The sequence below is a fragment of the Canis lupus genome, chromosome 6 (assembly GCF_011100685.1).
Source record: "Canis lupus familiaris isolate Mischka breed German Shepherd chromosome 6, alternate assembly UU_Cfam_GSD_1.0, whole genome shotgun sequence".
In the NCBI taxonomy this organism is placed as follows: Eukaryota; Metazoa; Chordata; class Mammalia; order Carnivora; family Canidae; genus Canis; species Canis lupus.
Window position 1 is genome coordinate 57,002,561 of NC_049227.1, and position 50,516 is coordinate 57,053,076.

The window sequence follows — 50,516 nt, forward strand, 5'->3', positions numbered from 1 at the left end:
CAGGGAGAGGGAGAAGCAGGCTCCATGCACCGGGAGCCCGACGTGGGATTCGATCCCGAGTCTCCAGTATCACACCCTGGGCCAAAGGCAGGCGCCAAACCGCTGCGCCACCCAGGGATCCCCAGTTTTAGTTCTATATACAGTTGACTCTTGAACAACACAGGGGTTAGGGTTATCAACCCCTCACACAGTAAAAAAATTGCGTATAAATTTTGACTCCCCCAAAACTTAACTACTAATAGCCTATTGTTAACCCGTAGCATTACCAATAGTGTAAACAGTTGATAAACACATATTTTTATGTTATATATATTATGTACTGGATTCTTACAATAAAGTAAGTTAAACAGAAGAAAAATGTTATTAAGAAAATCATAAGGGAGAGAAAATACAGTTACATACATGTAAAAAATTCATTTCTAAGTGGACATACATTTCAAACCTGTGTTAAGGATCAATTAAGTAAGCAGTGAAGAATTAGAAATTAAAACTACAAAAACAATACCATTTACAACAGAATAAAAATATGATATAGGAATCCATTTGATAAAAGGTGAACAATAACTATATAACGATGACTGTAAAACATTGATGAAAGAAATTAAAGAAGACCTAAAAAGATGGAGAGATAAATATATCATGTTCATGGAGAAGACCAGAGATTATTAAAATGCCAATCCTCCCCAAATTGACTTATAGGTTTAATACAATCCCATTCAAAATCCCAATAGACTATGTTTTTGGATAAATTGACCAATGGATTCTGAAATTTATATAAAAATGAAAAGGATCTAAAATAACTAAAACAACTTTGAAAATAAGACAAACAAAAACAGAAAACAAAAATAAACTTGTAGTACTTACACCACTGGATGGCAAAACTTATTTAAAAACTATAGCAATTAGTACAGCATGGTATTGGCATAAAGTTAGACAAACAAATGAACATAGCATAATAGAGTCAGGAAAGAGACCCAGGCATATAAATTTAATTGATTTTCAACAAAGGTATCGATGTAATTCAATGGGAGGAATGGAGGAGAACAATCTTTTCAACAAATAGTGTTAGAAAAATTGAGTAGCCATATGAAAAAATATCAACTTTGGCTTGCATCCTACCATATTAAAAAATAATTTAAAAAATAATTTATTATTGATTAAAACATAGAATTAAAACTATAAAATTTCTACATAAAAATATACCAGACAATCTTATTTATCTTGGCTTTGTCAAAGATTTTAAAAATATGACAAAAATCAAGACTATAATAGAAAACATCAATAAATTCAATTCCATCAAAATTAAAAGCTTTGGCTCTTCAAAGAACACAATTTAAAAAATGAAAAGACAAACTACAGACTGGGAAAAATATATTTGCAAAATATGTATCTGACAAAATTCTTATATCTAGAATATGTATCTGACAAAATTCTTATATCTAGAATATGTAGAATTATTATAATTCAATAATAAGGAGACAACCCAATTTAAAAATAGGTAAAACATCCAAACAGACATTTTACTAAAGAAGATGTATAGATAGCAAATAAGCACGAAAAGATGTTCAGCATCATTAAGCACTAGAGAAATGCTAATTAAAACCACAGTGTGATACAACTACATATGTAATAGAATGGCTACAAGTAAAAATCTCATAATACCATATGAAGGCAAGGATGTAGACAATTGGAACTCTCATTCACTGCTGATGGGAATGTAAAATAGTGCAACTACTTTGGAAAACTCTTTGATGTAAAATAGTGCAACTACTTTGGAAAACTCTTTGGCAGTGTCTAAAAATTCAAACATAGACCTACCATATAATCCTGGTATTCATTCTTAAATACTTATGTGAGAAAAATGAAAGCTCATGTTCATAACAAGATGTACATGAATGTTTGTGGCAACTTCCTTTGCAATAGCTACGACTGGAAATGTCTAATGACAAGTGACATGATAAGCAAACTGTGGTATATCCATACAATGGAGTACTACTCAGCAGTAAAAATAAATGAACTATATATAGATCTAATAATGTTCATGGATGAACTTCATAATAATTTTGTTGAGTGAAGGAAATCAGACCCCCTAAAAAGGAGCCAAACTATATTATTTCATATGTGTAAAATTCAAATTAATCTATAATGATAGAAAGTGAACCAGTGGTTGCTTGATAAAGGGTAGTGGCAAGAAGAACTGGAGAAAAGCTGTACAGAAAGAGAAACAGAGAGAGAAAAACAGAGATCTTAAAGCAGCCAAAGAGAAAAGAAAACCATCTATAAAAAGGGCAATTAGAAAAAAAAAAAAGAAAAAAAAAAAAGAAAAAAAGGGCAATTAGACTGACAGTACATTTTATAAGAGCAACTAAGGAAGAGAATACAATGTAAGAATTTCTTCAATGTGTTTCCAGGCAAACAAAACAGAGACAACTAGTAAAAACAACTCCTCAAGTTTCCTTTGATAACTTAAGAGCATGCATCACCCAAAGAGAATCACTATATGAAATCATAAAGGATATACTTTAGTAGAATGAAAAATTGAAAGCTTTAGATGTAAAAAAACATTGGACAAAAACATTTTGGTAAATATGAGAGCATATCTCAGCAAACACTGACTATGGAACAACATAATGTAACAAAATACTCTTAATTTTTGAAGGGAAAATATAATTAAAATACTGGGCTTAGACTAGAATCAAAATCATCCAAGATCCTTGATTATTGAGGAGTAAGGTAAGATATGAGCTTTAGGCTTTTTGTTAAATCAGCATGCTAAACTAGCTAGTTTAATTTCTGAAATAATAAACACAAGCACACATACTTTCCAATCAGTTAAAGAGAAATGGAATTAGAAAAAGAAAAAAAAATCAATTCAAGAGAATTGGGTGGCGCAGCGGTTTGGCGCCTGCCTTTGGCCCAGGGCGCGATTCTGGAGACCCAGGATCGAATCCCACATCAGGCTCCCGGTGCATGGAGCCTGCTTCTCCCTCTGCCTGTGTCTCTGCCTCTCTCTCTCTCTCTGTGATTATCATAAATAAATAAAAAATTAAAAAAAAAAAAAGACAAAGCAAGAAATACCAAAAAAAAAAGTAAGAGTAATAGCATCTAGAAGATTTAGAATAGCATTTGGCATATTATCATTTTATATTTATTATATAATATAGTAATTAGTATAACTGTTATTTCTATTTTGTGTGTTATTTTTGCATAGGGGATATGCTAATCTTCTCTGTATCGTTTCAATTTTAGTATATGTGCTGCCAAAGTGAGCACAACTGTTATTTCTGTCCTGATAAATCTCTCTGTAGCATTCAAGACTAGCACTCTAACATGCAAGTTCTACTAATACTGATAGTTCCTTGATATTAACAAGTTGATAATGCTAATTAAAAGACTAGCAGTAACCTGGAAGAGTTAAAAATTCTGTTACCCACAAGGTGTATAGCCTTAAGCCAGTCACTTGACATTCTGGCCTTAGTTTCCTCACCTGTACAATGAGGGAGTTGGAGAGGATTGGAGGAGAGGTTCATATTGGATGGTTCTATACTTTTAAATCCTCTTTAACCAAAAGAAAGAGGAAATCTCCTGACTCAGCCCAAAACACAAACAGGTTCAGAAATGGTTTATTTGGGTGAGTGGCCATTTTGCCACAAGTACTCACAATAAGTTCAGTCCCTATTAGATAGGAAGCAGTGGCTCTTCTTGCTCATACTAGAGCCTGACCAACTTGGAGGCCACTGAGCAGAGTCAAAGCAAAGCCTCCACTCAAAGGAGACCTATTAAAGATACCCTTCCCAGCCAGGGTGGAAGGAATTCCAGAGGCTCTCAGAAGAGTTGGCAGGCTCACAGCTCTGCACCAATGCACTGGAGTTGGGCTGCTAGATAGTATGTAGTTGTCAAACAAACCCACTCTTCTTTCCCCCAGTTACACAAAGACTTTTCAAATGCACCCCTTTTAGCTGAAAGTCTTGAATATTAAACTTCTTAAATCTCCCTGTCATCATTCTAATTCATAGATGCGAGTGCCTACACTTTATGCATTTTACATGCATTCTGATACAATGGCCACCAGCCCTACTTGCTGCAGAGGGAACTCAGGTATGCAAGATAACTGGCTCAGCTTCCAAAGACAAGCCTGGTAGGCATGAGAGCTGCTGAAGGAGGGCAGAGAGCCTCCTGGGAAGTTCTTTTGAATTTGGGTGTGGTGTGAGTCCTTGTGTTCCCAAATATGGTTTTATCTAATCTACCTTGAAATTGCCCTGCTGATTGACTGTTTTATGTTCAATAAAAAACTACTGAACTAAAGTTCCTCCTCCAAAGCTCTTAAAGATGCCCTGTCAGAAAGTAGTGTCACAGCAAAAGGATATGTGTATAAGGATGTTCACCAGAGCGTGGTTTAAGACTGTGGAAAAACCCATCAGCAAAGTCACAGGCACATTCATATATCATAATGCTAGGAATCTGACTTGTTGCAAAGCAAATCCCCGGGTGGCATATAAACTATGATCCTATTCTAGGAAAATCAATAGTAACGATAATGTTACCATATGCAGGGAAAAAATGGAGGAACACGTGCCATAATGTTAACAATGATTATTTGGGGATGGGGTGAAGTGGATGGAATCTGGGGAGAAACATTTCTCTATTCCCTGGCCCCCTGGTCTTGATGTTGTATGCTCTCATTAGCCAAGGTGAGGTTTTTGGTACTGAGTTGCATCAATGGTCAATTGCTTTTTCCTCCAGAGACATTTTTTTTGCCTAGCTGTAGATTTTCTTTTTTTTCTTTCAAGATTTTATTTATTTATTCATGAGAGACAGAGAATGAGAGAGAGAGGGGCAGAGACAGAAGCAGGCTCCATTCAGGGAGACTGACGTGAGACTCGATCCTGGGTTCCCAGGATCACGCCCTGCGCTGAAGGCAGCGCTAAACTGCTGAGCCACCTGGGCTGCCCTAGTTGTAGATTTTCTTCCACAACATGCAACAGCAGCTTATTGCTTTCATTCATTTCTAATGGCTCTGTTCTCAATAGGACATATACCTGTAGGTATTTACATATTAAAATACTTAAGGTAGCTCACTATAATACTTGACCACCAAGTTTGAAATTTATTTATTTATTTATTATTTTTAGTTAAATTAGCAAAGAGGTCATGTTATTTTTTCTATTTTAGAGTTTAAATTTCTTTAAAAAGATTTATTTATTTATTTATTTATTTATTTATTTATTTATTTATTTATTTATTTATGAGAGAGAGGGGTAGAGACATAGGCAAGGGGAGAAGCAGGCTCCTTGCAAGGGGGCCGATGGGGGGCTCCATCCTGGACCCTAGGATCACGCCCTGAGCGGAAGGTAGATACTCAACCGCTGAGCTACCCAGACATCCCTTAAATGTTTTTTAAAGTACTCAGTGTAGGATGCCTTGGATGGCTCAGTGGTTGCCTTCTGCCTTCGGCTCAGGGCATGATCCTGGAGTCGGGGATCAAGTCCCACATTGGGCTCCCTGTAAGGAGCCTGCTTCTCCCTCTGCCTGCATCTCTGCTTCTCTCTGTGTGTCTCTCACGAATAAATAAGTGAAGTCTTTAAAAAAATAAAAAATAAATTAATTTATTTATGTGTGAGGATATTTATTGCAACAGAAAGAACTGAGGATTTCAAAGAGCTGAGATTAAAATCTGATATTGACTACTTGTTCAAAACTTTAAGGTTCCCGTGGCTCTTTACATTTTAAACATGTCTATTTGCATGCAACTAGAAAAGTTGACTCCAAATATTGCCTCAGTTTCCTGGATGTTACTAAGGAGTGTATGTCCTTTTACTTTACGTCTTGAGACCCAGCCTAACAAAACGTGACATCTTTTCATAGGATTTTTTGGTTTGCAGTTTATTTCATTTATTCCATTCATTCAATGAACATTTATAATTATCAACATTGGTATTAAAAACAATAGCTCACATTTATTTTTTTTTAGATTTTATTTATTTATTCATTAATGAGAGAGAGAAAAGGAGAGAGGGGCAGAGACACAGGCAGAGGGAGAAGCAGGGTCCATGCAGGGAGCCCGATGTCGATCCTGGGTCTCCAGGATCTCGCCCTGGGCTGAAGACAGCGCCAAACTGCTGAGCCACCTGGGTTGCCCTGCAGTTCTTTAATTAAATGCCTTCTTTTTGCCTGGCATTGGGGAGGATACAAAAATAACCTGGCCCTAAAGATATATAAATAATCCATACATGGTTCTGTGCTCAAAAGGAGGGTCAAGACACCAGGTTAGGTAATTCTTGGGCTTAATAAGTGATTTCCCAACAAGGAAATCAAGGAAGCTTCGTGAAGAAGTTGGCATTATATTTGAGCCTTTAAGCAAAGGATTTGGTTATCTGGAGAAGGAGGAGGGACATTCCAGATAAAGGCAGAAAGGCAGAGATAGGACTATGCAGGGCATGTGCTAGGTCCTGGGTATAGTGTGGGCTGAAGCACATGGTACATGAAAGGAAGACTAAGGAAAGAAGGCTTAAGGGGCAGATGCAAAGAATGCTCCATTGTAAGTACCGGTGAATCATTTATCCCAACACACTCATTTTACAGATGAAGGTACTAAGGCCTACAGAAAAGGGAAATCCCTTCAGTTATTCAGTAGTGGGGATAGAGTTACATCTCAAGCTCTCTTGGCTCCACAATTGAGCTTCCAGTTACACTGGGACAGATCAGAAAATGCCTAGAAGTAGGTGGTCATCTCAATGTAGAGAGGAGCTACTGAAAGTATTAAGGAGAATGTGACTAGCAAAGGTGAGGCAAGGACTAAGATATTTTGAAGGATCCTAGGCTAAGTGACTGGGAAGCTGGAAATTATATTTTGAGAAATGGCTTCTGTTAACACACAGAATCAGATCTAGAACAACATGATTAGTTCAATTAAAAACAAGCAGTTCTCAAAGTAACTTTTTGATTAATGTAACCTCTTTTAAAACCTCAAGTTATTAGACACCTTCTAGTTTACAACTAGGTTAAGGAAGTTTGGGCAACTGGGCACAGTCTGTAATGGGTATGAAGTGCTCAATTTGCTTCCTTGGATTCTTTGTTTCTGCCTTTGGATGACAAAGAGTAAATCACTTGAGTCCACATTTTCATATACTTTGTATTCTCTTTACATCTGAAAAAGATAAAATAGACTCCTTTTTAATTTTTAAAAATATTTTATTTATTTATGAGACAGAGAGAGGCAGAGACACAGGCAGAGGGAGAAACAAGCTCCACGCAGGGAGCCCCACGCGGGACTCGACCCCGGGTCTCCAGGATCACGCCCTCGGCTCTAGGCAGGCTCCAAACCGCTGAGCCACCCGGGCCGCACTTAAGTTTTTTACTTGAAGCTTATTTTAGTTACATTTATTTTTAGTTCTACTTTGCTGGGAAGCAGCATATCCCAGTACCTCGTAAAATAGCAAAGGGGATCAACCTAAGAGGTCACCCTTGGGCACAGACACAGAAAACCTCCCTAATCAGCAGTGTGAATCTCATCCCTCTCGTCGGGAGAATTACAGACCAGCGATGCCCCCTCACCATCACTGGCACTCTCAGGGGGAGGCAAAGAGCGGAGTGTCACACTGTCTGGGTTCCAATCCCAGCTCTTTCACTCATGAATCCCTGGGTAAGTCATTCAACGTTTCTGAAGCTGATTCTCCTCTGGAAAATAGAGTTGGCTAATAACTCATCTTGGGGTTGCTCTGTTGCGAGAACTGCTAGACAGCGGGCCGATAATAGTGATTTCGGGGCCGGGGGCATCGTAAGCATCTTGCTCAACCTCAAGCTATAGGACTTGTCTGGCCCACACCTGAGGACAGACGAGCTGCTCAGCAAGCAGCAGGGCAGCCCGGGTGGCTCCGCGGCTTAGCGCCGCCTTCAGCCTGGGACGTGACCCTGGCGACCCAGGATCGAGTCCCACGTCGGGCTCCCTGCATGGAGCCTGCTTCTCCTTCTGGCTGTGTCTCTGCCTCTCTGCACCCCGCACCCCGTCTTTAATAAATAAAATCTAAAAAAAAAAAGAAAGAAAGAAAAAGAAAAGAAAGCAACAGCAATTCTCTAAGGAATTGTCGGCTCTCTAAACAAGTGCCCTTGTTTTAGATGCGCTCTAGAACTAAAGACGTAACCAAACTTCGCAGTTTGCTTCTGGGTAAACTGGAGAACATAACCAATAGCCTTTAAGAAAAGACGTCTATTTCCACATCTCTGATTTATGTAAAACTATCCGCCCAAAGCAAAACAGACCCTTTCTCTCTCCCGCAGGCTGGCCTGCTTCCCAGCTGTTCCCGTGCCCTGCGGGGATTGTTACAGGCTCCACACGCTGCGCGGGAGCCGGAGCAAAGTAAATAGCGCAGGCAGGCAGGCACCCCACCCACCATTTTATTTTCCTAAATCACTCCTTTAGCTAATATTCCAGGGACAGACACGCGACGCATCTGGCTCCAACCAAATATTTTCAGTCAGTCAGATTCCAAAGTAAATATTTGCCACTTTGATTGCAGGAACAGAGGTAGCGTGGGCCGCGGAGCCACCGACCCGCCTCCGACCACGGCCCGCCGCCCTACCCGTGAGCCCCTGCGCGGGTCCCGCCCCCGCGCTTCCGGTCTTGCGCGCTTGGCGTCCGCGCGTCTCTGAGGCCTGTGCAGGCGGTCGTCGTCCGGGCGAAGCCTGGTAGAGGCGGGTTGTGGGGTTTGTGAGCTGCTGCCTTTGCAGAGATCCTTGCATTTTTAGTAAGTGCTGTTTTTCCTTACTCTTCACGACGGACTCGTCGAAAGGGTGCTTGTTGTGGGTGAGAAACACAGGGGGAGGGTAAGGAGGTCTACGAAACGTGATTTGGGGGGGTGGGAGTGGGGAGTGGGAGATGTCCCCCTGAAGCCTGTACCTATGACTTAAATTGCGAGACTTTAAGAGATTTTATTTATTTGAGAGAGAGAGAGAGAAAGCACACACATGAGCTCATGGGGGGTGGGGGGGCACACAGGAAGAGGGAGAAGCGGACCTGGGTTGTGCAAGTAGCCCCCATGGGGAGGGCCTGGCTCCTGGCTGCGTCCCAGGACCCAAGATCGTGACCTGAATGGAAGGCAGACCCTCCACCGGCTGAGCCACCCACGTGCCCCAAGAGACAACGTTGGCCCAAGGTTTTTTGTTTTTGGTTTTGTTTTTTTAAGATTTTATTTATTCATGAGAGACACACACCGAGAGAGAGAGAGAGCAGCAGAGACACAGGCAGAGGGAGAGACAGGCTCGATATAGGGAGCCTGATGTGGGACTCGATCCCGGGTCTCCAGGATCACACCCTAAACTGCTGAGCCACCCCGGGCTGCCAGGCTCAAGGTTTTTGAGCTACAAGAGTGCCCAGGGCTTTGTGTCTTATCATGTCCTTTGCACCCCTGTGAGAATGAATATATTAATTTTTTTCTTATAGATGCACATTTTATGAGGAAGAATAATAAAGAGGGATGAAGACAGGAAAATGGCAGGTGAGGTGGTTTTGCTCCGTTCTGTGGCAGGGTTCTTAACCTTTTAGGAGTCGTTTGGAGACTAAAAATTAAAAACTGTTTTCCCAGGAAAAGATTTGTGAACACAGTATTTTGCCTATAATCTGAGGAGATTCATGAATCTCCAGAACCCATCTGCAGACTACAGTGGAGGAGCCAGGGACCCAAGGTTAGGAAACCTTGAATTTTAGCTACAGCATGCCCTCAGGGCATGCACCTGACATTCCTTGTCAGGCAGGACTAGGGTGAAAAAAGTGAGGCACTCGTTTTGGGCACAAAATTTAAGGGGACATCAAAAAGTTCAGAAATCAAGATAAATAATGTTTTAATGCAATATTTTGAACAATCAAATCTTCAAACTTGTGGCTTGTCAACCTTTTTTTTATAAAAAAAATTATTGGAAATGGGTCCAGGATTAGAACAAGATGGAGAAGTTAAGGCTGTACCAATGCAAGTTCAGATTCTGTCTTTAAAGTTTTTTTTTTTTTAATATTTTATTTATTCATGAGAAACACAGAGAGAGAGAGAGAGAGGCAGAGACACAGGCAGAGGGAGAAGCAGGCTCCATGCAGGGAGCCTGACGTGGGACTCGATCCTGGGTCTCCAGGATCAGGCTCTGGGTTGAAGGCAGCGCTAAACCACTGAGCCACCCGGGCTGCCCTGTCTTTAAAGTTTTTATATTTTGTATATTTTTAAAATTTTTAAATAGTGCATTAAAATACTGTTTTGAAGGATGCCTGGGTGGCTCAGTGGTTAAATGTCAGCCTTTGGCTTGGGGCATGATCCTGGGGTCCTGGGATCAAGTCCTGTGTGGGGCTCCTGGTATCTCTCATGAATAAATAAATACAATCTTGAAAAAAAAATACTGTTTTGAATACTGAGACTTTTTGATCCCTCTTCCTTCATTTTGCGCCTGGCACTAGTGTCTCCTTTGCTTACCCTAGCCCTCAGCCACGCTTATGTCCAGGATGCGTTCAAGTAAAAACCAAATGTAAGTGATCACTTGCTGTGTCCTAGGCCCTGAGCTCCCACATTTCCAGACAGCAGATATAGTGGGAAAAACTCTGATTTATCAAGAGGGTTGATGTTTAGTCTGTTATATCTTGCTGGGTGACCTTGGCCAAGTAACTTAGCTTTTCTGAGGCTCTTAACTGTAGAATGAGAGGATGAGACTGGGTACTTTCCAGGCCTGGCAGTCTGTGGTTTTATGACTTTGAAAAAGGCAACTAAGCCAAATTGTTCCCTACAGAAGAGGGTCCTCAATATGCACCCAATTCTACATCCCAGCTCTCTAGGGTTCTCTTGATTTGCATTCTTGATGGAGGGGTTTTGCATTCTACAGACTCATTTGTCTCAGTGTGAGGGCTTTGACCATCCAATCTCTTCAACTTGAGTACTGATTGCTAGAATCACAGATCTTGAGAGCTGATGAGAGGAAAGTGCAGAGATGATTTTGTTTTAAGGAAAATGAGGCTCAAACAGGTGAAGTCAGTTGGCCAAGGTCGCAGTCTCAGATTTAGGACTAAAACCCCAGTACCTGATTGCCATCCGGTTTTCTTTTCACTTCACCTTGGTGGGATATGATGCATGCCTTTCTACTTCCCTCCAGAGACTCTCCTAAAAGTACTTTGAATTCTCTCATAATATTCTCTTTGATTCCTATGTTTTATTAGTCTCCTTGTTATGATGGTGCTCCTAGTGCTGGAGATTAAAAGCCAAAAATCTTGATCAGTGTCTTATCCTTAGGTCTTCTTCCCTCTCCCAGCATCATTTTTGGATTTAACTTCTGTGGGGAATTTTTTTTTTAACTGCTACAAGGTATATAATCTTAGAAAGCTAACTTCCTCTGTGTTTCTTTTGAAAGATATTTTTAAACATGAAGAGTGATGCATAACGATCTGTAAGGTAGGTACTGTTATTATTCCTATTTTACTAATGAAGAAATTGAGGCACAGAAGGCTAATTAACTCGCCCAAGATCTCCCTGCTAAGAATCAGAACCAGGATTCAAATCCAGGCATCCTGACTCCAGGGACTGTGCTTTTGTAACTAGCACACTGTGTGGCTTCTCTTGTGGACCATTCCACCTGAGCTTGAACAGTTCCAGTGTGGGAAGCTATGTCAGGAGATCCAAGTTCTGTTGCTGGGCAACCCCTTCTATGGGAATGTCTTCCCTTCTTTTTGTTGGCACAAGCCATAGACAGTTATCCGAAATGATTTTCTATTGTCTAAATAAGGAGGTAAAAAGGTGAGTGAAGAACATAAGGTAAAATCTCTCAGTCTGTCCTGCCTCCACCAAACATTCCTGACCCACTCATTTCTAGTTTTGTGGGCTTCCTGAAAAGACACAAAGTTCCTTCTTTTAGTTTTGTATCTATTGAAAGTAAAATACCCCTCCTGTGTGTTTATACCTTGTTCTGAGAAACATTTAGTTTGGCCCACATGGATTAGAAAGTATGATTAAGTAGCATAAATTAAAAGTACATGACACGATCCAGCAATTTCACTTTTAAGCATTTTTTCCATCAGAAATAGTTACAGGAATGTACCAGGATAAATATTCAAGGGATTTTATTTCATTTTTGTAATTGCAAAAAAATTGTAGGCAATTTAGATATGCATCAATAAGGAAATGGCCAAAAAAATAATAAATTAATGAAGTTGTGAGAAGATTTCAATCTAAACTTGAACTGGAGGATATGAAATGGATGCTCATGCATGCTCCCTCAGAAGAATGGAATTTAATGGAGAGACTGATTATTTGTAAATGCCTGATTTACAGACGATTGAGACTTCTCTCCTGACCAGTGAACATCCACCAAGAATCTCCCGGATTGGCCTTCTCCCTCTTTGCAGTCCTTATTCATAAATACAGCCTGCCTCAAACCCTCAAACGACTCACCTATAGCTTGTTTACTGCATGTTTCTCAAATTGAAGTTCCTCTGCTATGCCCAAATAAACTCAAATTTCTGATAATTTGACCTTGCCTCAGTTTACCTCCTTGTTAGGTTGATAGAATACCTTTCTGTATAGTATTAAGATAAACTCCATTATTTGCTCTGAAAAAAATTGTTATAATTTAAAAAATTATCCCAGTGGCAGTACAGCGGTTTAAAGAAATACTTTTTTCTGGGCAGCCCTGGTGGCTCAGTGGTTTAGTGCCGCCTTCAGCCCAGGGCCTGATCCTGGAGTCTCGGGATCAAGTCCCATGTTGGGCTCCCTGCATGGAGCCTGCTTCTCCCTCTGCCTGTGTCTCTGTGCTTCTCTCTCTCTCTCTGTGTGTCTCATAAATAAAATCATTAAAAAAAAAAAAAAACTTTTTTCTCATTTCAAAAGGTTATTGAAGAAAATATGGAAAATAATAAGTGTAAAGAAGAAAACAGAACCTGTAATCTTATACCCTAAAGATAACCACCATGAACATTTAAATTTATTTCTTTCCCATCTTTTTTTTTTGTTTTTAAGATTTTAAAAAATTAATTTATTTGAGAGAGAGGGAGAGCACGAGCAGGGGGAGGCATACAGGGAGAGAGAGGGACAAGCAGACTCCCCACTGAGCAGGTAGCCGAAAGTGGGGGTCCATCCCAGGACTTTGGGACCATGGCCTCAGCTGAAGGCAGATACTTAACTGACTGAGCCACCCACATGCCCCTCCCATCTTTTTTCTATGTGCAGTACTTTTTTAGTAGATTGTGGTAAAACTTATGTAATATAAAATGTTATTTTAAACATTTTTAAGATATACAATTCAGTGGCATTAAGTACATTCACATTATTGTGCACCTATCATGACTAATCCATCTCCAGAAGTTTTTAATCCCAAACCAAATTCAATTTCAGTCAACAATAATTCCCCCAATATTCTCTCCCCCAGCTCCTGGTAACCACTATTCTACTTGCTATCTCTGGATTTCACTACTCTAGTTATTACCTCATGTAAGTGGAATCATACAATATTAATCCTTTTGTTTTTGGCTTATTTTACTTAGTATTATATTTTTAAGGTTCAGCCATGTTGTAGCATGTATGTATAAGAATTTCATTGTTTTAGGGCAGAATAATAGTACATTGTAAATTCGTACCACATTTTATTTATTCATTGATGGACATTTGGGTAATTTCTACCTTTTGGTTATAGTGAATAATGCTGTTATGAATACTGGTGTATAAATATCTGTTCCTGATTTCAATTCTTTTGGATATATGTCCAGAAGTGGCATTGCTGGTTCATATGCTAATTCTATGCTTAATTACTTGAGTCCTACTGTACTGTTTTCCACAGCAGCAACACCATTTTAAATTCCTATTAGGAGTGCACAAAAGTTCCAATTTCTCTGCATCTTTGCCAGCACTTGTTATTTATCATTTAAAAAATATAATCTTTATTCTAATGGGTGTGAAGTGGCATGTCATTGTGGTTTTGATTTGCATTTCCCCAGTGATTAGTGACATTGAGCACCTTTTCAGGGGCCTATTGGCTATTGTTTGTGTTCTTTGGAGAAAGAGCTAATCAAATCCTTTGCCGGCTTTTCAACTGGGTTATTTTTGTTGTTGAGTTGTAAGAGGTTTTATACGTTCTCAGTATCAATCCCTTATCATATATTTGATTTGCAGATATTTTCTTCCATTTTGTAGAGCAATGTGCCTTTCTATTGATAGTGTCCTTTAATGCGCAAAAGGTTTTAATTTTGAAAAAGTCTGGTTTATTTTTTCTTTTGTTGTTTGTGCTTTTGGTGTCATATCCAAGAACTCATTGCCAAATCCAACGTCATGAAGCTTTTCCCTAAACTTTCTTCTAAGGATTTTATAGTTTTAAGTTTCACATTTAGGTCTTTGATCCATTTTGAGTTAATTTTTGTATATGGTGTAAGGTAAAAGTCCAATTTCAGTCTTTTGCATGTGCATAGCCAGTTTTCCCAGCACCATTTGTTGAAGAGACTTTCCTTTCTCTATATTTTTATGCTTTAGTGCTTTTTAGATTCCATGCTTATTCCTGTCGGAACCTAGGCTGCTTCTCTGGGTTCTCGTCACCCTTGCTGGTTTGTGTTCAAGGGATTGTAAAGTTATTTGACTGGGAACATAGGAAAGATATAAGAACTTGAATCTAGTGCGGATGCATGGTAGCCAGCAGAGCCTGGTGAAAGTGATAGTTGAAATATTGACTATAGAGAGCTTGCTGGAACCTTGGCTAAACCTGTTTAATTTGTTGTGAAATGGAAATAGTGGATAAGACCACCTTATTTTATCAAACAATAGCATAAATCCTGGAATATTATTTATGGCCAATAGACATTATTGTCGTTAATGTTTATGAGGAGAGTACCCTGTGCTGCTCTTTCTTAAATGCTTCACATGTATTATCTCATTTAATACTCAAATTACCCTTAGGAGGTTAGTGCTATCATTTTCACTGTTTTATCATCTCTGAGCTTCTTCTGTTGTTTGTAAAATGAAGAAAACTATATCTACCCTGCAGAATTATCAGGAGGATTAAATGAGAATAGTGAAAATAAAGGGCTATCAAAGAAGATTTTTAACAGATGGTAGCTGCTTTCCCTCAGTCCAGGAAGTGATTTCAGTAAGCACAAACGATTTTGCTTTGTTCTAACAATCTTGAATTTCCTGATACTTCCACTTTAAGGTAATTTATAATGATTATACTGATCAGATAGGAAAGTCTGATACCATTTATTTATGAGACAGGAATACTTTATAATTACCTACCTGCAAGGCTGAAGCAAAGAGACTGTTTATGATCAGACGCTAGGAAGACTTCTGTAGACACTCATCTAGGGAATGAAGAAGCAAGCACCTGGAAACAGCTGGCTATGTATTATGCTCCAATATATTAGTGACATTTTAACACTCATCATTTTGGCTGATAAAGTCATTTCCCTAAATCCTTTTTCATTTTACTACCTGTTCTCACCTCTTTTATCTTTTAAAATAATGATTACAGTGAAGATGTATGATTGCCTGAGACCAAACTAGAAAAGCAGGGCTTAAATGAGTTAATACATTAATAAAGTCTTTAGTGTTGCAGTTATTCTGAGTCACAGGTTCTGGATATTATTTGGACAATAATTATTTGGATCCAGGCTGCACTTTTTTTTTTTGGTTGCCGCTAATATATTAACTGGCAGTGGGATCAAGTCCTGCTCCTCAGAGACAGCTGGGCCCTCCCTTGGAGCCTCTCTAAAATCCCTTCACTTATTGTTAATTGACTTCCTAATTCCCCACAGCAGCTGTTGTAAACCTTTTCCACTCTCCTCCATCCCTTTAATCTCCCTGTTCTCCACATGCTGAATGGCAGGTGATCATGCATCCATGATCAGGTCTCCTTCCCACTGCTTTTCAGTCCTCTGCCATCTTCACCTCATCCCCAGGATCTCCTTTATCTCTGAGAGCCTGGCTCTTTCATTAACTCCCTCCCCTAACTTCAGTCTTTGCTCCTCTTTTCCCTTCACACATAAACAAACTCATGTCTTCTTTAACCATATTTGTCTTGAAGTTGATTGTGTTCTTTTTTCATTACTGGCAAGCTCTAATTTTTTTTTTAATTCCAAAAGTAATATAGTAGTAGAAAATTGGGAAGTACAAATAATCAAACACGTTTCAGACTTTCTAGTCTCTGACAGCTCCTAGAAGAGATGTGTTTCTCTTCCTTTACATAATACAGTGTAAAGACTTTAGGTCTTTACACTGTATTACACTTTAGGCAAGACCCCCATAATCCTGCTTCTAGAGGTAACCACGAATGTTAACATTTTGTATTATATCCTTCCAATCTATTTTAAGACTTTGAGATTAACTTAGACTTAAAGGGCATTCTGGATGTTCTCTTCTGTAACTTGACGCTTTTCCCGTGTCAATATTTTTCTCCAGCATGATTTTGAATCATTGCATTAAAATTTCCATTGTATGGGAGTACCTGGGTCAGACTCTTGGTTTGGCTCAGGTCATGATCCCAGGGTTGTGAGATTGAGCCCCATGTGGGGCTCTGCGCTTAGAGCAGAGTCTGCTGAAGATTCCCTTTCCCTCTGCCCCTACTCCCTGCTCTTTCTCTCTAAAATAAAATAAATACATCTTTAAATAAATACATCCATTGTATGGATGCACTGTCATTTAGTTAGTCATTTTAAATCATAATCATAAGATTATTTCCAGTTATTTGCTATAATTAACATAACAGTATAACCTTTGTAAATAAATCTTTGTACATAGTCCTAATTATTTCTTTAGTACAAATTTCTGCAGGGAAGTTCCTGGATGTATATTTTAAGTTTTTGGAAACATATTTTATTGTAAAATATAAACACTTTGATAGAATAGGCAACTGTCATCACTTCAACTTTTATCTCCTGGTTACTGATTTCTAAGCAATCCTGGCTTGTCCACCACTGTAAGCTGCTCTGTCAGAGGTCAAGGTCAACATCAGTTACTAATCACTGTCTTCTCAGACCCTATCCTGCCTAATCTCTGCAACAACTGGCATTCTATATTTTCCTATTAAAGACTTCTACCTCTTTGGTAACACATTTTCAGGCTCTCTCCTGTTTCTTTTTGTTCTGCGTGATCTTTTCCTTATTCTCAACTTGCTTCAGGTTTTCAACTATTGAGTTCATGCCAATGATATGTAGATCTCAGACAAATCTGACCTGAGTTGGGGTCTCCTGGCCTTTCCATCTCACATCTCTCCACTCTTCCCTGACTCTTCCTCCTCTCCCCATCCCTACATGTACTTTACACGTTAGTCATTCTAAACTACTTGCATTTTTTTTTGCCTTTGATCATTTGGTTCTCGGTGCTGGGAAATTCCTTCTCCCTTTCTTCACCTGATAAAGCTTTACTTCTCTTTCAAGATTCATGTCTTTTGGGAATCTCTATAACAACCTCCATTCCCACTCACTGTCTTATGCCTTTTTGCCCTCTGGCCTGGCCAAGTAAAGTGACCCTCCTCTGTGCTATCAAGTTCATGCTTCTCTCTTTGTGCTGTGTTATAATGGCCTTTTTCTAGGCTGTAAACTCCTGGAGCACAGGATTTGTGACTTTGAGGATTATATTCCCAGAGTGTAGCCTGGTACTTGTCATCTAGTAGAAACTTACAGTGAATATCTTCATCCCTTTGTCAAATCAAATCTGATCTTCCTGGGATCCCTGGGTGGCGCAGCGGTTTGGCGCCTGCCTTTGGCCCAGGGCGCGATCCTGGAGACCCGGGATCGAATCCCACATCAGGCTCCCGGTGCATGGAACCTGCTTCTCCCTCGGCCTATGTCTCTGCCTCTCTCTCTCTCTCTCTCTCTCTGTGACTATCATAAATAAATAAAAAAATTAAAAAAAAAAATCTGATCTTCCTTTGGGGATCTGTCCACTGCCTTCCTCTTGAGCCATGGGTTTGGGTGGGACTGACCTAATCCCACCTGCAGGGGTAGGTCTTTACTGGCCACATTACCCAATTACAGCAAAGGAGAAGAAATCTTTTTTTTTTTTTTTTTTTAAAAGAAAAACTTTCTAGTCTCTGACAGCTCCTAGAAGAGACGTGTTTCTCTTCCTTTACATAATACAGTGTAAAGACTTTAGGTAGAATTCTTTATCCATTTTGCTAGTGTGAAGAGGTGCCCAGAAATGTCTGAGAGCTGTATGCGGAAGATGAACTGCTATTCTGAAGGACAGAGACAAAGAGTGAATCAGCATATGTGTATATGTATGTATTAGTATTATTTAATACTCATGTGTGTTATATTTCCTTTTTTTTTTTTTAAATTATTTGAGAGGGAGAGAGCAAGAAAGCGAGTGCATAAGCAGGGCGAGTGGCAGAGGGAGAGAGAAGTAGACTTCCTATTGAGCAGGGAGCCAGATGGGCTCAATCCCAGGACCTGGGGATCATGACATGAGCAGACACCTAACCGACTGAGCACCCAGGTGCCCTGTGTGTTACGATTCTTATGTGCCAGGTACTGTTCTATGTACTTCATATATAAAAACTCATTTAATCATATCAATTTTATGAAGTAGGTACTATTATTATCCCTATTTAATGTCAGAGAAAACCAATATACAGAAAAGTTAGATAACTTGCCCGAGGTCACACAGCTCATAATGAAGATTTGAAGCTGGTCTTGTACCGTGGCACCAAAGAAGGGCTTAAGAATAGAGCTTTCTCTTGGGATGCCTGGGTGACTCAGTGGTTGAGCTTCTGCCTTCGGCTCAGGGTGTGATCCCAGGGTTGAATCTCACATCGGGCCCCTTCTCCCTCTACCTGTGTCTCTGCTTCTCTCTCTGTGTCTCTCACGAATAAATAAATAAAATCTTTAAAAAAAAAAAAAAGAATAGAGCTTTCTCTGAAGTCACATATCTATTCAGTGTGATATCCTTTCTTCATTGTGTTTTTTTTTTATTTTTTATTTTTATTTTTTTTATTTTTTTTCTTCATTGTGTTTGAAAACTAGTTAACTGTAGGTCCTGTACCTGGATGCAGAGTGAGGGAGTTATGCAGGCATGCCTTAAGTTTTTTTTACCCATGGCTAATTCACACAGAGCCTATGATCTTTGAGCAAGCTTTTTACATCAGAAAACCAGATTTTTAAATGTTTCCTGCTCAGACAAAGCTAGATAGGCATCTATCTCTTCATGTAATTTATTGGCTCATGGAATGTGAGAGTTGGAAGGGAACCTTAAAAATTATTCCCTCTGGTCCTCTAAGTTACTGATGGGAAAACTGAGGCCCACTGAGGAAGTGTGGGTTGCTCAGGGTCAGAGAGAGAGTTAGGGCTGCACCAGGATGCATCCTTTCCCAGGATGCCCAGGTGTTTGCTTATACTGGTGGTGTATAATAACCCTTTCCATTTGAGGAGACTTTCTAGAACTCAACACGTTACCCCACCAGGCTGAGAGAATAGTGACAAGATTTGGGTCTTGCACCGCTGAAACTAGAAAGCAAAGGGTAAATCTTGGCTCAGATACAGCCATGAGCAGGATGGAGGCTCCATTGCCTATCTCTCCCACCTAGGGTCATTCAGAGTGACACTTCCCAGGAAATCTAGAGATCTTTTTATTTTATTTTACTTTTTATTCATGATAGTCACAGAGAGAGAGAGAGAGAGGCAGAGACACAGGCAGAGGGAGAAGCAGGCTCCATGCCGGGAGCCCAACGTGGGACTCGATCCCGGGTCTCCAGGATCGCGCCCTGGGCCAAAGGCAGGCGCCAAACCACTGCGCCACCCAGGGATCCCCAACCTAGAGATCTTGATGGGCATGTCAGGGTCACTTTTGAGTCCTCAATTCCTTGATCTCTATCTGTTTTCCTTCATGGCCTCTGTCTCAGTAAAGGTACCACCACTTACACAATTCTACAGTCTTGACACCCTTGACTACTTCTCCCCATCCCCATGGTCACTTCTCTGGTTTAGAACTTCATCACCTGCAGTAGCCTTATAACTGGTCTTTCTGCTTCCGACTTGGCACACTTGAAGTTGTTCTATGTATTGTAGCCAAAATGAACTGTTTTTACATGTTCAAAAATATACTTTTAAATTATAAAATTGACACACACTTGTGACAGTTTGAAATGATGTAGTGAGATATAAAAACCTGAAAGAAAAAAAAAACCTGAAAGAGTCCCATCTACCATATTTCCAACTTCAAGGTAGGTAAAACAATTTGGTATATTTCCCATCAGACTCTTTTCAATCCTTATCCAAACATAATTGGGCATCTCCTTTTTTTTTTTTTTTTAAATTTTTATATTATTTATGATAGTCACAGAGAGAGAGAGAGGCGCAGAGACACAGGCAGAGGGAGAAGCAGGCTCCATGCACCGGGAGCCCGACGTGGGATTCGATCCCGGGTCTCCAGGATCGCGCCCTGGGCCAAAGGCAGGCGCCAAACCGCGGCGCCACCCAGGGATCCCTAATTGGGCATCTCCTAAAGGCTATGTGCCACTTTATTTTCCACAAGCCCAGAACTGCCCATTTCTTTGCACATTTCAGGGTCGAAGTCCTTTCCTTAATTTGCTCATGCTTTCACCTCTGCTTTTTCCTCATCTTTCTTCCTCCAGCTGACACCGACTCATCCTTTAAGACTTACCTCATCTGGGTGACAGAACGTGAGAGATTCCTAACTCTGGGAAATGAACAAGGGGTAGTGGAAAGAGAGGTGGGAAGGGGGGGTTGGGGTGATGGGTGACGGGCCCTGAGGGGGGCACTTGCCGGGATGAGCACTGGGTAATGTGCTATATGTTGGCAAATTGAACTCCAATAAAAAAAATAATTAAAAAAAGATTTACCTCATCTGTCATCTCCTCCTGATGCCCCCAAACTCAGTGAGCATGTCCCCTTTTACATCTAAGTTATTGTGCCGTATTGTTATAAGGTCTTCTGTGCTGTTTTCTCCCACTGGAGTAGAGATCCTTGAGGAACAGTCTGTGCCTTATTCTCCTTGATATTCCCCGAACTTGCCATCAAACCAGGCAGTGTTCAATTCACATAACTAAGTGATTGTAACTGTTATTACTGCCTGAGTCTCCTTGAGTTGAGAAGCAGTTATTCCAAGCAGACAGGACTATGAAGCTTCCTAGCAGTCTGTTTGCAGCAAGAATAGGAGACAAGATAAGGTCTGAAGAACAAGAGAAAGGATCCAAGATAGGGGAAAGAAGCCTGGTGGCATCAAGGGAAGGAAAGGAACTAATACTTATGAAGAATATTCACATTTAACATCTCATATATGTTATTATATCTAATCTTCTCAACACTACCATCCCCATTTTACAAATAAGAAAATTGAGGATCAGGAGTAAAGTACCTTGCCCAAGGTCACACAGTGAGTAGCAGAGCCAAGGTTCAAACCTAGTTCTGTGTGAGTTCAGGGCCCAAGCTCTTACACACTCTGCACATTGGTGATCAGGTGGGTATGGTATGGTTAACACCGGCCATTTCCCTAGACCCTTCGTGGGTAGTTTGGAAAGGTTTGTATCTGGGAGCTTCTGAACAGGGACACCTACAGGCCTTCAACCTCTAGGGAGATGGTGAGTGAGAAACCCAACATCTAGATCTTCAGACACTGTGGGTCTTTTCACCTCCAATTGCCTTGAAAGAGGTGTTAAGGCTCCAGGGTTTATGCTGGAGGGAGTTAGTCTCCCAGGCTTCTGTAGAAGGCTAGCAAAGGCTTTGGAAAGTCTCACTCAGCCAGCTTTCTCCAAATTTCCCTCAGGTAGCTGTGACTCCCTTTAGTTTTCTACCTTCTCTCCAGCCCTCCGTCTGCTCTAGTTGCTGTGTCATTTTGGGATCTAGTAGTGGGGCAGAGACATCTCTGGAGGCCCAGCAGGCTGGGACCCAGCCCTTTATGTCTAAGCTTTGGGTGCTTTTTGGTAGTTGTGGGTTCCTTGAGGTTGGGGAGGGCACTGCAGAACAGGAGTGGTAGGCTAAGGGACTGTTAAAGTAAGAAGCTTATCCAGGGATGAGGCTGATTCACAGGGGATGCTAGTCCTTCAGTCCATAAATGTTTACTGATACTACATAGGTATTATTTGGTCTTTGAGGGTGAGGATGCGAGTCTCTGCTTTAGGCACACTGAAATACTAGCAGTTTCTACCTGTGTCCTGTGTCTGTTATCCTCAGAGCTTTATACATGCTATTTGCTCTGCCTGGAATGCCTTCCACCTCTCCTATGCCCTGCTAATTCCTTTTTGTTCTTTAGGTATCAGCTTGCCTGTTGTCTGACTCTCCAAGGCTGGGTAGGGAGCATTTGCTGGTTTTGCAAATGGCTTCTGCACTTCCATTTTCTCTCTTGCAGGAAGTTCTTAGACTCCCCATTTGGGAAATTCATTCTTCCCCCATAGTTAGCCTCCCAGCTTGTATCATGGACACCCTTCTCTCTAGCTCCAGGCAAAGGTCTGATTGTTTAAGCCAGTCATCATTTCTCATTCTACTTATTAACTATGATCAGTTCAGGTATGGGAGTATACTCAGAAACAGTGAACCAAGGAGAAGCTAGAGGCCTCAGGAGTTACCAGAAAAGCCACCTTCTTTTCTAGAGATGGAATGAAGAAGGATGTAGATATGGGTGTGAGCAACCTAGAATTTAATAGAGGAGAGGCAGATGAACGATCTAAATGTGAGACAAGATTCCATCAAAATCCTAGAGGAGAACACAGGCAACACCCTTTTTGAACTCGGCCACAGTAACTTCTTGCAAGATACATGCACGAAGGCAAAAGAAACAAAAGCAAAAATGAACTATTGGGACTTCATCAAGATAAGAAACTTTTGCACAGCAAAAGATACAGTCAACAAAACTAAAAGACAACCTACAGAATGGGAGAAGATATTCGCAAATGACGTATCAGATAAAGGGCTAGTTTCCAAGATCTATAAAGAACTTCTTAAACTCAACACCAAAGAAACAAACAATCCAATCATGAAATGGGCAAAAGACATGAGCAGAAATCTCACAGAGGAAGACCTAGACATGGCCAACACGCACATGAGAAAATGCTCTGCATCACTTGCCATCAGGGAAATCAAAATCAAAATCACAATGAGATACCACCTCACACCAGTGAGAATGGGGAAAATTAACAAGGCAGGAAACCACAAGTGTTGGAGAGGATGCGGAGAAAAGGGAACCCTCTTACACTGTTGGTGGGAATGTGAACTGGTGCAGCCACTCTGGAAAACTGTGTGGAGGTTCCTCAAAGAGTTAAAAATAGACCTGCCCTACGACCCAGTAATTGCACTGTTGGGGATTTACCCCAAAGATACAGATGCAATGAAACGCCGGGACACCTGCACCCTGATGTTTATAGCGGCAATGTCAACAATAGCCAAACTGTGGAAGGAGCCTTGGTGTCCATCGAAAGATGAATGGATAAAGAAGATGTGGTTTATGTATACAATGGAATATTACTCAGCCATTAGAAATGACAAGTACCCACCATTTGCTTCAACGTGGATGGAACTGGAGGGTATTATGCTGAGTGAAGTAAGTCAATCGGAGAAGGACAAACATTATATGTTCTCATTCATTTGGGGAATATAAATAATAGTGAAAGGGAATATAAGGGAAGGGAGAAGAAATGTGTGGGAAATATCAGAAAGGGAGACAGAACATAAAGACTCCTAACTCTGGGAAATGAACTAGCGGTGGTGGGAGGGGAGGAGGGCGGGCGGTGGGGGTAAGTGGGTGATGGGCACTGAGGGGGGCACGTGACGGGATGAGCACTGGGTGTTATTCTGTATGTTGGCAAATTGAACACCAATAAAAAATAAATTTATTATTAAAAAATAATAGAGGAGAGGCTTAAAGGGGTGATAGTCTGGTGAGAATACAGGCTGGGGAACTTAGCCTCAGTCATTAAAAATAGAATATTTTGGCTTCCGTATTTACTCTTTACATTTTTTTCAGGGTCTTGGACAAGAAAGAGGGAGGCTATTCATGGAGGACCTTTTGGAGCTCCAAGAAAATCTTTGCATACACACACACACAAACACACACATACACATACACACATGATCTTTGGGGTCATTTTAATATACTCTATGGATCATGTTTACCTACTTTTTAATAAAAATTAACTTTTAAAATTTGTATTGTAGGGATCCCTGGGTGGCGCAGCGGTTTGGCGCCTGCCTTTGGCCCAGGGCGCGATCCTGGAGACCCGGGATCGAATCCCACGTCGGGCTCCCGGTGCATGGAGCCTGCTTCTCCCTCTGCCTGTGTCTCTGCCTCTCTCTCTCTCTCTCTCTCTCTCTCTCTGTGACTATCATAAATAAATAAATAAAACTGGATTTGTTGTGGCATTTTAAAATCTCAGTCACCAGATTACATTTCAATTTGAGTAACTGCATACAACTTTGCAAAAACCGTTTTAAAAAAAAAATTTGTATTGTAAATATTTTCCCATATATTCTCTCTGGGGCCTTTGTGGTAGGAAAGTTGTAAAGGTTTTTTTTTTTTTTTAAGATTTTATTTATTTATTCATGAGAGACACACACAGAGAGAGGCAGAGACATAAGCAGAGGGAGAAGCAGGCTCCATGCAGGAAGCTCGATGTGGGACTCGATCCCAGGACTCCAGGATCATGCCAAAGGCAGATGCTCAACCACTGAGCTACCCAGAAGTCCCAAGATAGTTGTAAGGTTTATAGTCAAATATATCTTTCATCTTTTTTTTTCATCTGGCACAGATCTATTTAATTGAGGTGGGTGGCAGGATGTTCCATTATGAGTGATTAGTCCAGGGGTCTGTCAACACTAGTTAGAAGAAGCCATCATCATTCTTTCAGGAGTAGCCTCCATTGGTGGCTGTGGTGTGAGGGGGCACGATGGATCCCTGGATGCTGTGGATAGACTTTTTCTTAGAGTTTGTCCAGTGTCTGATGTTAGCTCAGGAATTGATGGAAGATAGCAGAGGAAAGGGTAAAAATACTTTAGAGAATTGGGTCTTGATGATTCCATGGGCATTCTGGATAGTCTCCTGGTGTAACAGTACCTCACTTTGTTCTTGAATGTCCCTGTGTGGTGGTTGTTCAAGGCTGCTAAGCAGAAACCCAGGTCATCCTTTGGTATCTCAGGATCAAAAAAATAAATCACCTCATGGAGTTGATTTGAGCTGAACTACTCCAGGGTTCCTTTTGCTGAGAAAAGTGAGTTGGGTTCTTATATGGTAGTTTCTTGGAAGCCCAGAGTTTTCCCCAAGTAGGAATCATTATCCAATGTAGGGCCCTGGAAAGGGTCTCTGGTGAAAGGCATGGTAAAATGCAGAATGAGATGCTGGTGTGAGAGTCTTTCATCTTGTTTAGAGCCTCCACTTTCCAGTCTTTGTTAGGAAGTTCTCCCGTATCATCAGTTTATAGAATGGTCTCTAAAGTTTTCTTGCAATATTTTTTTCACTGTTTTGCTCTCATATTTTTATCTGTTTGGATTTTTTTGTATGTGTGTAATATATAAGATTAGAGTCCACTTTATTTTTTCCCATCTGGATAAGCAGTTGTACCAACATCATTTATTAAATAGTCCATTTTCTTCCCACCAAATTAAACTTTCACATATAGCATGTGTTAACTTTTCATAAATATGGCTGTTGGTCATAAAAATCCATAAGTATGGATTTTCTATTTTGTTTTACCAATTTTCCATTTCTGTTTGACCTTATGTTAAGGCAAGACTCTGTTCTTTTTATGATTTTCTTTGCTATTTTCAGCCATTTATTTTTCATATGAATTTGAAGATAATTTTATGAAATTTCATTAAAAATATTGTTTGGATTCTAACTGGAACTAATTCAATGTACATACTAATTTGAGGAGGCTTATTAGTAGGTCTTTTCCCCCAAGAACATAGCATAACTTTCCACTCTCAAGATCTGGTATATTCCAGTACATTTATTTCATTTAAGCCTGTGTCTTTCTTATTTTTTTTTAAAGATTTTAATTATTTATGAGAGACACACAGAGAGGCAGAGACATAGGCAGAGGGAGAAGCAGACTCCCAGTGGGAAGCCCGATGTGGGGGCTTGATCCCAGGACCCTGCGATCATGACCTGAGTCAAAAGCAGATGTTCAACCACTGAGCCAACCAGATGCCCCTGTGTCTTTCTTACAAATAGATCTCTAAATGTGTTATGATTTTGGATGCTTAAATATAATACTTTACTCATTTCCTTTGCTAATGCTTGTCAGTAGAATAAAGTTAGAATTTTTTAAATTAAAAAAAAATTTTTTTTAAGATTTATTTATTCATGAAAGGCAGAGAGAAAGAAAGGCAGAGACACAGGCGAGGGAGAAGCAGGCTCCATGTTTTGGAGCCTGATGTGGGACTTGATCGGGGACTCCAGGACCATGCCCCAGGCTGAAGGCAGGCGCTAAACCTCGGAGCCACCCAGGGACCACCCAGAATTTTTTTTAGATATTTATCTTTTAGTCAGCCACCTTACCAAAGAGTGTAAGGTCACATGGTGAGATTGGGTAATGGGTGGGAATTGAATGTGTTGGGGTCTGTGGGGACAGGAGTGGGTTGGCCTGGAGCCTGAGGGTATTAGGAAAGTAAGGGGGCGCCTGAGTGGCTCAGCAGTTGAGCATCTGCCTTTGGCTCAGGGTGTGATCCTGGAGTACTGGGTTCAAGTGCCACATCAGGTTCCCCTCAGGGAGCCTGGTTCTCCTCTGCCTGTGTCTCCCTCTGTGTGTGTCTCTCATGACTAAATAAAATCTTTAAAAAAAAAAAAAGATCAAGCACAAGAAGAAGAATTGATTGTGTGTTCAGGGCATTGTGTCAATAGGAGTCTGTTCCACTATGAGCAACTGTGAGTAACAGGAACAAAAAATAATGGAGTACATGGAATAATGTTTATTTCTCTCTTACATAAAGAAAGAAGTCTATTGTAGGCAATTCAGGCTCTATAGTCCCAGACTACTAGCTATATTCTGCTATCCTTTAGTTGTAGCTCTCATTATTATGGTCTAAGATGAACTCCAGGCATCACATCCATGTTCCAGTAGGAGGATGGAGCAAGGGGAGGAAGAGACAAAGGGCTCATCATAGATACATCATAGGAAGTTTCCCAAATGCTGCCACACAGTAATTCTACTCACCTTGTTGACCAGAACTGAATTATACTGTCGTGTCTAGCTCCAAGGGATGCTAGGAAATATTTTTATTCAAGATCAAAAGAATTTTTTAATATTTTATTTATTTTTTCATGAGAGACAGAGACAAGCAGAGACAGGCAGAGGGAGAAGCAGGCTCTCCCCAAGGAGCCCAATGTGGGACTTGATCTCAGACCCCGGGATCACACCCTGAGCAGAAGGCAGATGCTCAACTGCTGAGCCACCCAGGCATCCCTCAAAATCAAAATTCTAAAGATTATAAGGATTTTTATTCCAAATCAGGATTCCAAAATGGTGATAACAGACGTATTGGGATTGGGATATTGGGATTGGCAACCAGCAGTCTCTGATGCAGGTATATTTGTGGGGACGTGGGGGCATGTGCTTTCATTTGTAGCTCTCAGCTGCTACTGCAGAAAGCAGAAGTTGAATGGAGCATGGCGCAGAGGATTGGGGGACAGCAGAAGAATAGGCATGGAGGGTGTGGTTAAGAGAACAGTTTAAGTTTGGTTGGAAAGAAAAGATGGCTGTCTGGGGGACATGGACCGGTAGAAAGAGGAGGGATCAAGGGATTAGTGATCTTAGAAAGGCTAGATGGTTGGGAGGCTATGTCAGAAAATGCCTTATTTGTGGGGCACCTGGGTGGCTCTGTCAGTTAAGCATTCTACTCTTGTTTTTGGTTCAGGTCATGATCTGAGGGTTGTGAGATTGAGTCTTGTGTTGAACTCTGTGCTGGGTGTGGAACCTGCTTAAGACTCTCTGTTTCCTTTTTCCTCTGCCCACTGCCCCTGCTCACACACTCTCTTTCTCTCCCTTCCTCTCTAAAAAAAAAAAAAAAAAAAAAAAAAAAAAAGAAAGAAAAAGTATCACTACATAATGAATAAGCCAATAATTTTTAAAAAGATTTTATTTATGTATTCATGAGAGAGACAGAGGCACAGGCAGAGGGAGAAACAGGCTCCATGCAGGGAGCCAGACATGAGACTCGATCCCAGGTCTCCAGGATCACGCTCTGGGCTGAAGGCAGCGCTAAACCACTGAGCCACCTGGGCTGTCTGAAGTTTTACATTTTGAACAGTGACTTAAGTCTACAAGATGTAACATCTAGGTATGGTGAGTCCACACAGATCTCTGGGGTCAGGTTGTCTTGGGGAAGATACAAGTTGTGACTCCAGCATGACGTGGTGGACTGGTACAAGGCTGCTGGCTGTGGGGGTTGGGCTGTGGGTGGTCAGAGGCCACACCAGGAATTTCCAACCTAAATGTGGAGTTGCAGGCCAAAAAGAGATCGTTTCCTTTCTTGGAAGCCTCCCTTGCCTAGCTTCTAGGCTTACAGAGTAAAGTTTGAGCCCAGAAACAACCATCATTCACTCAGCCAGCTGCTAGAGATAGCTCTGGCTGCCCAACAATCCTGAGAAATCATGTTCTTCTAATATCTATTTTGATTTAAAATCTTTTATGTTTGTGATGGACTTTGTTGACAGTGGGCTGGGTTTAGCCTGTTCTTTAGGTGTGGAACTCCTGGCTTGTGGTAAATCCTGATTGGAAAACAATATAAACACATTTCCTGGTAAATGTATAAATATATAAATAGACAGATAGTTGTTGGTTGTTCCCCTCCCCACCACTAACATACACTGTAGAAGCAATTTGGAGCAATTTATATGTGCTCAGCATCTGGCCATCATAAAAGATTTCGAATGAGTCATGATTTTGCACCAACAGAGAGGGCTTGTCTTGCTTGTGGATGAAATTATATTTACCTCTTGTTCTGCTTGTGACTCTCTGTATTACTTTATGATGATCAGTCTGATTTGTGTGTTAAAGAGACTGGTAAGATTAAGAATTTTAGAGAAGGGAAGAAAGAGAAGAGGAGGAAGGCCCAGATAGTTACATATTCAAGACAAAATAACCAATTTGGGGGAGAATGACCTGGTTTTGCTTTTGAGAAGCCAGAAAGAAAGAGGGGAAAAAAAGTAGTGGAAAGAGCCTCCTCATTTTATGGAGGGTGGGAGACAAATGCAGGGAAGCTGATGTAGTTAGATAACATGAGCCCCAAAAAAGTTAGACTAGAGGAGAGTAATGGTCTTGAAACACAGAGGCATGTGAGGACACTGATCCTGGCTGTACTTTATTAGCTGTAGGCTCAATCTCTTGGCACCTCAGTTTGCTCATCTGACAAGTGGGCCCAATAATGGTTGCCCTATCCAGTTGAGAGAAGAAAGGAGTGCTCTTGCTTGAGAGTGCTGTTGGGTGCCAGCTGTGGTGTGGGCTCCTTAAATATACCATCTCATTTAATGCCCAAGACAATTCCACAGGAGAAGTGGCATTAAGCCATTCTTCAGCTGAAAACAAACATGGAGAGTCTAAGTGGCTTGTCCAAGATCATAAAGTTTATCAGGACTCAAACCCACATCTATCTAGCTCCAAATCCTGTGTTCTTCCCATTACTTCATACTGACAGTGAGGTCAGAAAACACATTCTAGTTTCTTCCTTGGAAGGGAAAAAACACACAGTGGCTTCCCTGCTCTAAGGCCCAAGATATCCCTGGGTCCTTGGCCGCCACAGAGAGCCCAACCAAGTGCAGTTCTTTCTCCTCAGAGCACTCCTCTCTGCTGTGGCAGCAGGTGGGTTGTTAATCTGATAAACGGCTTCCTGCTGAGGTGAGAGGGTGAGCTAAAGGGCTGCTGAACTGCCCTCCAGGGTGGCAGGTGGGAGACTCCAGTGCTTTCACTCATAGAATTGCTTTAGGACTAGTGGAAAGAGCCTCATTTTGTAGTTAGGAGATGACCTCTACTAGCTGTAGGCAGGTGAGAGACCTGGCTTTGTCCCTCACTAGGCTGTGACCTTAACTTGCCTACCTTTCAGTTCCCTAATCAGTAAAATGTGGTAGGAATACCACATTTTAAAGAGAGGATGTTGTGAACATTAAATGAGATAATGTGGGAAATGTGCCTAACCCTTTTGTCATACATTATATATCACCAAGTAAGAGGGAGCTGTTGTTTCTGTTGAGGAAGTGGGTAGACTTCTAGGGCAGCTGTTTAGGCATTGAGTAGTTTTTGTGTCCCATCCCTTACATCCATATCATAGCCAATCATTTATTCTTTTTTTTCTTTTTAAGAAAACGTGTTTTAAACACTCTGTCAGGGACACCTGAGTGGCTCAGCAGTTGAGCGTCTACCTTTGGCTCAGGGCACGATCCCGGAGTCCTGGGATTGAGTCCTACATTGGGCTTCCTGCATGGAGCCTGCTTCTTCTTCTGCCTGTGTCTCTGCCTCTCTCTCTCTGTATTTCTCATGAATAAATAAATAAATAAAATCTTTAAAAAAATAAACACTCTGTCAGCTTCTGAGGCAAAGCATGTGTGACACAGGCAGCATCCTTGCCTCTGTAGAGCTCATATTTTAGTATATGTGCTGCTGAAGTGAGCACTGTAGAGCTCATATTTGAACTGGAACCACACATGGCAAGGAAGTATCTGGTACAGTCACAGAAGGAGCAGCGTCTATGAATCTAAAAGCTTGACTGCCCCAATGAGTCTTTTAGTCTGGCACTTTAAAATCCAGGCCTCCTCTCCAGGTGTAACAGGGGTCTTATAATGGACTTGTGAGGCACACTCTTTCCTTGGTGGGGACAGCAAAGGCTAGGCAGTCAGAGAGAAAGGGGAGGCAGGGCTCTGGGTAGTAGGTTCCAAGGCAGTCCTGGGGGTGCTTCCCATCTAGTGCTGAGAAAAACTCACCACTTTTGTCAGAGATAGACTGATGCCTCCAGTTCAGAGTTTATGGGATAGTTTACTTGTTATCTGAAGCATTTATAGAGTGTGTTAGGTGTTCCCATATCTTCCAGGGATGGTAAATGTAGCAGGGACTTGTTCCAGCTCCCAGCTTACTGCCTCACAGGTCACCTTGATGTTGGACAGATCAGTGAGCATGTGAGGCCTCTCCTGGAAGGCAGTAAGATGGGTACCTCAGCCTCAGGCTTGGGCTCATTGCCAGTCTCTGTGGTAGGAAGCCCAAGCTACAGCTGTTCTGAGGATTAAATAGGTAGAGACAAAGAGTTCACCCTTTTGGTCTTTCCAGATATTCCATGATCCAGCTCCTTTCCATCCCACTCTACTCTACTATCCTACTCGTTCCTCAACATCCAGCTAGTAGGCAGTTCTTTGTGAGTCTCCAGACACACTGAGGTTCATTCCCATCTCACTGATTTTGTTTGCAATTGGATCCCAACTGTTGTACTTCTTAGCCATAGCTAACTCATCTCTTAAGCCCAGTTCTCATTTTGCCTCCTCCAGAAAGCTTTCCTTAACTTCTGTAGCACATGCTTACCTTTCTCTCAGATCTCCCCATTTTAGTGACTATTCATTAATTATCTCATGCATTAATTCATTCAATGCATTGACTAGTCTTATTGTTCTATATGAAAAATGCTTCCCAAATCCACCTATTTCTCTGCATCTGTACTGTTTCCATCTTGGTCACCTCTTGCTTAGATTATTAAATACCCTTGTAACTGGTCTCCTTGCTCTCACTCTGCGTCTCTCCAGTTCCTTTGTACTCCATGGAACATTTAGTGATCTTTTATAAAGGTAAATTAGCTCCAGTCACTCCCCTGTTTATGGTCTTCCAGTAGTTTCCCAAATTCATCACAACAGCTCACAAGGCTCTGCTACTCTGGTACGTGGGTGCCTTCCAAGCCTCTTCTTATCCCATATTCCTCTTGTTCATTCTGCTTCAGGCACCTCAGCCTTCTCTCTTGCCCAAAAAGGCCAAGACATTACCACTGCCTCAAGGCCTTTGCAATTGCTGGGCCTTCTGCCTAGAATGGTCTCTGCTTCTCAGTGCCTGCCTCCTTCTCACCATTCAGCATTCTGTTCAACAATAACTTCAGTGAGATCTTTCTTAAACACCCCATCTGAAGTAATTCTTTAAGTCACACTTTATCTCATTATACCATTTCCTTTATATCATTAAAATTTTCTGAACTTACATGCTTTCTTTGTACTGTTTTCTTCTTTCTACTAGATAGGAAGTGCCTCCAGAATAGAAACAATATCTGTTTCATTGCTATATCCTTGGAGTTTAGAATAGTGCTTAACATATATGAAACCAAAAAAACATTGCTTAATAATTTATTAGATGGGTATTAAATGACTTCTATGTATGAATCATTGAAAATCAGTAATTATTACCACTGATTAGAAATACAAATGTATATCCTTGAAACAGGATTTCACAGAGTTGGTCTATGAAAGTCTGGTGGTTTATCAGGGAGTTTGCAAGTGGTTTGATGATTTTAGAGGGAAAAAAATGAAACAATTTTGTTTACATACATTTTGCTAATTTTAAATGTAAGATTAATTAAGACTTCTATAGAAATTCTATTACATTCTTAATAATTATTTTAGGATATTTACTGCAAGGACTGTGTTGGTCAGTTCGTCATAGGTAATTTCAGTGATCAATTATAGATTATTTTGTATAATGTGTTTCACATCATGATAGTGTTAAAATTCTTAGTTGTAAAATTTTGCATTTTGTTACTTTTGTATTAAATCTTATGAGTCAAAAGTAATTGAAGGGTGTCATTAATGATGAAGATAATATTATCAATACCATAATACAGAATTCTCTAAGTGTAAATATTGAATGTAGTTATAGTATGAACACAGCTAGGACAAAGTAATCTATAAGAATGTTGATTTAGCATAATAGCCAGAAAAGAGATGTTCAATTAGGAAATACATTACTGAATGTTTGAAAATTGGACTTTATTGCATTTTAACAGTCCCCAAGAAGCAGTCACTGTTTCTTGTGACACTTTGTCCTATAGTGGCACAAAGCCACCAAATTTTGACATCATTTTCAAACAAAGTATGATTTACCTTTCTGGTAAATCAAGTGATATTTTCTAGAGTGAGTGTAGGAAACTGATCAGTTTTGTCAGTAGATGTAAAAAGACCAAAGTTATAAAGGTATTGTTCAAATTTGTACTTCTTAGAGCAAAATTATATACAAGTCATATTAATGTGGAGATGCTTGAATAACTAGCCCAAGCAAAGTTAATAAGTGTTGGGCTTGGAGAAGAAGCAAAACAAGATTTTGGGACAATTATTTTATCAGACAATCCTACTGAAAGTAAGTTTACTCTCTACTACCTTCCAAAAATTGTTAGTAAATGGATTTTTAGAAAAGCATGTGGCCTTCTGTTTTTACCAATGATGGAGCAATAGAGACCACTTTTATCCTACCACAGAAATAACCAGAAACTATAAAAGTATGCAATACCTGTTTTCTGATGTTGGACTAGAGGTATAATAGGATTGTGATTCTTGAGAGAAGAGAAAAAAAATGAAGTAAACTCTGTTATCACTTAGGTTTCTACCTGGAAGCACATTCCAGACCATAGAGCTAGGAGGGGTATCCCAAGTATAGCATGATGGTCTTGCATTGTTGAGAAGAGAGATTGGACTTCTGGGAAACTAAAGCAGCTGATGGTTGTGGGAAGAATTCCAGATGAGAGGAAGTTATAAGGAAAAATTCTCCAGAAATCTTAAGTCTTTCTGAATATTAAGAAATAAAAGTAAGAAAAAAAAAAAGAAAAAATTTCTAAATTAGATGAAAATGCAACGACAAAGATAAAAGCTCAACAGAATAAACCTACATATACAGAAACTCCCATCAAACTATATCATAATCAAGTTGTTGAAAATTAAATGATAAAGAGATAGCAATAAGGTAGTATGTACAGAAAAACAAAGATAAGAAAGACTACAGACTTCATGTCTAAAGCTATCCAAGCCAGGAGACAATAGAATTGTATCTTTAAAGTGCCAAAAGAAAAAAAAATAAAAACAAATAAGTTAAATTATTCGAAAGTGAAGGCAAAAACAAAAGGCATTTTCATACAAACAAAGGTCAAGAGAATTTGTTGTCAGTAAACTCACACTATGAAAAATGTTAGTTATTCAGAAAATATCAGATGGGAATGTGGATTTACACAAAGGAATGAAGAATCCTTGAAATGATATGTATGTGGTTAAATAAATATAAAACACTTTCTTCTCCCTCATTTTAAAATGCATTTAAGAGATAATCGATGGCTGAAAGCAAAAATTACATGCATGGTAGGATTTAGACCATCTATAGAAAAGAAATGTGTGACAGTAGTAGCACAAAGGATGGGAAAAATGAAATAACATATTTTTGTTATGAGGTTTTTACATTATACCAGAAGTGATACAGCATTATTTGAAGGTGTAGTGTAATAAGTAATATATGCATATTTTAAATTCTAGAGCAAGTACTTAACCTAAAACAAAGAGATATAGTTAATAAACCAATATTATAGATTAAATGGAGTGCTAAAAATAATTATCACAAAAGAAGGCAACAAAAAGAGGGAAAAACAAATGAACAGATGGGACCAAATGAATACAAAGATGGTAGAATAAAACCCAACCAGCTTAATAATTAATTATAAAGGGTCTAAAGATACCAGTTATAAGGCAGAGATGGCCAGACTAACTGAATAAAAAAAGCAAGTTCCAACTGTGCACTGTTCACAGGAAATTCATTTTATTATTTTTATTTTTTAAAGATTTATTTCTTTATTAGAGAGAGCATGTGTATGCATGTGTTTCAGGGGAAGAGGGGCAGAGTGAGAGAGAGCAAGAGCCCTAAGCAGACTCTGCACTAAACCTGAGCCCAACATGGGGCTGGATCCCATGACCCCAAGATCATGACCTGAGCTGAAACCAAAGGTCTGACGCTCAACTGAATGCACTATCTAGGTGCCCCAGAAACCCATTTAAAATATAAATACAGGGACACCTGGGTGGCTCAGCAGTTGAGCATCTGCCATTGGCTCAGGGCATGATCCTGGTTTCCCAGGATCGAGTCCCACATCGGGCTCCCTGCATAGAGCCTGCTTCTCTCTCTGCCTGTGTCTCTGCCTCTCTCTCTCTGTGTCTCTCATGAATAAATAAATAAAATCTTTAAAAAATACATATTATTATGTATATATTTATATATATGTAAATACATAGATTAAAAGTGAAAGGATGAAAAATTTTTATTTTTATTTTTTAAATCTTCCTTTGAACTATCTCAATACTGATTTGACTTTTTTAAAATTTTTATTTATTTATGATAGTCACACACACACACACACAGAGGCAGAGACATAGGCAGAGGGAGAAGCAGGCTCCATGCACCGGGAGCCCGACGTGGGATTCGATCCCAGGTCTCCAGGATCGTGCCCTGGGCCAAAGGCAGGCGCCAAACTGCTGCGCCACCCAGGAATCCCTGAAAAAGTTTTATACCATGCAAGCACCAATCATAGGAAAGCTCGAATGGCTATATTAATATCAAAGTATACCTTAGAACAAGAAATGTCACATGGAGTAAATAGGGTCATTTTGTAATAATTGAGAGTACAAATGCTCAAGGAGACATAATTCTAAATGTGCACACACATTAACAGAAATGCAAACTATAGGAAAAACTAATTGAACTCCAACAAAAAAAAAGATGCCTGTGAAATCATGTTCCAGTGGAAAATTAAAACACACACACACACACACACACACACACACACACACACAAAATGTAGGAAAAACTAATAATGAACGAACCTATGATCTTTAGAGATTTCAATGTTCTTTCAGTAACTGAAAGAAGAAACTGATAAAATTAGTAGAGATATAGAAGATAATAACAGTATCAGCCAATTTGACCTAATTGACACAAAATACTTTACCTAACAATAGCAGAATACACATTTCTTCCAAGTGCATGTGAAACATTCACCAAATTATGAGCCCTAAGACAAGTCTCAGTAAGTGTAAAACAACTGAAATCATACAGAGTATGCCCTCTAATAAGAATGGAATGAAATTAAAAACAGATATTTGGGAAAAATGTAAAGTTAGAAATCACAAAGGAAATTTCTAAATATTTTGAATGAAAAAGAACATTTTCAAAATTCATGGGATGCTGCTAAGTCAGTCCTTAAGAAGAAAATTTATAGCTTATCTTTGAAACAAAGGTAAGTCTGAAACCTATGATCTAGTCTTCCACCTTAGGAAGCTAGGGGCAGAGGAGCAATTTGAACTCAAAGGAAGTAGATGAAAGGAAATTATAAAGATCAGAGAATAATGAACCAAAAAATAGAAAAATGAGAAATCGATGAAACAAGAAATTTGATTTTTAAAAATCAATAAAATTGATAACATCCAAAATTGAATGATCAAGAAAAAAGACACAAATTGTCAAGATCTGGGAAAAGAGAAAACAGTACAAAAATCCTACATTAAGGGAATAATAAAAGGATATGAATAACTATGCAAATACATTTGAAAACTTAGATGAAATGGAACACACATTGGAAAACACAAATTTCCAACACTGACTCAGGGAGAAATATTCCTGAATATCAGTATATCAACAAAAGCAATTAAATTCATATTAATAATAATTTTTTCCACAAAGAAAACTCCCAGACCTTGATGGTGTCACTGGTGAATTCTATCAAACATTTAGGGTGAAATAATACCAATCCTTTAGCTATGCAGAACTTTCAGAAAGTAAAATTGGATAGTACACTTTCCAGCCCATTTTATGAGGCCAATATTATTTTGATTTTGAAACCATAAAGAGACATTACAAGAAAAAAAATTACAAACCAATATCCCTCATGATCAAAGTAAAAACCTTAACAAATTACTAGAAAAATAAATACTAAAGAAAATACATCCTGATTCAGTGGGGCTTATCCCAGGAATACAAGGTTAATTTAATATTTAAATACCAACAAGTGTTACTTACAACATTAATAGAAATGAAGAGAATATCATCTCCATAGATGCATCAAAAGCCTTTGGCTCAGTTGGTTGAGCAGCACTCTTAATTTTGGCTTAGGTCATGATCTCAGGGTCCTGGGATTGAGCCCAGGATCCAGACTCAGTGGGGAGTCGGCTTGAGTATTTCTCTGCCTCTCCCTCTGCCCCTCCCCACTCTCTCTCTGTCTCAAATAAATAAATATTTTTTAAAAAGCCTTTGGCAAAATTTAACGTTTATGATTTAAAAAGACACAAACCTCTCAGTAAGCTGTGAATACCTGGGAACTTCATCAACCTGGTAAAGGGCCTCCGTGAAAACCTACAATGGAGGTTATACTTAATGGTGAAATTTTTCCCTGAATATTTTCCCTCTAGGATCTAAGGATGTCATCTTTCACCACTTATATTTAATATTCTTCTGAAGTCTCTAGCCAGGGCAGTAAGGTGAGACATACAGATTGGCAAAAAAGAAGTAAAATAATACTTATTTGGAGATGACATGAATGAGTATTTAGAAAATCCCAAGGATTCTACAGAAAAACTACTGGGACTAATAAGTAGATCAGCAAGTTCACAGGGTACAAGGCTAATGTTTAATTTTTTCCCCCTGTATACTAGCAATGAATAATTTTGAAATGGGATTTTAAAAACACCACTTGTAGGGGGCACCTGGCTAGCTTAGTCATAAAGTTTGCAACTCTTGATCTCAGAGTCTTGAGTTGGAGCCCCATGTTGGGTGCCGAGATTACTTAAATAAATAACTTTTTAAAAAAAACTTGAACTGTTTTTAAAAATAAAAATATCACTTACAATAGCATGAAAAACACCCTAGTTGGGGGTTTGGGGGAACCGGAGTTACATGAAAACTCTCTATACTTAGATTTTGCTGTGAACCTAAAACTGTTCTAAAAAATAAAGTCTGTTTTTAAAGAAACAAACGGAGAACACATGAAGTATTCAGGGACATTTTACAAGATTTGTTTGAGATTAGTAGACTAAAAACTACTAAACATTGCTGTGTTGGAGGAGACCTACATGAATGGAGAGAATTGCCATGTTTGTGGACTGGAAGACTTAATGTTGTTAAGATGTCAGTTTCTCCAGGGGGCACCTTTATAGCTCAGTTTGTCAAGTGTCCATCTCTTGTGTTTGGCTCAGGTCATCATCTCAGGGTTGTGAGATCGAGTCCTGTGTGGGGCTCCACACTGGACATGGAGCCTGCTTAAGATTCTCTCTCCCTCTGCCCCTCCCCCACCTCTGCCCCTTTCTCTCTTAAAAAAAAAAAAGATGACAGTTTCCCCAAATTGATCTGTAGATTCAGTGCAATCACTATCAAACTGATTCTAAAACGTATGGAGTAATGCAAAGAACCTCGAGTGACCAAAACAAATTTGAAAAGAACAGAGTTGGAAACAAGTCTCATACTACTTAATTTGAAGACTCACTATAAAGTTTCAGTTATCAAGACATTCTAGCATAAATACATATGTAAGGGGTAATAGAAGATGATAGAGAGTTTAGATATAAACCAACACATAAATAGCTTTTTCTTTTTTTTTTTTTTTTTTTTTTGACAAAGAGACCAAAGTGTTTCAATGGGGAAAAGGACAGTTTTTTTTTTAAAGACATGGTGCTGGATCAAGTGGATATCTATTTTGAGATAAAGAACCGCAACTCTTGGGATGCCTGGGTGGCTCAGCAGTTGAGCACCTGCGGTTGGCTCAGGGCGTGATCCTGGAGTCCCAGGATCTAGTCCCACATAGGCTCCCTGCATGGAGCCTGCTTCTCTCTCTGCCTATGTCTCTGCCTCTCTCTGTGTGTCTCTCATGAATAAATAAATAAAATCTTAAAAAAAAAAAAAAAAAGAACCTCAACTCTTACTTCACACTATACACAAAATGCATCTAAAAATGGATCCCAGACCTAAACATAAAGGCTAAAATTATAAAACTTCTAGGAGAAATCTTAGGAAAATCTCACTATTTCACAGTAGGAAAGATCTCTTTAATAGGATACAAGAGCCACAAACTAAAAAAAAAAAAAAAAAAAATTGAGAAATTCAACTTCATAAAAATGTAAAGGATCTAGGTGAACTGGCCTAAGAAAGAAGTGAAAGTGATTCCAGGGATGATGAAAGGAGTTCCCGAGATATGGCTGTAGGGGAGGACTAGAAGCGTCCAGTGTCGATTGGAGCAGAAAGACTCTCTGGGAAAGGTGTGTTCAAGGGATGGAAGGACTTCTGATGGATGTGTTTGAATAAATGGAGAGGAGATGAACACGGAGAGTTTGGTGATGGATTAGGGGAAGGTGCATAGAAATTCAGCCAACTAATAAGACAGGGATTAACTCTAGTTACTAGTTGTATAGGGAAGAAAGAGAATGATGGAACACTGCAGAGGTTGCCTATAATAGTATTATAAGTGATAATGATGTAAACACTACATCTAACTAACAATTGTTACTGAAAGGATGGAAGAGGGGAAGGGTGGTGTATGAATGGTATATGGTGGTTTCCAGTAATGGTGAAAGCAATTTAAATCCTTGTCTTCTATAAGCCTTGATTATATAGAGAGTGGGAATGCCTGGGAAGGAAATGCAGAGCGGCTGCTTTTCATAACAAATCTTACAGAATTTTTTGAATTATTGAACTGTATGTATATGGACATGACTTGAAGCCAGGTCATACCACAGGCTAGCTATGTGACTTTAAGTAAGTCACTCAATGTCTTTGTACCTCAGTTACATCATTTGTTGAACACCAGGTAGTCATACTTACCTCAGAAGGTTGTTGTTAGAATGAACTAGTTTAATCTGTGTAAAGTGTTTGGAATAGTGCCTTGTACAGAGTAAGAGTTATGTGTTACTTTTGTAATTATGTACAGACATTACTCTGAAATATATTAAAATAAAAATTGTGCTGAATCTTAAAAAAAAAACCCTAGTATTATTGGTGGCCCCTATGTATTTACCTAATATGTCTTTATGTCCCATTAAACAAATAACCCTGTAAGGAATGTATTTTCTTATCCTCCATTTTCATCTAAAGAAGCTGAGATGCAGAGAATTTGAACCACCTCCTCAAGATTAAGCAGCTGGTTATTGCCAATTGCCCCGATGTTAGGATTTCAGCTGGGTCAGTCTGGCTGCAAATCCCAGCTTTTCCCCTGTGTGCGTGGTTAACTGAATGCTTTATAGCACAGGCTAACCATAAGCTACTATGGGGAGCACAGGAGTCAGCAGGATACAGTCCTCCATGCCTATTCAAGAAACTGTGCAGAGCTCTTTGGGGGGCACTTAATTAGTGGTCCCAGACTGGAAGGCCTAGCCTAAGGTGAGTGCTCAATAAATTTTGGTTGAAAAATGAATGCATGGTTCTGAAGCCTCAGGCAGATGTTAGGACATTCCCCAGGAATGCAGGCTGTGTGGTCGGGGAGGGGATTTCAGGGGAGACTCAAAGACTCCAAACTGCCTAGATGCTACAAAACTCAGGCTGCCAGGTCAGGCCTGCCTATCCTGTACTTAACCACCCCGCCACCCCCACCCCACTATCCTCCCTCCCAGGACCCAGAGCTGAACAGGATGAAAACTGTGGCTTTATCCAGCCAGTACATTTCATATATTCCTTAAAAAAAAAAAAAAAAAAAAATCCAGAAACTTTCATAGACCATCATCATATTAATGTTGAATTTATTATTTCCACCCCAAGAATGACCCAGGACCCCACTTCTGTAGATCTCCTCAGCCATGCTAAAATGAGCAAGCTAGCTTGCTTGCTGTGTCACTTTTCACAAAAAAATTCAAGGCTTTACTCACAGGGGGAACAAAGTTGTGATAGGTATGTTTACTGGTTTTATTGAAGTGAACCTTATAGAGGTGGATTAGAAAGGTCTTCAACAGTAGCTTCCTCTCCCACTTAGTAAATATTCCTTCTCTGTCCTAGTTTTCTCTGGGAAACTCCTAATGCGACTGAGCTGTTTTCCTAGACTCTGGAAAGCCAAGGGCTGCTAGGTGGCCCCATGTCTCTGAACCCTTAATCAAGGCTAAAAGGTCCAAACAAAAAATTCTGGGCCTTAAAACCAAATCGTGCTCTGACTCAAACCAGAACCCAGTCCACAGGTTCAGCTCTCCCTGTAGCAGTGACCCTTGTTCTGCAACGGAAGTGGGGGTGGGGGCGGAGGGATCTTAGTTTAGCTCCTGCAGACAGGGTGGCCGCCCTAATCCCAGGTGGCTTTTGATTGAAAGAGGCCCATGTGGAGCTCCCTCGGTCTTTCCTAAACTAATTGGGCTTTTTTTTTTTTTTTTTTTTTTTTTGCCACGGACAAGGAAATTGAGGTCTGCTTTCTAGCAGTTGCTCTGCTAAAAGTGACCTCCTGCCAAGTAAACCTGTCTTGAATTTGCTTCTTTAAAGTAAGGACATTTAGAGTAACTCAGTGATTTTCAAAAAAATTTTTTTTTCCTCTAGTAGCAAGACTCTGTACAAAGGAAATCTGTCTGGATGCCCAATGTGGAAGAGGTATAGCTGCTGTGCTTGCTTTGAAGGTGGACTTTCTCTCCCCCTGTGTGGCTATACTGGAGGTGGCTCTAAACTTCTGTGTCTTTTTTTTAACTTCTCTAATTTTTTTTAGGCAAAGTTGGATAATGTGTTAATAGGACAAGGGAAGAAGGAGCAGAAAGAGGTAAAGACATGATAGCAAATTAACAGATCTCAGGCGATGCTTTTCCACATCAAAAAGGAAGATAAAAGATATTATAGAAGATTTTAGTAAATTCTTTCAACCAGAAGTCTTACAGATTATAACATGAAATTACATGAAGTTGTGTGTGCCATCTTCAAAAGAATAACATTATAGTACCTTCAGTGGATACTGTTTTGGCCAGGTGACCCTTGCAGGTTAAGGAATCAGGTGAATATCCAGGGGCCTGGCTTTTCCTGCTAGTGTAGATAGTACGAGTTTCCACTGCTACAGTAGTTCATTTTATTGCTATCTTATTTCTGTCACAGGCCCTGTGAGCTTGGTTGGGCCAAGGGTCACTCAGAAAATAACCAGCTTCCACTTTCTTTAATTATGCAAACTAGAGCTAGGTGACTGAGATCTTGCCTTTGGTCTGCAAGACATAGGGAGTTTTGCAAGCCCTAGGGGAGTGCAGAATTTCCTGAAGATGTTGCAAGGTGGCCGGCTTTCTTCTGAAGTCATGCAATATTCTCCTTTGCTTTGGTTATGACTGCGAAGGTGCTGGGAAGCCAACTGCAAACTAACACCTTGGAGTGGACTTCTCTCCACAGGCCCCAGAAGTGAGGCCTGCTCCTTTAAAGGGAATGGCTCAATGTAGGTGCTCTCATACCAACGAAGAACAGAATGTGTTTGTCCAATTCCACCTCCCAGTTACTTCATTGGCAGTAAGTTCTCTAAAATATGAGCGTTTTTGCTGAGGGAAGGACATGCAAAGACTTGAAAATTTTAGAGAGCAGAGAGCTAGATGGCTCAGATTTTATGAAAGTTCCTGTCCTGCTACTTTACTTTGGAAATGGACATAGGAATCCCCAGAGAAAGCATGTTTCATTGAGGAAGAACAAATTTCATCAGAGAATTTTATCAGCGGCCTTACAGGGCATCCCTAGCCAGCCATGGGTCCACACCTCTTAGCCTCCAGGCTGGGCCGAAGTTAGGACGGCCCCGGGCAGGAGAGGCCCCAGAATCCTGGCCCAACCTAGGCACACTGCAGATGAAAGTACCCCCTGCTCCCCACTCTACCCACAGCCCAGGAGAGATGAGCTTGTAGACATTCTTCCTCATGTTTTTCTACTAGCGCATATGGTGTGCAGCTATTAAAGACATTCAGATTTCAGAGTGGTATCACTTAATTTGGTCTAGGCAAATCTTTAGGAGTAGGAAGATCTACTGGGTTTTGGACATGACTATAAGCAGAAGATGCTAAATAATCCCGGAAAGAGACTCCACTAAGTATATTAAGTTGGTGGGATTTTTGGGATTTTTAAGTGTTTGAGAATCACATGGGAATGAAATGATTCAAAGGACAAGATTAAAAAAAAAAATAAAGTCATCATTCTCTGAAAATAATAGCATGTGTATTAGTTCCTGAAGTATTTAAATAGAAAGTGAAACTGAATCACAGTTTACTTTTCATAGTAAAACTATTTAGAATGCAAGTCTTCTTCCCTGAAAGAGCAACAGGGTTTTTGTAAAACATTTTTTCCTGTTCTCTGAAATCTGGAGTTCACAAGAAGACTTGGGGGTTATGCTTTATTGAAGGTGACCCTTTACTTCAGTAGCAAAGAATGCCACATGGGGGTCAAGGAGTGGTGTTGTGGAGAAGAGCTGTGGGCTCTGAGTCAGCAGAGCATATGACTGAACCACAGTTTGGGTCAGACACCCAAGGCTGGGGAAGCAGCTGCAAATCTTGTATACATTGTATACATTGAGGGCAGTAGCAGTGTATGGAGGGATCTCACAGTACCTTCGAGAGTGAGCTTTGGTGAGCTGGAGCTCAGTATATATCAAGGGCCTAGAGAATGTATAGGAAAGGTTAGGGAAGAATAGATAAGGGGGAAAAAGGGATCTTTCTCAAGAAAATTGATTTGTCACGTGTAGGGTGGTATAGTCGCTTTCCCTCCCATCTACTTGATAATACATTACTGCTCCAGGAGAGTTCTAGTCCTTTTAATGTGTTCCCAACCCTAGTTGACCCCATCATCTTAATCATGTTTGCTGTTTTTCTCCAACTTCAGACTTCTGTGTCTTAAAAAGAATACACCTTGGGTCTTACTTGCCTCTGGGCCCTTCCTCTTGAGGCCGCCCCTGTCTGGGCCATACCTCTTCCTTCCTATCCCCCAATTTCCACTTCTTAACCCCCTTCCATCCTGTCCTGCTATCACAATGTTCCCTCTTATTTCTGACCACTGCAGTAGGCTCCGTGGTTTTAGGTGGTGTGACCGTAAAATTTAATGTCAAAATCAGAATACTTTTAGAAGTAAAAGGGGGTGCTTTGTAATTAATGATGATGCTGAGATAATGGGTATAAACTAGGGACTGTCCCAGGCAAACTAGGGTGCGTGTGTTCCTTCAAGGCGTTTATCCTCATCATGGCTCCCTCCTATAGGAAGGCAGAAGATTCTGAGGGCAATGCCTTTCTTGTCCTTGCATCTCTTCTCCTGGTCAGCTGGTACTTTTTTTTTTTTTTTTAAGATTTATTTATTTATTTATTACTCAGGATAGAGAGAAAGAGAGAGAGACAGAGAGGCAGAGACACAGGAGGAGGGAGAAGCAGGCTCCACGCTGGGAGCCCGATGTGGGACTTGATCCCAGGACTCCAGGATCGTGCCCTGGGCCAAAGGCAGGCGCCAAACCACTGAGCCACCCAGAGATCCCCTGCTGGTACTTTTTAATAAACTTTTTATTTTGAAATAATTATAGATTAACCAAGTTGTAGAGAAGTACGGGGTTGCCACATACCCCTCATCCAATTTCCCCCATTATTTACATTTTGCATTTCCGTGGTACATTTGTTAAAACTAAGAAACTGTATTGGTTTATTATTATTTAAACTCCAGTTTTTCTTTATTTTTTTAAAGATTTTATTTTATTTTATTTTAAAGAGCAAGAGAGAAAAAGAAAGAGTTCCCAGGATATTTAAGTCCCCAGGACTTATTTTATTACTAGAAATTGGTGCCTTTAGTCTCCTTTTACTGGTCTCATCCACCTCCCCTTGAAACCACTCCTCTGTTCTCTGTATCTTTGAGCTTGGTTTTTAAATATTCTAAAACTTTTATTTGTAAATTGCACATACAAATGAGATCATATGGTATTTGTCTTTGTCTGACTTATTTCAGTTAGCATAGTATCTTCTAGGTCCATCCATGTTGTCTCAAATGGCACGATCTTATCCTTTTTTATGCATATGTAATACTCTGTTGTGTATATATGCCACATTATCTTTTAATTTGTCAATGGACAATTATGTTGTTCCCATATCTTGGCTATTATAAATAATGCTGCAGTGAAAATGGGGGTGCAGATAGCTTTTAGAATTAGGGTTTCTGTTTCCTTTGGATAAATACCCAGAAGTGGAATTTACAGGATCATATGGTAGTTCTACTTCAATTTTTTTTGAGAAACCTCCAAACTGTTTTCCACAATGGCTGCACCAATTTACATTCCCACCACAGTGCACTAGGGTTTCCTTTTCTTTCATCCTCACCAACACGTGTTATTTCTTGTCTGTTTTTCCCCATTGATGTATGACTAACATATAATGTTAATAGTTTCAGTTGTACAACATATTAATTCAACAATTTCATACATTAGTGCTCATTTTAAATGTAGTCACCATCTGTCAACATACAGCATTATTAAAATAGTACTGACTATATTCCCTATGTTGTATTTTTCATCTCCATGACATTTATTTTATAACTGGAAGTTTGTACCTCTTAATCCCCTTCATCTATTTGCCCATCTCTCCACACACCTCCCCTCTGGCAACCACCAGTTTGATCACTCTATTTAAAAGTCCTCTTAATTTGTTTTATTTTTTAGATTCCAGATGTAAGAGAAATCACATGGCATTTGATTTCACTTAGAATAATATCTCTAGGTCCATCCACGTTGGCACAGATGGCAAGATTTTTCTTTTTTATGGTTGAGTAATAATTCATTGTATGTGTGTGTGCATGTGTGTGTATATATACCACATCTTCTTTATCCATCTGCTGATGAACACTAGGTTGCTTCCATATCTTGGCTATTGTAAATAGTGCTGCAGTAAGCATAGGGGTGCATATATCTTTTTGAATTAGTATTTTTGTTTTCTTTGGGTAAATTCCCATTAGTAGGTTTACTGAATCGTATTTCTATTTTTAATTTTCTGATACAGCTCCATACTGTTTTCCATAGTAGCTGAACCAATTTACATTCCCACCAGCAAAGCACAAGGGCTGTCTTCTTCACATCCTTGCTTACAGTTGTAATTCTTGTCTTTTTGATTCTATACTAGTTTGAGGTGATAGCTCATTATGGCTTTGATATGCATTTCCTTGATAATTAGTACTGTTGAGCATTTTTTCATGTATCTGTTGCCATCTGTTATCTTTGAAAAATGTCTCTTCAGGTCCTCTGCCCATTTTTATTTTATTTTTTTAAAAATTTTATTAGCAAGGGAGAAAGAATCTCAAGTAGACTCTGCACTGATTGTGGAGTTAGATGTGGGGGTCCATCTCAGGAGAGGTCATGACCTGAGCCAAAACCAAGAATTGGATATTAACCTACTGTGCACCCCTCTGTCTACTTTTTTTAAAAATTTTTTTAAATTTTTATTTATTTATGATAGTCAGAGAGAGAGAGAGAGAGGCAGAGACATAGGCAGAGGGAGAAGCAGGCTCCATGCACCGGGAGCCCAATGTGGGATTTGATCCCGGGTCTCCAGGATCACGCCCTGGGCCAAAGGCAGGCACTAAACCGCTGCGCCACCCAGAGATCCCACCCCTCTGCCTACTTTTAAAAAATATTTTAATTCGGGAAGCCCCAGTGGCTCAGTGGTTTAGCGCTGCCTTCCGCCCAGGGCATGATCCTGGAGTACTGGGATCGAGTCCCACGTCGGGTTCCCTGCGTGGAGCCTGCTTCTCGCTCTGCCTGTGTCTCTGTCTCTGTCTCTTTCTCTCTCTCTCTCTCTCTCTGTGTGTGTCTCTCATGAATAAATAAATGAAATCTAAAAAAAAATTAATTCCAGTATAATTAACATACAGTGTTATATTAGTTTCAGGTCTAGAATATAGTGATACAACAATTTTGTACATTACTCCATGCTCATGATAAGTGTACTCTTAATTCCTTTCACCTATTTTACCATCCCCCCTTTCCCTTCTGTTCCTCTGTTTGTTCTGTATAGTTAAGAGTCTATTTTTTGGTTTGTCTCTTTTTTTTCTTCATGTTTCTTAAATTCTACATATGAGTGAAATCATGGAATTTGTCTTTCCCTGACTGACTTATTTCACTTAGCATTTTATTTGCTAAATCTGTCCATGTTATTGCAAATTGCAAGATTTTATTCTTTTTGATGGCTGAGTAATATACCATTGTGTGTGTGTGTGTGTGTGTGTGTGTGACACACACATACTATATACACAATCACCACCTCTTCTTTACCTATTCATCTATGGATGGACACTTGGGTTGCTTCCATAGATTGGCTATTGTAAATAATACTGCAGTAAACATAGGGTTGTATATATATTTTTTTGCATTAGTATTTTCATATTCCTTGGGTAAATAGTAGTACAATTACTGGATCATATGGTAGTTCTATTTTTCATATTTTGAGGAACCTCTATATTGGTTTTTACAGTGGCTGCACCAGTTTGCATTCCTACCAGCAGTGGAACACTGTTGCGCTCCACATCCATGCCAACACTTGCTTCTTGGTTTTTTTTTTATTTTAGCCAGTCTGACAGGTGCAAAGTGATACCTTATTGTGGTTTTGATTTGCTTGTTGCTGATGATGAGTGCTGTTGAGCATCTTTTCATGTGTCTTTTGGCCATCTGTATGTCTTTTGGAGAAATGTCTGTTCATGTCTTCTGCCCATTTTTTAACTGGATTATTTGGGGTGTTTTTGGTGTGCATTTCCTTTGTGCATTTTATTTTATTTCATTTTAATATTGTATTTAAATTCAATTTGCCAACATATAGTGTAACACCCAGTGCTCATCTCATCATGTGCCCTCCTTAGTGCCCATCACCTAGTTACCCTATCCCCCCACCCACCTCACCTTTTGCAACCCTTTGTTTATTCCCAGAGTTAGAAGTTTCTCATGGTTTGTCTTCCTCTCTAATTTTTCCCCAGTTTCCCTCCCATCTACTTGATAATACATCACTGCCCCCAGGAGAGTTCTAGTCCCTTATGGTCCCTTTCACTATTTCTTATATTCCACATATGAGTGAAACTGAGTGACTTAGTTCACTCAGTATAACACCTTGCAGTTCCATCCATGCTAAAGTAAATGATAGGTATTCATCCTTTCTGATGGCTGAATAATAGACCATTGTGTGTGTATATATATATGTATATATATACACAATATATAATAGATCATTATATATATATATATGTATCACATCATACATGTATATATACCTCACATCTTCTTTACCCATTCATTTGTCAAAGGACATCATGACTCCTTCCACAATTTGGCTATTGTGGACATTGCTGCTATAAGCATTGGAGTGCAGGTGTCTCATCATCTCACTACATCTGTATCTTTGGGGTAAATACCAAGTAGTTCCTTTGCCCATTTTTAATTGGAATTTGTTTTGTTTTGGTGCTTAGTTGTGTTAAGTTCTTAATATACTTTGGATAGAGCGGTCTTTGCGGGAACAAAATGGCAGCCCCCACACTGCGGGGTTTGTATTATTTATCCAAAGCCTTAGTGGTCTTGGAAGCCTGTCCTGGTGACTCAGTCCACAGTTGTAGTTCCAGCGAGAACTAAAAAACGTTTCACACCTCCTACTTATGAGCCCAAATACAAATCAGAAAAGGAGTTTATGAAATATGCCCGGAAATCAGGACTGGTCATTCCTCCAGAACGTTTGGAGCATCCACTACATCTGGCCTGTACAGCTGGTATCTTTGATGCCTATGTTCCTCCAGAGGTGATGCTCGCTTGTCATCTCTTGCAAAGGAAGGACTGGCACAGAGAAGCGAACAACTGAAGAAGAAGGTGGCATCACAGTTGTCAATCCGGAAGATAAGAGAACATGATCCTAATTTTAAAATAAAGGACTTCCCCGAAAAAGCTAAGGATATTTTTATTGAAGCTCACCTTTGTCTAAACAACTCAGACCATGACCGGCTTCATACCTTGGTAACTGAAAACTGTTTTCCAGACATGGTCTGGGACATCAAGTATAAGATGGTCCACTGGAGCTTCGTAGAATCTTTAGAGCCACCCCAGGTGGTTCAGGTTTGCTGTTCGAATCTGCTGAACCAGGGCAACATATACAGCCAGGTCACTGTCCGCAAGCACACTCGACAGACTCTGGCCATCTATGACCGGTTTGGCCGGCTAATGTATGGACAGGAAGATGTGCCCAGGGATGTCCTGGAGTATGTTGTGTTTGAAAAGCACCTGGTAAATCCCTATGGGAGCTGGAGAATGCATGGCAAGATCACCCCTCCATGGGCACCCCACAAGCAGCCCATCCTTAAGATGATGATGATCCCTGGGCCCCAGCTGAAACCCTGTCGAAGACTATGAAGAGCCACAAGGAGAGGCCCATAAACTTTAGTTATCCTGGTGGCATAAATGACTCCTGGGATGTGAAGCATGGTGATGAGGTGGCTGGATGCTGTGGAGTCTGGAAGCTGTGAAGTCAGTCATCTCTCCATCATGCTGTAGAAGCATCTATGTTTGTCCTTTCCTCTCCTGCTTGGATGTTTCCAGCTGTCTCTTCCACAACCACAGCTGATGGCTGGGTCCAGGTGGGTGGCTGGCTGATACATACAGCCATAAGCCCACTTCTTCCTATTTAAATTGTATATCTAGCTTTTGAGTCTCAACGAAAGTATGTTTCAGATAATCTATTTTTCCTGTAGCAGAGACCGTCAGGAGCAAACTGGCAGAATTTTCTTTTTAATTATAGGCAGGGATCAGAGTTTGAAATAAAACACTGTCAGGGTATTGGACACACTGGGGTGGGTTATGTACCTCTCCCCAGCTTAGGCTAGAAGGAGACCAGCCTTCAGAGAGCAGAATTGGAAGATGGGCTGAACTGTGAATTATGTGGCTTCCAAGAAATCCAGACTTGGGAAAAATAATGCATGTTCATTGAAGATTCAAGATCTTTTCTCACATACTGACTCACCTAATCAGCATTTGTATTTCATAGAGGAATGTAAGTCCAAAGAAATCATTTATCCTTCAAAAAATATATACTTTGGATATTAACCCCTTATAGATCTATCCTTTGCAGATATCCTCTCCCATTCAGTAGGTTGCCTTTTCATTTTGTTTCCTTTGCTGTGCAAAAGCCTTTTATTTTGGGATAGCCAATAGTTTATTTTTGTTTTTGTTCCCATTGCCTGAGGTGACATAGCTAGAAAAAGTTGCTAAGGCTGATGTCAGAGATTACTGCCTATGTTTTCTTCTAGGGGTTTCATGCTTTTAGGGCTCACATTTAGGTAGTTAGCCCATTTTGAGTTTAATATGTGTATGGCTGAGAAAGTGGTCCAGTTTCACTCTTCTGCATGCAGCTATCCAGTTTTCCTAGCGCCACTATTGAAATGATTGTCCTTTCTCCATTATATATTCTTGCCTCCTTTGTTGTAGATTAATTAGCCATCTAAGCATGGGTTTATTTTTGGGCTATTCTGTTCCACTGAATTCTTTGTGTTTTTGTGCCAATACCATATGCTCTTTGGATTACTATAGCTTTAGTAAATCTTGATTCTGAAATTATGATACCTTCAGCTTTGTTCTTCTTTCTCAAGACTGTATTGACTATTTGGGGCCTTTGTGGTTCAATACAAATTTTAAGATTATTTGTTCT

General features: G+C 40.0%; 1 long non-coding RNA gene, 1 other non-coding gene and 2 pseudogenes across 4 annotated transcripts; 2 read left to right on the forward strand and 2 right to left on the reverse strand.

The window, feature by feature from the left end:
• Positions 1 to 3,166: 3,166 nt before the first annotated feature.
• LOC119872391 lies at positions 3,167 to 3,273 on the reverse strand. Its single transcript, XR_005361484.1, has one exon. It is a non-coding gene; the product is annotated as a U6 spliceosomal RNA (small nuclear RNA).
• A 5,340-nt stretch (positions 3,274 to 8,613) lies between these two features.
• Positions 8,614 to 42,595, forward strand: LOC102154170. 3 transcript variants are annotated; one of them, XR_005361245.1, is made up of 6 exons: positions 8,614 to 8,744; positions 9,440 to 9,494; positions 11,377 to 11,417; positions 13,387 to 13,448; positions 18,119 to 18,216; positions 20,569 to 20,666. It is a non-coding gene; the product is annotated as an uncharacterized LOC102154170 (long non-coding RNA). The 3 variants fall into 3 exon arrangements; XR_005361246.1 differs by lacking the exons at positions 18,119 to 18,216; positions 20,569 to 20,666 and adding an exon at positions 41,419 to 42,595; XR_005361244.1 differs by lacking the exons at positions 13,387 to 13,448; positions 18,119 to 18,216; positions 20,569 to 20,666 and adding an exon at positions 12,294 to 12,629.
• Positions 24,765 to 25,258, reverse strand: LOC119872268 (annotated as a pseudogene).
• Positions 42,596 to 48,349: 5,754 nt separating the features above from the next.
• On the forward strand, positions 48,350 to 49,256 carry LOC119872311 (annotated as a pseudogene).
• Positions 49,257 to 50,516: the final 1,260 nt, after the last annotated feature.